The sequence below is a fragment of the Martes martes genome (genome assembly GCF_963455335.1).
Source record: "Martes martes genome assembly, chromosome: 4".
NCBI lineage: Eukaryota > Metazoa > Chordata > Mammalia > Carnivora > Mustelidae > Martes > Martes martes.
This window is the reverse complement of record NC_137891.1, coordinates 117,259,859-117,320,806: the sequence shown is the minus strand read 5'-3', so window position 1 is coordinate 117,320,806 and position 60,948 is coordinate 117,259,859. Positions and strand designations below refer to the sequence as shown.

General features: G+C 38.2%; 2 protein-coding genes across 7 annotated transcripts in view; both read right to left on the bottom strand.

Annotated features, from left to right (window-relative positions):
• Positions 1-3,621: 3,621 nt before the first annotated feature.
• LOC308341176 (guanylate-binding protein 3-like) lies at positions 3,622-35,512 on the bottom strand. Of its 5 annotated transcripts, XR_013966687.1 has the most exons (15): positions 35,213-35,512; positions 29,100-29,295; positions 26,321-26,448; positions 24,254-24,363; positions 23,844-24,040; positions 21,350-21,595; positions 20,180-20,460; positions 18,824-19,036; positions 17,647-17,749; positions 17,129-17,322; positions 16,123-16,261; positions 15,566-15,762; positions 10,966-11,061; positions 5,736-5,812; positions 3,622-3,918 (listed from the first exon to the last, which is right to left on the bottom strand). XR_013966687.1 is itself a non-coding variant. In XM_080800910.1 (13 exons), exons 2-13 carry the CDS (start codon positions 29,287-29,289, stop codon positions 10,996-10,998), a joined length of 2,064 nt encoding a protein of 687 aa, XP_080657036.1. In that variant the 5' UTR covers positions 29,290-29,295; positions 35,213-35,512; the 3' UTR covers positions 9,459-10,995. The 5 variants fall into 5 exon arrangements, 4 of the variants coding, with proteins under 4 accessions (XP_080657036.1, XP_080657037.1, XP_080657038.1 ...); XM_080800910.1 differs by lacking the exons at positions 3,622-3,918; positions 5,736-5,812 and having other exon boundaries at positions 9,459-11,061; XM_080800911.1 differs by lacking the exons at positions 3,622-3,918; positions 5,736-5,812 and having other exon boundaries at positions 9,459-11,061; positions 23,844-23,945; positions 24,288-24,363.
• A 12,061-nt stretch (positions 35,513-47,573) lies between these two features.
• Positions 47,574-60,948, bottom strand: part of LOC308341178 (guanylate-binding protein 7-like) — a 26,007-nt gene continuing 12,632 nt past the window's right edge. The window contains exons 3-11 of one of the 2 annotated variants that reach the window (XM_080800915.1): positions 59,093-59,220; positions 56,780-56,889; positions 56,375-56,577; positions 54,134-54,379; positions 52,965-53,245; positions 51,162-51,374; positions 49,982-50,084; positions 49,450-49,643; positions 47,574-48,549 (exon numbers count right to left, since the gene is read on the bottom strand). In XM_080800915.1, coding sequence (XP_080657041.1) covers positions 48,331-48,549; positions 49,450-49,643; positions 49,982-50,084; positions 51,162-51,374; positions 52,965-53,245; positions 54,134-54,379; positions 56,375-56,577; positions 56,780-56,889; positions 59,093-59,220 — 1,697 coding nt within the window. In that variant the 3' untranslated portion in view covers positions 47,574-48,330. The remainder of the gene's footprint in view (positions 48,550-49,449; positions 49,644-49,981; positions 50,085-51,161; positions 51,375-52,964; positions 53,246-54,133; positions 54,380-56,374; positions 56,578-56,779; positions 56,890-59,092; positions 59,221-60,948) is intronic. The other variant, XM_080800916.1, reaches the window with a different exon arrangement.

Sequence of the window (60,948 nt, the reverse complement as noted above, 5' to 3'; positions counted from 1 at the left end):
TGAAAAATTTGTTCCACTATATCTTCTAGACTTCTTTCTTTCTCCTCCCCTTCAGGGATTCCAATAATTCTGACGTTGGAACGTTTCATGGCATCATTTATTTCCCTGATTCTGTTTTCGTGGCTTCTAAGCTGTTTGTTCCAGGCTTCCTCCTGATCCTTTCTCTCTATTTGTTTGTCCTCCAGATCACTAATTCTATCTTCTGTCTCAGTTACCCTAGCTTTTAGAGAATTTAGATTAGATTGGAACTCATTGAGAGCGTTGTGAACCTCATCCCTGGTGGCCTTCAGCTCTGCCCTAACATTATGAACCTCCTCTCTGGTCGCTTTCAATTCTGCCCTAATCAATTCTGTTTGGTCATCCATGGCTTTCTCCAACCTAGCTATTGCCTGGATAATTGTTAGCCTGAATTCTCTTTCTGACATATTGTCTATGTTGATAGCCGTTAGCTCTGTTGCAGAAGGCCCATCCTCTGTATTTTTCTTCTGTTGGGGATTCCTCCTCCTAGTCATTTTGGTGAGAGATGACTGGACAGATGTAGCTGGATGTATTGACCGTGGTGCAGTCAAGGTGCACCCTGGAACGCTTCTGAGCACTCAGGATTCCCCACCCAAATGAGAGAAAAAAGAAAAGAAAAAGAAAAAAGAGGGAGAGAGAGAGACAGGAAAAAAAGGGAAGATAAAAGTGAAGGTTCAGCCCAAATGGGCCCCAGGGTAAGGTTTATGACGTATACAAACAAAAACAGACAAACAAAAAGACTGATAAAAGTATATGACGAGAGAAAAAAAATATATATATAAGCAAAAAAAAGGAGGAGCCTCATCAAGAAGAACCCCAAGTATAAGATTTATATACTATCCAGACAGACATAAGTACACAGAGACACTGGCAGAAGAAAAAGATGGGAGCATGGTTATAGATTCTCGGTGTGGGCGAGGAAGGTTATTTTGATTCTTCCTGGATGTATCTTGATATCTTTGTTAAAGGACTCAACTTTCCTAAGAAAAAGGGGGATTAAAAATTGGTTCACCTATAGGGGTAGCATTGCTTGGAGAAAGGGGGTTACCTTGAAGTTTAACTCTATATGAATATTAGAAAATAAAAATAAAAAAGGAATAAACTGGACTAAACTAAATTAAAAATTTTTTTAAAAATTAAGAAAATAGAAAAGCAAAAGAAAAACACATGTGTATGTATCAAAAAATTCAGGTTAGAAGTTTATCATGGAATTTGATGTACTGGACATCTCACTGTGATGGTAAATAGGTTAAAAAATTATCTATATAAAAAAAGAAAAAAAATGAACCAGAATAGTGGGAAAGAATTAAAAATAAAAGTTGTATCTATGAAGTAGTGGTGGTTGTTCTCTTGTAGTCTTTTTTTTTTTTTCCTGATTTGTTTTCTGGGGGAGGGGGCTGCCACGTGGGTTTTCAGTCAATGATGTTCCCTGAGTTAAGTCCTCCCGACCCCCTCAAGGGGGTGGGCTCTGAGAAAAACGTTTTTTTTCAGGTTTTTGTTCTCTGGAGGTTTTTATGTTTGTTCACTTCTTTTCTCTCGCCTTGACAGCTTTTGATGGTTTTTGGAGGTTTAGAGGAAAGAAAACTGCACCCCAACCTCCCTCTCAGAGAGAAGCCTCAGTCTGCTCCCCTGCAGGTGCTGCAGCCGCTGGGCCGCTGGCAGAGCAGGTTCTGAGTCACGGTCCCTGGGGACGCAGGATCTCCTGCTTGTATGCAAAACCAAGGCAGCTGTGGCTGTCTGGGCAGCTCCAGACCGCCAGAGAGGTTCATATTTTCTATTTTTTTTTATAGTGGCCATCCCAATATGTATGAGATAGTATCTCATTATATTTTTGATTTGCATTTCTCTAAGGATTAGTGATATTAAGCATTTTTTCATATGCTTATTGGCTATTTGTCTCATCTTTAATGAAGTGTCTATGCAACTCCTTTGAACATTTAAAAAACTGAGTTATTTCTTTCTTGTCGTGAATTGTAGAGCTCTTTATATATTCTAGATATTTGTCCCCTATTAGATATATGATTTTCAAATATTTTCTCCCATTCTCTACATTGCTTTTTCATTCTATTGGTTTTCTTTTTTGCTTGTTTGTTGTTGTTGTTTTTTTTAAAAATCAGATTATTTGTTTTTTTCTTTTTTTAAACTTAAATTCAACTAGCCAACTTATAGTACATCATTAGTTTCTGATGTAGTCTTCAATAATTCATGAGTTTTGTATAAAACCCAGTACTCATCACATCATAGCTTTTCCTTTAATGCACTGAAGTTTTAAAATTTGATGTAGTCCTGTTTTTCTCTTTTTGCTTTTGTTTCTGTGATTTGTTGTTGTCATATCCAAGAAATCATTGCCCAATCCAATGTCATGAAACTTTCCTCTATGCTTTCTTCTAAGGTTTATAGGGGTGCCTGGGTGGCTCAGTCAGTTAAGTGTCTGCCTTTGGCTCAGGTCCTGATCACAGGGTCCTGGGATAGAGCCTCATGTCTGGCTCCCTGCTCAGCAGGGAGTCTGCTTTTCCTTCTCCCTCTCATCTCCCCCCACCCCTGCTCCATTGCTCATATCTTATGTCTAGTTCTTTAATGTATTTTGAGTTAAATTTTATATATATTTTATATATATTTTATTTATATATAAATTATATATATATATTTTAAAGATCCATATTCATTCTTTTGTATGTGGATGTTCAGTTCTTCCAACTTTATTGAAGAGACTGTCCTTTCCCCTTTGTGTGGTCTTGGTAAGCTTGTTAAAGATCATTTGACCGGGGTGCCTGGGTGGCTCAGTGGGTTGAGGCCGCTGCCTTCAGCTCAGGTCATGATCCCCAGCGTCCTGGGATCGAGCCCCGCATCGGGCTCTCTGCTCGGCGGGGAGCCTGCTTCCTCCTCTCTCTCTGCCTGCCTCTCTGCCTACTTTTGATCTGTCTGTCAAATAAATAAATAAAATCTTAAAAAAAAAAAAAGATCATTTGACCACATATGTGAGGGTTATTTCTGAACTGTCTGTATGTCTATATGTCTTTATGCCAGTACCTGACTGCTTTAATTACATTAGCTTTGTAATATGTTTTGAAATAGGAAAGTGTGCAGTCTCCAACTTTATCAGCCTTTTTCAGGACTGTTAGGGATATTTAGAATTCCTTGAAAGTCCATATGAATTTTAGGATGCTTTTTATGTTTCTGCAAGAAATGTTTATTGGGATTTTGATAGGAATTGCATTGAATCTGTAGTTTGCGTAGATTAGAATGGACATTTTAACAATATTAAGTCTTGGAATTCATGAACATGGGATGTCTTTTCATTATTTGTGTCTTCTTTAAATTCTTTCAGCCAGGTTTTATAGCTTTCACTGTATAAGTCTTTTGCCTTCTTAGTTTAATTTTTAAAGTTATTTTAGTAATTTATATTTATATATAATAATTTATATTATACATACATATATTTTAATATGTATGTTTATCCTTCAAAAAGTTATTTAAAAACATTCAGGAATAAATCTAACAAAATGTACAAAGAGTACATGTTGCAAAATATAAAATATTACTGAACGATTTCAAAGGGCTAACAAATTGTGGGACGTATGATGAATTAGAAGACTATTTTTTGAGTGTCATTTCTTCACATATTTATCTGTAGATTTGATACAATTTCTATTTTCACACATGTAAAGAAAATTGATTCATGACAACTATAGCAACAAGACAGTCTTCTCAATAACTGTTGCTACGTCAATATTACATACTCATAAAAAAATAAAACTTGACTCTTACCTTCTGACATTATAAAATTGATTTAGGTGGATTATAAATCCCAATATGGAAGGTGAAATAATAAAATGCTTAGAAGTAAGTCAAATATTATTTTCATGTCCTCCAAGTCAGGCAATAGAACAAATCAATAACCTGTAAACAAATAATTGATAAATTTATGTTACTATTAAAAAAATTCATGTTCATTCAAACACCACTAAGAGAATTTAAAAGTAAACTAAATGCTAATAGAAAAAAAATTATAGAATATAGGATATATAGTCTCTAAATAAAGAAGAAAAGAAAAAAGGACAGACAACCCATTAAGCACATAAGCAAAAATATTGAATAGGAAGGTATGCAAAAGGCAACAAACACAAAAATGCACTCAATCCTCCTAATTACCACTAATTAAACAAATTAAGCCCACAATTAAAACTATCCACTTATTACAATGACTAAAATTTACAAGTCTCGCATTACTAAGTGATGATAAGAATGTGGAACTAGGAATTTTACATATCACTTATGGCTGTATAAATTTGGACAATCACATTGAAAAACTGATATTACCTACCATAAAATGAGCAAATACATACCCTGTGAGCAAATAATTTCACTCCTTGTTATGTGCAGAAATATTGCTACTGAATCCAACAATTTGGATGAATTTAAAAAATACAATGTTGAACCAAAGAAGCCAAAATGAGATGAATCATCTACATACTTGAATTTATATGAAGACTGAAACCCAGACAATAGCAATCATGGTGTTAGAAGTCAGATAAAAGTTTCTGTGTTAGTCATCTGTTACCACATAATAAATTTTCCCCAAATTTAGCAGCTTTCCATAACAACATTTATAATCTCAAAGCTTCTGCAGGTCACAGTAATCTGGCTATGGGTTTAGTTGCCTGTGCTTCAGTGTTTCCTATAGACTGTAATACAGTGCTGAGTGGCGGTGGTAGTTCAGAGCAAAGTGGGGAAGAATCACTTCCCCAGATCACTTCCCAAGATCTCCGATGTGGTTCTTGGCGGGGTTCATTTCTTTATGGGTTGTTAGACTGAAGCCCTCAATTCCTTGAAGTTTGTTGTCTGAAGGCCATCCTTAATTCATTACCATGTGGGCCTCTCTACCATGGTAACTTGGCTTGATCCATGTGAACAAGCCAAGAAAGAGAGAATGAGAGGGGCAGGAGGAGGGAGAGAGAAAAAAAGAGAATGGGATAGAAAGAAAGAGAGAACTAATAAGAGGGAGAAAATGCTATTGAGACAGAAATCAGTCTTTTGTTACATAGTCATAGAAGTTACATCTTATGTTTATGATATTCTATCCATTAGAAGTAGTTCACCAGGCTCAGCTTACACTCAAGGCAGAGGCAGTCGCACAAGAGTGTGAATAATAGGAATCAGGGATCACTGAAAGCTAGTGCTAGAAATTGCTTTCCACACTTCCTTTGTGGGAAAAGGGAGCGAGTGGAAATCTGGAAGGTGCTATGACTAAGCCTCTGGGCACATTTGTAAAATCCTCTTCCTTACATAATGGCACAAAGACATGTCTACTCTGAAAATCTCTGTAATATTATAATTTGGTTATTATTCTTTATGTATGTGAAATTTTGATTAGTTTTTTAAAAGCAAAAAATTCCTAGGACTAGATTAGATCTAGGAGGATAAGACATAGTTGAACAGAAATACAAACAATTATAAGAGAATGTTATGAAAAACTGTATGCTAACAAATTAGACAAACTGGAAGAAATGGATAAATTCCTAGAAACATATATACTACCAATTTTTGTTAATCTCCACTTTTGAAAGTATCCTTTATACATGTCATCAGACTTTTTGAGAATAGTTCATTTACAGTTAAGGAATTTTTAAATTTGAGATTTTGTTATTAAGCCCAACCAAAGACTACTGACAAAAAGATTTTACTTTATGTTTTGCCTATTTGTTATTATTACATACCTTCCAGTCCTTCAAACTAGCATTTCCATTGCTTTTGTATATTTAAAAACAAAGAAAAGTTCTCATTCTTGGCTAACCTGCATCGTGAAAAGGACAGATATTTTACGATTAGATAAGAAGTGATTACTGATAAAATAATGTTAAAAATAAAGTGCATGAGGGGCCCCTATGTGGTTCAGCTGGTTAAGCATCTGCCTTGAGCTCAGGTCATGATCCCAGGGTCCTGGGATAGAGCCCCATGTTGGGCTTCCTGCTCAGTGGGGAGTCTGCTTTTCCCTCTTCCTTTGCCCCTCCCCCTGCTCATGCTCTCTCTCTCTCTTGTTCACTCTCTCTCTCAAGTAAATAAATAAAAATCTTAAAAAAATAAAGTGTTTGGTTGGCTACAAAAGCAACAATGAATTATATTCAGAAGGATTTTAGATGGCTTCACAGAGGAAGTGCCATTACTGCTGGATCTTGAAGGAGGACTCAGATTGCAGCAAGGAGAAATTGAGAGGAAATCTATTTTAGACTGAAGGAAGGGAATGAGCAAATACACAGTGGTAGTGAGCAAATGCTAGGAATCATCTGGAGTTCACTATAGCTATAGGCTTATTAAGGATGAGGTTGATAGATCAGTTGGGACCCGAGTCATGGAATTCATTCCAAAGGCAGATATAGGCTTTGAATGTTATTAGGTATGCTCAGAATAGTATTGAGTTCCACATTCTGATGGCAGGAAGAGGAAAAGTAAAGTGAGGACACTGGAGATAGAGATCATTTCAGAGGTTGCTGCTACAGCTTAGAAGACATATCACTGTTCTACCATTCCAGGCAAGTATGGAAGCTTTGCTCCACAAGATTGTTGAGGGATTCAGGTTCCTTCCATCTTGTTCTGTATCCACCAAGAAAGCCTATTTATCGGCAAGGTCAAAGCTCAACTGCTGCCAAATCTGATCTAGTAGATGGGACAAGATGTACTGGTGGAGCACAGGAGCATAAATCTATGGCTCAGACTCTCAAATCACATAAACATATTTCTGCTTATATCTCATGTGCAAACACAATCACATGACCATTGCTAGCTTTAAGAGCAGCTAGAAAAATCTAACATCTAACAAGGTTTTCATGAGCTAATTTTGATAATGAAACCTTATTAATATTTAGAGCTGAGATTTCTGTTATTACTGTAAAAATATATGCAACAACTAACGAATCATTGAACACTACATCAAAACCTAATGATATATACTCTGTGTTGGCTAATTGAACATAATAATCAAAAATTAATTTTAGACATTCAATAAAAATATATGCAACAATATCTGAGGCAGATATATCTTAAAGATTTTTTTTTTTTTTTTTTAAGAGAGAGAGTGGGATGGAGAGGCAGAGGGAGAGACGTAGACTCCCCACTGAGCATGAATCCTGAGGTAGGGCTCAATTTCACAACACTGAGATCAGGACCTGAACTGAAATTAAGAGTCGGACATTTAACTAACTGAACCACCTAGACATCCAGAGACAGATATTTTTATGAGTCCTGAAATTAAACTTGGCCATTTTAAGGGTTGAACCCAAGCTGGGCTAAATATAGAGGCCCTGTACTTTCTGAAACAAGACACTGATATAGGAGGAAGGTGGGCACGTGACTATAGCCCAAATAAAAAGGGTCCTTTTTCATCAATCAGATCAAAGAATCTCCCTTTTTCTCTCTGATTTTTTGTTGTTATTTTTCATTTTATTTATGAAGCTATAAAGACACAATGCTAGAGATGATGGGTCTAAGTCTCGCTAGTTATTTTTGGATTTCTAGCAAGATGTTTTTATTACGTAGTAATGAAAAAAAATAAATTTGGAGACTTTCTTCCAGATTTCATTATTTGTAAATGACGCAAGGAAAGATAACTTTTCATATTCTGTAAGTCTAAGTAACAAGAGTATACTACTGATAAAGAATGATTAAAATACTTTCTTAAACTTAAGTTTCTAAAACTTAAGCTAATGAGAATTTAATAGAGATGATTTTTTTCATGTTTTGTTAATTTAACTCCAAAAAATGGGGTGTTAACGTTGTTTTAGAAATTGTGGTTATTTGACACGTGGCGCACTCATCTTTCGAGCACAGCGGAAATTCTCAGGCAGGAAGAGTCTCCTTTAACATCCTTCTACTCCAAGTTTAGTGAAAAACCACAAAACAGCAAATGTATCAGCCCTTACAGAAAAGCACAAACATGAAATAATTTTAGTTCAGAAATGTGGTGAGTGCAATTGTTCATTTAAAAATTGAATGTTTTAAAAAATAATAGCTGTGTAGGGACAGGTTTAGGGAATTCTAGACCTGGAGCGTTTAGCCACTGTGACATAAGAGTAAAAACAATCCAAAACCAAAATCACCTTGCATTTGCTGGGCTTTGAAAAACACAAAATAAGAGAAGAGAAATTTAGAACTATATAAAATGAAAGATGATGGAACTTGCTTCATGGTTTGACTGTGATACACACGGCAGCTTGTGTAACTGTCCCTCAGGACAATGTACTGACCAAACGTGGTTGAACATGTACCAGCAACAGACCTCTGGGGGAGAGGATGATACAGTCCTCAAAGCGGAGCAGCTGGGAACACCTGGCCAGCCCAGGGTGGAACTCCCCTGTTCTTTTTTCTGTTATCTCCCCTTCTCCAGACATCACTTGTAGTTAATTAGATGATTCCTTTAAATGTGCTTATTCAACCACAAATCCTATACTGCTTGATCAGACATATCTTGCTTATCTATAATCTCCTTCAACTCCTTTGTTGGTTGTTATCTTATATCTAGTAAATACGGACTGAGGAGTGGCTCTGGGCGGCAGTCTTCTCAACTGCCAACCCCTGCTCCCATTCTTTTGAAGAGGGCTTGTTTGTGCCTTATTCTTCTCCTGTGCACCATTGGAAAGTGGCAAATGGCCATTGGAAAGTGGCAACCTTGCTTGCAAGCTGGTTTGAAAATTGCATCACGAGTAAGTATACCTTAAGTTCCGTCTTATTGCACCAAAAACATAGGTCTTATAGGGAAAACTGAAATTACAGAGGATTTTACTTTGCAGGATGGATATTAGGAAAGAGTCTCCAGTAAGACTTGGACAGTAAAGTGCCAGTATAACATATTTATGAGTTGATAAAAGTGTCTTTCAAGCTATTCTCTCAGTGAGCTTTTGTGCTCATTCTCCAAAGAGGTTCAGGCCACGTGCCTCTCTTCCATCATCCACCCTTATATGGAGTAAGACAAGGACATCTGGATGGCTCAGTTTGTCAAGCATTTGACTCTTGATTTCAGCTCAGGTCATGATCTCAAGAGTTGTGAGACTGAGCCCTCTTTCTCTCCCTCTGTCCCTCTCCTCACCCTCCCTCTCTAAAAGAAAAAAAAAATGTTACATGGGTTAAGACAGCCTTGTGCACATCTCTGATGGTGATGACAGGTGGAGTCCTAGACTTTGCCCATTCTTTTTTCAGGAGGACCATTCAGAGATTGAGATTGCTCTGATTCCCATATAACAGGTTCAAGTAAATGTACTAATGTGAAAAACCCCTCATCTTTCTTCCAGAAACACAATCTGGAATTCCAGAAAAATCTAGTTGATTCTGAAGAACGATTTTCTTCTAATTCATCCCCTTTATAAGCATGGGGTTGGAACTTGGAGCATTTCAGCAACTTTTCAAGTGACTGAATATTAAAAAAAATTAGATGTACAGCATGTTGACTATCATCAATAATATTTTATTTAAATTCAATTAGCCAACATATAGCCCATTAGTTTTTTTAAGATTTTATTTATTTGAAAGACAGAGATCACAAGTAGGCAGAGGCAGGCAGAGAGGGGGAAGCAGGCTCCCCGCTGAGCAGAGAGCCTGATGCGGGGCTCGATCCCAGGACCCTGGGATCATGACCTGAGCTGAAGGCAGAGGCTTTAACCTACTGAGCCACCCAGGCCCCCCCATCATTAGTTTTTGATGTAGTGTTCAATGATTCATTACTTGCATGTAACACCCAGTGTTCATCACATCATGTGCCTTCCTTAATACTCATCACCCAGTAACTTCTTTCCCCACCCACCTCCCTTTCCACAACCCTCAGTTTGTTTCCAAGTCAAGAGTCTCTCATGGCTTGTCTCTCTCTCTGATTTCCTCCCATTTAGTTTCCCCCGCTTCACCTATGATCCTCTGTGCTGTTCCTTATATTCCACATATGACTAAGACCATGTAATTGTCTTTCTCTAATTTATTTCACTGAGTATAATGCTCTCCAGTTCCATCCATGTCGATGTAAAAAGCGGGTATTCATCCTTTTTGATGGCTGAATAGCATTCCATTGTATATATGAACCACATCTTCTTTATCCATTCATCTGCTGGAGGACATCTTGGCTCCTTCCACAGTATGGCTATTGTGGACACTGCTGCTATGAACATTGGGGTGCATGTGCCCCTTCTTTTCACTATATCTGTATCTTTGGGGTAAATACTCAGTAGCACAATTGCTAGGTCACAGGGTATCTCTATTTTTAACTTCTTGAGGAAACTCTGTATTGTTTTCCAGAGTGGCTGTACCAGCTTGCATTCCCACCAACATTTGTAAGAGGGTCCCCCTTTCTCCACATCCTCGCCAATATTTGTTGTTCCCCATCCTGTTAATTTTGGCCATTCCAACAGGTGTAAGGTGGTACCTCATTGTGGTTTTGATTTGTATTTCCCTGATGGCAAGTGATGTGGAACATTTTTTCATGTCTCTATTAATAAAAGCTGTTAAAATGTCTATGCTGCCCAGAACAATCTGCACATTCAATGCAATCCCTATCAAAATACCATCAACATTTTTCACAGAGCTGGAGCGAACAATCCTAAAATTTGCATGGAACCAGAAAAGACCCTGAATAGCCAAAGGAATGTTGAAAAGAAAATCACAGCTTGAGGCATCACAGTTCTGGACTTTGAGCTGTATTACAAAGCTGTAATCATCAAGACAGTATGGTACTCGCACAAAAACAGACACATAGATCAATGGAACAAAATAGAGAATCCAGAAATGGACCCTCAACTCTATGTTCAACCTATCTTTGACAAAGCAGGAAAGAATATCCAATGGGAGAGAGACAGTCTCTTCAATAAATGGTATTGGGAAAATACAAAAAATTGGACAGTCATATGCAGAAGAATGAAACTGAACCATTCTCTTACATCACACATAAAGATAAACTCAAAATGGATGAAACACCTAAATGTGAGGCAGGAATCCATCAAAATCCTAGAGGAGAACACAGGCAGCTATCTCTCTGACCTCGGCCGCAGCAACTTCTTGCAAGACATGGCTCTAAAGGCAAGGGAAACAAAAGCAAAAATGAACTACTGGGACTTCATCAGGCTAAAAAGCTTTTTTACAGCAAAGGAAACAGTCAACAAAACTAAAAGCCAACCTACAGAATGGTAGAAGATATTTGCAAATGACATAATAGATAAATGGCTGGTATCCAAGCTCTATAAAGAACTTACCAAACTCAACACCCAAAAAACAAACAACCTAGTCAAGAAATGGGCAGAAGACATGAACAGACACTTCTCCAAAGAAGACATACAAATGGCCCTCAGTATTGTAATACATATTTCAAAGTTACCAAGAGAGTAATATTAAGTTTTCATCACAAGGAAAAGAATTATAAATTTGCATGGTGATGCATGGTAACTAGACTTGTGGTGATCATTTCCCAGTGTATACAAAAGTTGAGTCATTATATTGTAAACCCAAAACTAATATAATGTCATATGTCAACTATACCTCAGTAAAATAAAAAAGGAAAGAAATTAGAAACTGGAATACTGAAAGGTCATAATTAAAACAAGATTAGGATGCATATCTTATGGTTTCCAGTTCCCTGTTGTATTCAGCAGACACTTCTATTGCACTGAGGTATGTAATTTCAAGGAGCATAAATGCTCCCATCCTGTCATTAATTGTTCCCTTTCTATGTATTATTATTTTAGTTTTAATTTTAGTAATTTCATCTTCATTTCTAAATATGTAAAAATATATACTCTATAAAATGGAAGAGGCATGGAAGAGGTTATATGATGTAAAGTTGGCCATCTCTCAAGCCTCATGTCAGCTACCCAGGTCCATCCTCAGTTGTGACCATAGTTACTAGTTCATTCTGTATTCTCCGTGAGACAGATAAAATAGATGTATCTATTCATTATATTTAAATTTACTGGTAGCAACTATGTATACTGTCTACATCTTTGTTTTTTCACTTTATGCTAAATCTGGAGATTTTCTCATATTAGTACAAATAGAGTTTTCCCTTCCATTGTAGTGACTCTAGAATATTCTTTTGTACAAATGCCCCATGATTTCTATTACCAGTACCCGACAGAGAGGTATTTTTTTCTGATTTTTTTGCCATACACAAGTGCTACAACATTTATCCTAGTATGTATGACATTTGGCACATGGACAATTAAATCTATAAGTTAAATTCCTAAATTTGAACTTGCTGGATCAAAGGTATGTGCATTTAATACCTTGATATAGTATTGTTTCAGTTTCCACCTACTAGAAAATATGGGAGATTTTCTATTTCTCCAAATCCTTGGCAACCTAGGACCAAAGGTGTTTTTCTTTGCTAATCTTAGAGATGAAACAGGAGCCTCATAACTTTATTTTGCACATCTCTTATTATTAGCAAAGTTGAATATATTTCATTTCTTCTAACATATTTGTCCATTTTGGGGACATGGCTGTTTTTTTCCTCACTACTTTAAAGAAGCTGTGAGAAAAAGAAAATGGCTTAAAGAAATTATATCATTTTTTCTGATATATACTAAAATGTACTCATTTTGCCATTTATATTTTTACTTTGCTCATGTTTTTCTTTACATTTGTTTTATTTAAATCCAATTAGCCAATATATATGCTTATGGTTTTCTATGAAGAACATTTTTTTCTTAGATAGCTGATAGTCAAATTATCAGTATTTTCTTTTATCTCAGCCTGACTTATTTCACTTAGCATAATACCATCTAGGTCATCCAGGTTGTCTCAAATGGCGCTATTTCATCCTTTTTAATGGCTGTGTAATATGCCATTGTATATGTATACCACAACTTTCTTACCATTCATCTATCAGTGGACACTTAGATTGCTTCCATATCTTTACAATTGTAAATAATGCTGCAAGAAACATAGCGGGGCATATATCTTTTTGAATTAGTGTTTTTGTTTTCTTTGGGTAAATATTCTGAAGTGGAATTATTGGATTATATGGTGTTTCTATTCTTAATTTTTTAAGGAACCTCCATATTGTTTCCATAATGGTTGTAGCAATTTACATTCCCACCAACAGTGTATGAGAGTTCTTTTTTCTCTACATCCTTGCCAACACTTGTTATTTCTTGTCTTTTTGATTCTAGTCATTCTGACAGGTGTGAGGTAATATCTCAAGGAGGTTTTGACTTTATTTCTCTCCTAAGTAAAATCTAAAAAAACAGATGAATAAACAAACAAAAAGCAGAACCAGATCTGTAAAATACAGAAAACAAACTGACAGTTACCAGAGTGAAGGGGTGGGGATTGGACAAAATGGGTGAAGAGTGGGAGATACAAGCTTCCAGTTATGGAATGAATAAGTCAAGGGAATTAAAGGCACAGCATAGGGAATATAGTCCATGGTATTTTAATAGCAATGTATGGTGACAGATGCTTGCTAGTCTTGTGGTAAGTATAGCACAATGTATAGACTTGAGAAATCATGGATGCCTGGGTGGCTCAGTTGGTTAAGCAACTGCCTTCAGATCAGGTCATGATCCTGGAGTCCTGGGATTGAGCCCCGCATTGGACTCTCTGCTCAGCAGGGAGTCTGCTTCTCCCTCTGATCCTCCCCTTCTTGTGCTCTCTCTCGCTCTCAAATAAATAAATAAAATCTTCAAAGAAAATAAACTTGAGAAATCATATTGTATAACTGAAACTAATGTAACATTGTGTGTCAACTACACTCAAAGAGAAAAAGCAAAATATATTTTATTTATTTCCATTATGTCATACTTAGAACTACTTCAATATTATTTTTTTAACTGCCCCCTATTATTTAATTTTACGGTATAGTTTTTCATTGTTTATATCTTTGAACCATCGGAAATTTACTTGTAAACGAGACCTCAACTTTTCTTTTTCAGTTGGCTACCTATAGTTCAAACACCCTTTGCTGAATATTCCATGTTCCTTCACAAAAGAATACACCTAAATTATCATCTGTTCAATTTTCTCATGACTTTGCACTGATTTCTCAAGTCTGTTTTGTGGTTGTTACAATATTCAGATGTTAGTACCACAGTGCTAATTGTTGGGGTGTTTTGACATGTGGCTAAAGCTAATTCCCTTTCATTTGTCTCTTTTTCAGGATTGCTCTGGATATTTTTGTTTGTGGCTTTCCATTAAAACTTTAGAATTAACTTTTCTACTTTCTGAAAAATTATGTTTGATGTATGTTTTGGATCAAATTAAATGTACATATTAAGTTAAATAACATTGACATTTTAATTTCTGTCTTATATAGCACTTAAAAATTTTCTTCATATAAATTTTACATACTTCTTGATAATTTTATTCTGCAGTATCATATCATTTTGATATTACTGCAAATTTGGTCTTTTTTCCACTTCATCTTTTAACCTGCTTCTCACTTGTTTGAATTAATTTAATCAATAGTAAGTTTGTCTTTTCTATGTAAGGCCTTCCTATATTTAGGTAATCACTTTTTAAACTTTTGTTAAATGAAATTAACACAACACATATATCTCAAAAATGAGTCACAGCATAACAAAAGAAGCCTCATTTTATAGTTTCCTAACAGTAATTCTGAGTCTATTTTGTTTGTAATCTGAGAATTTTAAATCCTTTAATAAGCATTTTATCTTAGACTTATAAAAGGGAGAGTTCACTTTTGAAAATTCCTGGTTATCAAGTTGGGTTTTGTATTTAACACTGGTAGCTAAGCTAAGCATATCCATCTACTTCTTTATTGTTGTAGTGCTCTTTTATGGAATTTTTCAGTATTTCCATGTTTTGACCCTTATGGTAAGACTATCTGTGGCTTATAACTTCCTATGATTTGCTCAGGATCATCTTTCTGAGGATGGGGAGATGTTGGGGCTAAGTCAAGACTGAGAACTATCACAGACATGTGTTCCAGTTCTAATGATGCCTTTTGGGAGAGAATGTAGGTTTGATTCTAACTAATTCTCAGTTCTACTTCAGGCAGCATGGCTGCCATCTACAAAAATGGGAACTGCTAACAATGTGTAGAAAACAGGCTATCAGGTTGCATGTTGAAATATGGAATACTGTTTCCTTATAGTTTACAGAGTAATTCACACAGATCTGGAAACAAATGCAGCAAGTTATAGGGCTTTCTGGATTCTGTATTTCCCATCAAGCATAATCTGATACACAAAATCCAGAGGATCGATTTTAGATATATCTGATGGTTGTACTAGTATCCTAAGGATTATAGGACTAATGTCCTACTCACTCCAGGCATTATGAAAGCATACTATAGTCACTACAAACAGCAGCCTAGCAATCTGGGGGTGCCATTTGTTCACCCCAAAGACTAACACTATAGAAAGGGTTAGAGTCTTGTGGATTTAAGGACCTCAGCAGGATCCAGATGGATCTGTGAATCATTATGTGAATGATTCACATTAAGTAAATCATATGTCTTTATGATTCCCCATGGGATCATGGTTTTTATTAGTTTTGGTCCTTCTCCTGAGGAACCACAGCATTGTCCCTTGGGCACTGCCCAGACTCTGTGCAGATTTACCGTTAGCTTGTGCTGCAACGTTTTTTCCTGTTCCCCCTGAAAGTTTTCATTTTCTCTTTCCAACTTCTCTCTCAGTTGGGCTAAGTTTTCCTTGAAGCTTCTCTCTTGAATCTCCAGTTTTTGCTGTTGCCCCTTGTATTTCCGTCTTAGCAGCTCCAGTTTCTTCCCAGCTGCCTCCTCCTTAGCCTGCTTAGCACCTTAGAGAGAAGAAAGTAACAATCAGGTCTGATGATTTTATTTTGCAGTATTTTGTTTAGCTGCAACTGTAAATCTGGCCTTTTCTTACACTTCTCTTTTATAATCTTGTTTATTATTTCCTTAATTTGATCAAAATTAAGTCTGACTTTTGTATGTCACACCTTAGTAATCATTAATAATCACAGTTTATCTTTAAACTTATGTTAAAGAAACTAATATGACACATGCTTCCAAAGTAAGTCAGAGCATCACAGAAACCCCTCAAGGAATTCTGGGCCTATGTCATTTTGAGCCCACAATCTTCATCCCCACACCAGGTAACTCACTAGGATCTGGCATTTCTTCACCTAATACTTTACCAATCAAATCAAAGAGCCATAGATCCAATGAATATTTATTTTCATTATCCGCTGCAATCTCTTTTTTTAGTAGCTGTATCTCTGTACGCAAGACCTCAGATTTCTGTAGAAATCCTTCATCAAGAAGTTCTTCCTGGATCTATAAAAGAGAAGGAGTCCACTTTTGAAAATCCTCTATTACCAAAAGTAGGGGTTTTGCGTTCAGCAGTTTCAGCTCTGAAGCACTGTGTTTACTGTTCTATCACCTGAGAGTGCTCTTCGATGGGTCTGTCCTGGAGAGTGGGAGTATCCATGGTTTATACCTTCCCGGGAGTCCCTCAACACCACCTCACTATGAGGGGAGTGGGGTCAGGCTAGGTCAGACCTGAGAACTATCCTCTTAAGAGGAGTTCCAGCACTGAGGATGCCCTTCAGAGTGATGTAGGATTAATTCTAAGTATTTCTCAGTCCCACCGAGACAGCATGAACACACACGTCTAACAGATAATGGAAACTGCTGCCCCCCTCTAGATTGCTGCTTATCAAGTGCCAGGTTGAGCTGAAGAATTAATTTTCCTCTGTGCTTTGTAGGATAACTCACACATATCTGGAAACAAATGTAATACATTTAAAAACTTTTGGAATCCTGTATTTCAAGTCTAATCTGATACTTTTAAGACAAGATGGAGTTCTTACAGGTCTGTTTGATGGTTCAATCAAGAATTCTAAGGACTAGTGGGCTAAGACCCTACTTAACTGGGGCCAATGAGATCACCCTAACAATCACCACAAAGAGTAGACCAGCGGCCTCAGGGATGTTAATTGCCCATGACAAATTCTCACGCTACACAAGGCACTGGAGTTTGTGGGTTTAAGGGCCTCAGCAGGGTCCAGACAGATCTGAGGTTTCAATGAATCATGTCTTTATGGTTCTCCTTGGGATCATAATTTTTATTAGTTTTGGCCCTTTCCCTGGGGAACCATAGCATTGTCCATTGGGCACTGCCCAGGCTCTGTGCAGACATACCTTGAGTTTGTGATTCAACATTTTTTCCTGCTCCATCTGAAGGCTTTCTCTTTCTCTCTTCAACTTATCTCTCAGTTGCTCTATATTTTCCTTGAAGCTTCTCTCTTGAGCCTCCAGTTTTTGCTGTTGCTCCTTGTATTTCTGACTTAGAAGCTCCACTTCTTTCTCAGCTGCCTCCTTCAAAGCTGACTCAGCTGTTCCACAAATGTTTTAGAGAGAGAAAACAAAAGTCAGATCTGATTCTCACCTCCTCAGTAGAGATACCAAACTGACTCTGAAAAGGTAGCTGAGAAACCTCTGAACTATGTGGGTTACCAAGAGCACATTTCAGAATGTGATTGAGATGATCCTCCTTGGCTGCCAGATTTAAAAAGCCAGCTCTGATTGTGATATTTAGCAGTGCTGTTTCACAGAAATATAGGAAGCTCTTTGTTTCAGGAAGGTTTTGCTCTCATCTCTGTCTGAAGTTAGTGCAGAAACCTACCCACTCTGCTATGAGCTCAACCCTGCACCTGTACCTGCTAGGGCCTTCTCCTGATAGGTGAGGACAACATCTCCCTGCAGGATGGAGTTCTCTACTGCCACCTGGTTCTGTAAGAAGTGCTGGAGAACTTCATTTGCCTGAAGAAACAAGGAGAGACATGTCATGTAACAAAGATCTTGTTTTTTTAGGGAAATTATCATTCTATGAAGTCATAAATCTGGCCTTATAAGTTTTATATTTGCTTAGATATCCCTTACTAACTTTCCTTCCATGGGTGCAATATAAATTCTGAGTTCTTTTGGGATACCTGAAACCTTCTATTGTGGCCTCCTTCCTAGCACTCCATCTTTCTCTCCAGGGAGGCCTTCCACTATCTACCCCAGGTACAGCCAACCAGACTTCTGTGCATGTATAAACAGGGACCCCTGTTTTCTCAAACATTTGCTCAATCTCTTTTCTGACAGGAAGGATGCTTATCTACCCTTTTTTAACTAGGATAACATTTATGGATACTTGCATCTTACATCTCTTACTCCTCTTACAGGGTGCTTTGCCAAGCTACCTTTCCAGTTTTGAAGATAGTCAATTACTCTGAGCTGCCCTACCAGCTCTCCCACTTGCTGGTAGTACGACTTTGGACAACTTGTTTACTTTCTTGTACAACACATTTCTTGACTGCATAACTATAGTATCTAAATTGTAATAATATTCTGAGCATTAAATTGACAGTCCAACGAAAGTACCTATCTATGGGTTACTTACTATATGCATGGTGTATGTTAGCCTTATTAAAATCATTGTTATTGTCATCATAATCATTACCATTATTTTCACTATCTGTTCATGAATGTATGATAATCATACAATTGCCCAATTATTCGTCTTCAAATAAAGAAGACATCTTGGAACAAAGATTGTTATCTTTACTCTTTGTATCCTCTATACTCAGCAAAGAAATTATCACATTGTTTGATACAGAAAAATTGTTCTCTTTAATCCAGAATTCCCAATTCTACACCATTTCTTGGGAAGAAATATTTCTAATCTCTTCAACAATATATAACTAATTGTGGATAAAAACTAAAAGGGTAGAGATATGGCCATGCTCTGCTTTCTCCCTTAAAATGGTGCTGTGATCTTACATTTTCAGAGAAAGCAACACCCTTTGACTCTAGGATTTTGACAACCACCCCTCTCTCTTTATTCCTCACCTTAACCCCTTTCCTGGGCACTTGGTTATAGTCCCATTCAATCTTTTCCTTTTTTTCTAAGTAAAGATGATATCCTCCAGGAACACAGAAAGTTCCTCTTGAAATGCTTTTCATCAAGGGCTCTGAAAGTTGCTTAAGCTGTGCCTGGCAATATTGGACTGATGCATCTTCATTCTGCAGCAAGAAATCTTCCTTTATTTCCTCTATGGTCTCCTGCCAGGGAAATTATGGAGAAATCAATTAGAAAGAAGCTGTTAGGAGGGAAAGTCCAATGTTATCCTCTTAGGAAAAGCATCATGATCACCTATGAGTAGACTGGAACATGGAATGGACCAGGAGCCAAGAGACTTTTAGTCCTAGTTCGTTCGTTCTTTCTCTCTTTCTTTTTAAAATTTATTTATTTGAGAGATAGAGAGAGAAAGAACACACATGCAAGTTGGAGAAGGGGCAGAAGGAGAAGGAGAGAGAAAGAATCTCTAGCAGGCTCCCTGCTGAACACAGAGCCCTATGGGGAGCTCAGTTCCTCAACCCTGAAATCAGAGTCAGACACTCAACCAACTGAGCCACCCCAGCATCCCCAGAGACTTTTAGTCCTAGTTCTGATTGATTCTCTTTATTACTTGTCAAAAGCCCATTAACTCTCTTGGATTCAGGCTTATCATCTATAAAATGATGGGGTTGTAAGATATAAACTCTGATTTTACTTCTGCTGTAGTATGATTAACAGTGACCCAACCATCAACAATGAAAAAGAGAAAGTTGAATTGTGCCTGGAAGTAGAGTTTCCTCAGAGAGTGAGAGTATAAGCAGGGGGAGTGGCAGAGGGAGAGGGAGAAGTAAGCTCCCTGTTCAGCTGGGAGCCTGACATGGGGCTTGATCCCAGGACCCTGGGATTATGACCTGAGCCGAAGGCAGATGATTAACCAACTGAGCCACCCAGGAACCCCTCATGGCAATTTTTAATGCAGCAGAAAATTAATAAAATGTCTATGTTATAGTAAAAGGGTAATCAATAGCCTGTATAGCTCTGTCTCACAACAATCCAGGCTCCTTTATTTATTAAGATTTTATTTATTTATTTGACAGAAATCACAAGTAGGAAGAGAGGCAGGCAGAGAGAGAGGGGGAAGCAGGCTCCCCACTGAGTAGAGAGCCCGATGTGGGGCTCGATCTCTGGACCCTGAGATCATGACCCGAGCTGAAGGCAGAGGCTTAACCCACTGAGCCACCCAGGTGCCCCAATCCAGGCTCCTTTAACCAGGATAAAGAGATGAACTATTTGATAAAAAATATATAGGCTCTAAGCATGATTTCCGAAGTAGAGAAATCAGGAGTGCTAAATGCTAAGACAATTACCATGAGTTTTTTCTGGAACTCCCGCTTGTCGTCTTTGAAGGAGTACTCCATGAACACTGCAATGGCTTCCCTCTCACAGCCTGCATGTACATCCAACAGCTCCTGAAGCGTGTCTGTGGGGAGCCTCACTCGCTGGGCCATCTGCTCTCTGTAGTAGTCGGCTGCCTTCTGCACAGCCACTGGATTCTCAATCTGAGCCAGAGTTGTCACCACGTTCTCCAAGCAAGGAACTGCTTCATGATGGATGGCATCCACATAGGCTTTCAACAGAGTCCCCAGCCCTATATAAGCCAGGGAATTTGAGCATAAATATCAAGGTCTCAATCAGTGGCTTATAGTTTTTATGGAACATCATTCTAAGATCACAAAAGAAACCCCACCTTATTTACAAGGAAATTTTATTTTCTCCTTTTGGGAATCTATTCCTTTCTAACAGGATTATTGTTTTCCTGTTTTTTCTTTTATTGTTTTCCATTTTGTCACAGCACAACTAAAATTACCAACTATACAATATGCACCTGTGTCACTGGAAAAATGGTTTCCCATTCATGAGAATGAAAAGGAATAGATTACATAGGTGAAGTAACAGACACAAACAAGACCAGCTGCATAATGTGTGTGCCCCGGTACAAAACAAAAATGTGAACTCCTAGTTGAACATGACTGAGAATTCAAAACAGGGATAGAGAATCTTAAAGCAGGTATGGGCCCATCTCCACACAGGATACTATAGGACTGCGTAAGTTACATGTCCACGAAGCCTGCCCTACACATAAGATGACACATAATTCTGTTTCTCAGTGGTCTTGCAGGAACTCATAGCTTGCTATTTATGACCTGACTCGTAAATTTACAAAATAACCTGCTATCTCCTTCAAGACAAGAAGTTATCCCATAGGATTTCTCAATATACAGATGTCCTCCCTTTAATGCCATCTTGTCTTCTTAGGATTAGTGGCTTAGGTTCCTGAGGTATATCAGGTCTCAAGCAGACCCTCACATAGGGAGACTTTAATGAGTAAACACACATGGATTTCTTTTCAGGCCATGAACATCTGCTTCTCCGTACTTACACACAGATGTAAACAAAATTACTGACAAATCCAGGCTCTCATCAAAGCTCCACCACACACTGACACAGAGACATGCTTTGGGACAAAGGTGACTCACGGCTCCCAGTGACAGTGATTCCCTCTCTTAGGGTCTTGGTCTTTGTATGATTGAAAATATAGGTACAGAATTTCTTTGATTGCTCCTGGAAAGTACTGTCCAGCTTGTCTTCTGGCACCTCCTCAAGATGGAGTAAGAGCTTTCTGTCACTTGTAGGCCGGTCAAAGACGAAGCACTTCCGTTTTGGAAAGAACTGCCTGATACACTCTCTGGGCATGTTGGAATTCTGGATTTTGGGATTTGTGCCTGCAAAAATGGAAAAAAACTGATCATTGAAAGGTGGTCTCTAGGTAAGGGAGTCAGAACTTTCATTTCCAGGCATCTTTGCATTATGGCAGTTCCTGTGCCTGTGAATCTCCTTTATTCTAATCATGAGCTTTGTAAATCGAAATTGCGCCAATTTACCAAAGTCAAGAAAAATTCCTTTCTGAACAGAGCTAAGAGTCAGGGAAGTACTTCAGGAGAGGAATGGTAGGCATTCAGCACAAGTCAATAAACTTATGCTAGTTTCCCTAGCATTTTTATGGGGTCCCACGGATTAAGTATCTAATGTTTATTGAGTGACTAAGAAAAAAAGTCAGAGGGCCATAAATACAGAGAACAAACTGGTGGTTGCAGAAAGGATGGTGGTGGGGGATGAGCAAAGTGGGTGAAGGGGAGTGGGAGGTACAGCCTTCCAGTTAAGGAATGAAGTCAGAGGATGAAAGGTATAGAATGGAATATAGTCAATGATATTGTTACAGTGTTGTTTGGTGACAGATGGTAGCTACACTTGTGGTAAGCACAGCATAATGTACAGAGTTGTCAAATCACTATTTTCTACACCTGTATCTAATGCAACACTATGTGTCAACTATAATTTAAAAAGGTCAGAAGTACTTCTCCATGTCAAAAATGAAATATGGGCCTTAACGTGATGCCAGAGCAAAAGGGTAACACTTTGCTGGGGAAAATGTTAGGAAGAAAATAGATAATATCCAGGTCAATAAAGGAAAATTTTTATAAGCATAAGCCAAAAATATGTCACACCATAAATATGTTTAGAGATTCCTTTAACTGAAATCTCTAAAGTATACTTTAATCTAAATGTATTTTGAGACCTCATCATTTCCCTATATCAGATCGATTCAGACTTCATAGGACCTTACAGAGCAATTCTGTAGCACATATCAGCTGTTCAATGAATAAATAAAAATGGATGTTCCCTATCCCTATAGATGTCTTCTATTATCCACTTTGCTAAATACATGTAACAAATTTATAATATAAAAACAGAATATTGTGTAAGGCTACAAAGTGAAAAGGATGTTATAAGGAAGGTAACATGAAGGTCTGACAGCTTTACAGGAAAGATATGTCAACATTTTTTCTAGACTTTTTAGTTTGCAAATATCCTTTCTGTGGAGAATATAACTCTATAGGTATTAGTAATATATACTTATTAAATATTGTAACTTTATTTATTACTTTAAAATCTCTACCAATTGGAGCTTAAGCTCACTAAAGAAATTCAGGCCCAAATATTAGATAAGATAATCTATTAATCAGATAAATTAGATCAGATAATCTATTAATCAGCTAACACTATTAAAATATACTATTCTACCATTTTGATTACTATATTATTATTACTATTGAAATACATTTTAAAAATAAGTAATTGATTTAATGTGATTTTGTTTAGCAATTTCCAATCTGATGAACTATTTTTTTTTCCAATAAAGAAAAGGAAGAACACTTAACAAGCCACAAAAGAATGTGAGCCTCAAGAAGTTATAGCACGGGGGCACCTGGGTGGCTCAGTGGGTTAAGCCACTGCCTTTGGCTCAGATCATGACCTCAGGGTCCTGGGATCGGGTCCCGCATCGGGCTCTCTGCTCAGCAGGGAGCCTGCTTCCCTCTCTCTCTCTCTGCCTGCCTCTCTGCCTACTTGTGATCTCTCTCTGTCAAATAAATAAATAAAATCTTTTTAAAAAATGACATTTATAACCATGTAAAAAAAAAATAGAAGTTATAGGGACGCCTGGGTGGCTCAGTTGGTTAAGCGGCTGCCTTTGGCTCAGGTCATGATCCCAGCATACTGGGATCGAGTCCCGCATCGGGCTCCTTGCTCGGCAGGGAGCCTGCTTCTCCCTCTGCCTCTGCCTACCACTCTGTCTGCCTGTGCTCGCTCACTCTCTCTCTCTAACAAATAAATAAATAAATAAAATTAAAAAAAAAATAGAAGTTATAGCACTGATCGAAATCTGGAAATTTTTTTTCGTGGTATTAATTAGCATTAAATTATCTGATCTAATATTGGGTCCTGAATTTTTTTAATGAGCTTAAGCTCCAATTGCTAAAGACTTTAAAGTAATAACCCACAAAGCCCAATCACCATTAGCACTGGCTTGAATCCAAATTCAAATAAACATTTATGTCAAATGCTGAATGACAGGGCTCAGTTGATCCCATCATTAAAAAACCTGCCACCATTTAAGCCATACTCTGAGACCTGGAAGCAGCTTCAAGGCATCCTCCAGGTACTCATCTTCAGTTATGAAGAGTCCATTTATCTTCATTTCCAGTGTGAAATCTCGTAGAGCCCAAATAAAATCTGGAAAGAAACTCACAAAGTTGGCAGAGTCGTCTACCCCATTGAACTTTGAGGATGACTTCGCCCTGATTAGCTGTGATAGTTCAGTCACATAGCTAGGAACTTAGCTAAGGAACAAGTACTTTACATCACAATTTCCAGATCTCAGATAGAAATAAATTTTGTAAGCACTAATTTTTATTCTGGGTCCCTCTCACTCCCTTCTGCAACCATGACAATTAAGTCACAGAAAAGATGACAGTCTCAGTTGAGAATGGCAATTTCTGTAAACTCAATGAAATTTGGTGGTTTGGTCCCTGAAAGGATACTGCAGCTGCTCCAGGGCCTGGTGGTTAATGGTACCCATGCTGTTGTAGATCAAGGTGCTGCTCAGAAGCACAGTCAGGGCAAAGATCCATGAGTCATTCTTGGGGTCGACCTAGAAAGCACATTAGACAAGGGCTTAGAAGGCTGCTATTTATTCACCCATTCATTTAATCATTCATTCAGTTTTTCATTTATTATTTTGTTACTATACATTGCTGAAATCGTAAGACAAAGAGCACAAGTTTTGAAGACAATAATAAATTCAACCTCATTTTTAGTGTTAACATAGTACCCTCTCAGGGCCTCGGTATCTTAGCTATTAAAAGAAGTAAATGACATTGTCAATATGGGTAAAATGTCTAATGCAGTCCCTAGAATGCAGCAGACACACAATAATGTGAGCAATTATTCCTCTATCAAATTTTTCTTCATATTATCTATATTTGCAACACAAATGCTATTCAAAAAAAATTCAACAACTACTCTTTAGGCACCTGCAAAATGCCAGATACTGCATTTGGCTGTATGGATGCAAAAGTTACTGTACTTAAGATGACTTAAGAAGGGGCAGATAAAGGCAACCAAGCTTATAATCTCTCACATGGAAAAAAGAATCGTGCAACTTCAGAGCAAGAAGTGACTATGGGGTCCCTATGGGGTCTTGGATATGGAGGGCAAAATTGGAACCAAGATTCAGGGAAAGACCTGAAATTCTTTGAAGACCAGGAAAATAGAGTCAGATATCTCAAAGCATTCCACAATTTTAGTGTCAGCCACTGGTTCTGCTGCCATCAGCAGTTTACAACACAGTGTATCCTGTTGCCTTGTACAAATGCAGTATCTAGATTCTATGCTTATCAGATTTGATCTGGAAGACTAGAAAACTTTTTCATATTTTTGGGGAAAAAACTATCTCCTCAAGTCCTTATTGTCCCTCAAAGTATCCAACTTAGATTGCTTTTTTTTTTTTTAAAGCAGGATTTGGGCCAAATAACAATCGTTTTCAACATCAAGAGAATCATTTTGCTTTTATACTGAATTTACTGTTAATAGCTTTAAAGCTCTGAATACTTTCTCCCCACATTTATGGAAGCCAGATATTTACCAATGCTACTTTGAATATAGGCTCAGAGTAATGTAAAATAAGGAGAAACAATTTGTTTCACTTAATAGTATAAAGAGAAAATATGTAAGATTATATCAGGTAAGATAATTTCAGTGGGTCAAGGTCATTCTCTTATATAAGTCAGAGAAGAAGTAATCTCTAAAACCAGAGACTTGAACTAAAACCCTTCATGAATGCTCCTGGCATTGCTAAAATTCATCTGAAGAGGATTTAAATAAATTACTTTACTGAAACCCTATTTCATATCTCCTACTTCTTTTCCTTCCTTTTTTTTATTTTAAAGATTTTATTTATTTGACAGACAGAGATCACAACTAGGCAGAGAGGCAGGCGGGGGTGGGGGGGAAGCAGACTTCCTGCTGAGCAGAGTGCCAGATGCGGGGCTTGATCCCAAGACCCTAGGATCATGACCTGAGCCGAAGGCAGAGGCTTAACCCACTGAGCCACCCAGGTGCCCCACATCCCCTACTTCTAAATCCATCACATCCATATACTTGAACTGCTAGGTCCCACTGACTTCATGGGTTACAGTTCAGATATTATTTCTTCCAGGAAGCTTTCTCGAAGCCATATGATTGGATTAGTTGCCTACATCTACGCATGGTTCCCCGTACTGATCACACTGTGTACATGTTGTCTCCTGCAGTTAAGCTCTAGGCATTTGCCCTATTTGCTGCAGTATCTGTAGTACTTAGCACAGAACACGGGAATTCAGCTGTTTGGTTAAGTATTTACTAAACTGTATGTTTATCCAACTGTTAAAAGTAAGAAGATGTTGTTATTATATACCCCAATACTTGAGCTGACCAGAAAAGTAAGTTCAGGGAGAAATATATTCTCATTTTCATACTTGGGTTTAGAGTTTTTAAGAATAGGTAATAGAACTTGAATTGAGGTAGCAAATGAAAAGTAGAGTCAAGATTCCCCCATGACTTTGCCTTACCTTTTCTATATTACCTAGACCTTCAGTGTCCAGAAGGACCAGGGTGTGGTTCAGCTTGGAGGGGTGGGGTACACACCACATCCAAATACCTTTGGTTTTAGACCTCACTGTGGAACCCAGGAGGAAGCCTGCAAGAGAAGAGAAGAAAGCAACATGGATGTATGGGGATGCTTAGAGTTTAGTGGACTGAAGTTCAGCACCTACTGCTGCTGAGCCAGAGAGGAGGTTAAGATATTTGGAAAACCAGGGCTGCATGATCTACATAGAAATAAATGGCTAATGACTAATGGGGCCAGAGGCAGGTTCTCCTAAAAATCAGTAAGAACTAAACAAGACAATCCAATTACAATTTTTTAAAAAGACTTCAACAGGCATTTAGCAAAATAGGAATTACAAAGGGCAAATAATATGTGAAAGGCCAATATCCCTGATGAACATGGATGTAAAAATTTTCAACTTGACACTAGCAAATTGAATTCAAGAGTACATTAAAAGAATTATTCACCATGACCAAATGGGATTTATTTCTGGGCTTCAGGGTTGGTTCAATATTCACAAATCAATTGATGTGATACACCACATTAATAAAAGGATAAGAACCGTATGATCCTGTTAATAGATGCAAAAAAAAAAGCATTTGACAAAATACAATGTTCTTTCTTGATAAAAACCCTCAATAAAGTATATATAGATGAGACATACTTCAACATCGTGAAGGCCATATATGAAAGACCCACAGCTAATATCCCTTGATAGGGAAAAACTGAGAGCCTTTCCCCTATAGTCAGGAATAAGACAAGGATGTGCACTCTTACCATTATTATTTAACATAGTATTGGAAGTCTTAGCCACTCAGCAACTAAACAACACAAAGAAATAAAATAGCATCTGAATGGTCTAGGAAGAAGTCAAACTTTCATTCCTTGCCATTTTCAAGGACATGGATGAAGCTAAGAATGTATTATGCTAATTAAAATAAAGCAGTCAAAGAAAGACAAATGCCATATAATTTCACTCATATGTATAATTTAAAGAAACAAGACAGGTGAACATATGGGAGGGAGAAAAAAAAAAAGAGAGAGGAAAACAAACCATAAGAGACTCTTAAAGATGGGCTAGATAGGTGATGGGTATTGAAATGGATATTGAAGAGGGCACTTCTTGTGATGAGCAGTGGGTGTTGTATGTAAGTGATGAATCACTGACTTCTACTCCAGAAACCAATATTGCACTGTATGTTAACTAGAATTTAAATAAAAAATTGAAAAGAAAAAAATATTTTTTAAAATGGGACCTTGTTTTATTTCCAGGAAAGCCACAATACAGGTTTGAGGCTACACGGCCAGTAGCAGAATCGACACTGGACCTTAATGGAGGCGCACACAGAGCCAGTGTCTGGCTACTGTCTACAGCACTGACTTGCCTGAGGGAGGACAATGGACCCTGAGGTTAGGATTGCTATCTCTGCAGCCCCTGATGGCTGCATGACACTACTGTGACACTGCTCAGACCACCTGTGCTCAATGCATGGACACTGTCCCAGTGTGTCTATAACATGTCTTGAGTCAGAGTTGCAGGTGGTCATATGACTGTTGAAGCTTCATGTCATGTCCAACTGCAAGACTGGTAAAGTAGGTTCTCCCCTCTATGGATGGAGGTAGTCTCTGCCCCCATCAAGATTCTTTAAGTGTAGAATTCTTTTATGTGGGAAGAGAGGCACAAGTTCTAGGAACAGACGCTGGGGACCAGGAATGGAAGAGAAAGACGAATGTTCACATTTGGAGCTGTGATCTGAGACTAGAACTTGATTAAATTCCATTTATATCAATTTTAAAAGCAGTCAAAAATAAAGTCTGCTTTAGAAATGCAAACATAGACTATAAAACCATTTTTAAAAAGCAAAGGAATAAGTATCATGAAAATCAAAACACTGGTGAGCACTAGTGAGAGTGTGAGATGGTATGGTTTGGGCCTTTGGGTGTTGACAATGATTTCTTTCTTTTTTTTTTTTTTTAATTTTTATTGTAAGTAGGGCTTAAAATAAAAGCCTACTCAGGTTCAAGCCAACACAGGGCTTGAACTTATGATCCTGAGATGAAGACCTGAGTGGAGATCAAGAGTTGGATGTTTAACCAACTGAGCCACGCAGATGCCCCACCAATGATTTCTTTCTTGACTCAAGCCATGATTACACAGGTGTTCACTTTATTCATTTTATTGTACACTGTGTTTTAGGCACTGTTCTGTATGTGTTAAAGTTCACATATTTGAAAAGGCTAAAAAAAGAGAGAGAAGGGGTTATAACTTATGAAAATTTTGCCTTGACATGGAGCAGAAAAATAAAATGGTAGCTCTATTGACATATAGGATAAAAAAGATTTTCCCCCTTTTCTCTTCCTCTTCTAACAAAAGTGGTAAATATTAAAGTAATTTGAAGCTTCTTGAAATGACATTACAGGTTTGGCAGGAGTGATACAGGAGAAAGAAAGGAAGTAGTAGTAGAAGCTGAGTTTCTGAGAAGAGTGGATGGGATCCAGAGGAATTAGTTGGGGGAGGGGGGTTGGATCTCTAATAGGGTGTGGAAAATGGCTGTTCATTATTGGAGAAAAGAGGTTTTATGAACAAATGGGGTTGAGGTTGTTCATTAGATGGTCAATATTACAAGTTTTCTTTATTGGGCAGAGTCAGCCTCTTCTTTTAGATGACATCAGAGGAGCATGACCAATCTGCAGTATCGCTGGTTCCAAGCAAATGGCTCCAGTCCCAGAACAACACTCACCATGGTTCTGTCCTACTAGGCGGTTCAACAGGTAGGATTTTCCTGTCCGATATTGCCCTACAATGCCTACCACCATCACAGGCTGAGAAATCTTGTCAAGAATCTGTAACGCTTTTTGATTCACATTCAACTGCTCTCCGTGGTCTTCTACTAGACAAATGGGTTCTGTCATGGTGGGTCCAGATGCCATGGTGACCTAAAATGCAGAAGAGCCTCTCAGTAGAATGTAAGATCCCAAAGTCATCTTTAATGGTTATTTAAGGAATGTGCGTATCTACTTCCTGCATTTTGTACGTTTTTAAGGGAGAAGTATACAGCCTGCCACCGGTAGATCACAGATCACAGATTTCTTCTAACATGCCCATAATCCCTAGCGATATCTATGATGGCACATATGTATCGTTTGTCTCCAGTGATTCAGTTCTCTAAAAATAATGTTCTTGCTCAGGAATCCCTCTGCATAAAAAGCCTTGGTAAAAATTTTTTTAAGGTGGGGTACCTGGGTGACTCAGTCAGTTAAAGCAGCTGCCTTTGGCTCAGGTCATGATCCCAGTGTTCTGAGATCAAGCCCCGCATTGGCAGAGAGCCTGCTTCTCCTTTTCTCTCTGCCTGCCGCTCTGCCTACTTGTGCTCTCTATCTCTCTGTCAAATAAATAGGTAAAATCTTTTTAAAAAATTTTTAAGGGAAAAAGACATATATGTATATATCTTTTTTTCCTTAAAAAAAATCCCTGGAAGTTAAAGAATTTTATCTTTTCTTACTAGATGAGGTAATGATAGTACAGATATTTAAGTTAAAGGATTGGTAGAGGCTTTATGGTCAGTCAGTAGCAAAAGCAAGAGTTGAATAGCAATCCACTGCACTAACTACTCCAAAATCTAACCTGTCAGAATTAATTTCCTCAAATACACATTTAACAAAGAGGTAAGTTTCTTGATGGGGAAACTGCAGGGTTCTCTATTGACTCATTAGGTATGAAGTCATTATAATACATAGTGTGATCTGAACAGATGCTGTTATTCCTGCACAGTCATCAAGCCACCAATCTATTTCCAGACCAACCCCTCTATTTACAGGGTGTGTATCTCACTGGAGACTTCAGTTCATCTTACATTTTGTAAAAGGTATAACTCTTTTTTTAAAAAAGATTGTATTTATTTATTTGGCAGAGAGATAGAGATTACAAGTAGGCAGAGGTAGAAGGGGAAGCAGGCTCCCTGCTGAGCAGAGAGCCCAATGCGGGGCTGAATCCCAGGACTCTGAGATCATGACCTGAGATGAAGGCAGAGGCTTTAACCCACTGAACCACCTAGGTGCCCCATAAAAGGCATGACTGTGATATCCAGTCTAACTTATTACCTAATTCATTACCTAATCATTATCTAACTCATTATATAATTGATGAGCCTGATGCTATGTTCAATGCTGGGGATATAAAAATGAGTAAGATAGAGTTCCAACCTTCAAAGTGCCTTAGCATCTATATCAGCTAGGCTTTGGTTCCTCTACGAATAACAGAAAAGCCTAGAAAGCCGCTGCTTAAAAAGCTGAAAGTGTACTACCTTTTGTCACAAGTCAACAAAGATAAAGATTATAATTCATAAAGTCATCAGGGGCAAAGTTTCCTTTTATTTCTTGCTTAGCCATCTTTTAACAATGCCACTTCATGGTACAAGTTGACTTATCATCACATGTCCCTTCTATCCAGCAGAAGACGAAAGGAGGAAGGAGGCTAGGTCACCTTCCTTTAAGGATATCTCATGGATAATTGATCATGATGATCACACATCCCTTCAGCTCAGAGTTCAGTTACTACAATAATACTTCAAGAGCTTATGGTATATTGGAGAAGACAGGCAATAGTCACGATTGCAGCATAAATAGAGAAATGCCATGATAGACATATGCATGGCATAGTGTCCAGTAAAAGAAAGGTACTCTAATATAGCTACTGAAAGAAGAAATCAAAAGATACAATTTGGTTAACTATGACAACAGGAGAGAGTTAAACATGAGAAGAGACAGCATGTGTGATGACTTGGAAGATTAAAATGAGAGAGAGGCATCTAAAGTGACTCCTTGGTTTTTACCTTGGACACCTGGGTAAATGTCAAAAAGAAAAATCCAAGTCTGTTTTCATGGGTGTTGAAATTTTTAGAAATATTTAGTTCTGATATACTCATAGACATTAAATAGAATTGTGTAGACCTGAATGAAAGCATTATAGGCTGGTAAGCATTCAACCCATACTTTGTCAGGTTCACTTGAATCTTTTAACACTAAGTTCAGTGAAGGTAAGGCCTCCACAATTCTCAGCACCTACTGGGCACTACATAAACATTTGCTCATTTGACTTGATGTGCAACTAAGGAGAAAGATCTATTGGTAAAGTAAGATATGAGAGGTTGTAGTATATGCATCAAAACAGCAAGGATGTTTTTATACCTCTCACACGGTGAATACATAAAATGAGTTCCAAGAGCTTATGTGTCTCAGAAGGGTAGGTGGTGTGGGTATCAAGAAGGAGGAAGTGACCAGAAAGACTAAATATATGGAGTTTACATAAGAGAAGGACTAAACATAGTCTTAGGTTGTAAATAATCATTAATTTAACTCATATATGTGTTGTATACCTGCCATATGCTGGGCATTATTCTAGGTGCTCTGTATCCAGCAATGAACAAAATAGATATAAATTCCTGCCTCATGGAGCTCTATTCTGTTAGGAGAAGACTTCTAATAAGCAAAATATATTACATATATACATATACATATTATATATTACACATATAAATTATACATATATATAAACATATACATACATATTATATGATACATGTAATATATGAAATGTTAGATGATGATGAATGCTTCTGGAGAAAAATTATCAGGGTGTGAAATAAGCAGGCAATGGGGATATGCGGTGTTAGGGTTGAATTCATACATAGGGTAGTCAGTGATGGTCTCCCTGAGAAAGAGACATAATGGAGGTCATCAGTGAGCTTGATGAAAACAGTAAACTATTGGGGAAAAGAGCCTGGGTGGATACCTGAGTAACATGGGAAGAGAGTGGCAAAGAATGGAGCTCTCTCTTAAAACAAAATAAAAATACCTTTATAGTGACGAGAAAGATATGGTTCCAGAATTTATTAAACTGAAAGAAAAGGACATTTCTATGCTTTATAATGTTTTATTTTTGTTTATAGGCTTACAGAAAAGTGAGCCAATAGTGTGGATGTTTAAGAATCTGCCCAGATCTGACAGAGTCCCGTATCTGGGAAAGTATGAATATTTTCCTCTCAGTGAGTAAAGCATTTCATGAGACAAAGAGAGAGAGATCAATCATGCAGCTTTGACTCTCCCTTTATTTTTTCTATGACAGTGTTGAGCAGTGGTGTTCCCACTGTTTCCAGCTTTCCATCCAAGGAGGTGTTTCTTTGACAGTGACTGAGGCAGTCCTGGAGCCCACGTGGAAGACACTGTCAGGCTCAAAGGTGCCCCAAAGTTTAGCCCAGAAGTCAAAGCTGAGCTCCCTCCACACGACTGAGCATCTGCTTCCTGTGCCATTGTTGTAAATTTGTACAATACTTAAGCTCAATCTTGTATCATCCAGGACAGACTAATGTTGACATGTAACAACAACTCTCTTACCTCATTTGAGATACTAAATGAAATACTAAAGAGCAACCAAGCATAACTTCAGGATAAAGAAAGCTTTTGCATACATTTCTCAACATTCTATTTTGTCTCTACATTTTGTGAAATTAGACATTGTCCATTTATTTCCTGTGAGAAACAAAAAATTATTAACTGCATGGCAAATACCCAGGCCTTTCAGCTTATAATACAAAGCTGCCTGAAGGCATTGGTAATAGAGGGGGTGATCTCCAGTAGAAATAAAACTAGAGCAGGAACAAGAGTGACAACTGAAGAAAGGCACCATGATATGCTGTGTTTAGAGCCTGACCGCCTGGGTTCCTATACTGGATCCATTCTTTACTAGCTGTTTGACCACAAAAGGAATACATAATCTCTTTGTGCCTCTGTGAGTAATCTCATAAGGTGGTAATACTAATAGTAACTACATTATAGGTCACTGGGAGTATTAAATAATTCATGACAGTTATGACAACTTAAAACATGGCTGGTGCATTGTAAGTATCTGAGGAGACAGAAAAGATAGAATTCCAAATGCACGTGAAGGACCATTTTGGACATTAATAGTGACACTTCTTTCATCCAGGAGTCAATGTGAGTGTGAAGGAAACAAGGACGGATGCAAACAAGGAAAGGGTACATCTCATGAGAAGGAAGAACAGGCAAGAGAGGCATAGCATGAAGGGCTGACATGGAGGTCACTGATGCAGGGGGAGCCAACAGGAGGAGCAGAGAGCCATCCTTGGGTGTCCCAGCACAGCATCTGGAGTCAGGCTATCAGGCTCAACTTAGAAGGTTCAAATCACCTACTGTCTGTGAAACCTTCAAAAAGGGACTGGGTAAGCCTTGATTAATTTTGTTTCTTTTTAAGATTTACCAGCTGGAGGAGGTGGGAGAGCGGGAGGGGGTTGGAGGGAGGGAAGGGAGAGAGGGAGAACCAGACTCCCTGCTCAGCAGGGAGCCTGAGGCAGGACTCACCCAGAATCCCAAGATCATTACCTGAGCTTAAGGCAAATGCCCAATCAACTGAGCCACCCAGATGCCCCAAGCCTTGATTTTCTTATCAATATTAAGGGTAAAATAATAATTCCTTCTTCATCCATAACTGTATAACTGTATCCATAACAATGAATAGGCTGTCAATGAATTACTTCTAATTTTCAACAGCTAATATACTGTTTCTGTAATTAGCAACTGAGGCAATGAGTTAATGTGTCAGTACATTCTATCAGGTGTACATTACCAAAAATCTAGGCTAAATAAAAATCCTTTTCTTAAAAAAAAATCAGTTCATTAGGTGCTAGAGAGTTAAAAAATATGGAGTAAAGCAAGAGTTTTATAGTAAAGCAAGTACTATAGGACAAATTCGGATTTCTTTTCTTGGACTTAATATTTTTTCTTTTAAAGATTTTATTTATTTATTTATTTGACAGAGATTACAGGTGGGCAGAGAAGCAGGCAGAGAGAGAGAGAGGAGGAAGCAGGCTCCCCACTGAGCAGAGAACCCGATGCGGGGCTCGATCCCAGGATGCTGGGATCATGACCTGAGCCGAAGGCAGAGGCTTTAACCCACTGAGCCACCCAGGTGCCCCTGGACTTAATATTTTTAAAACCTTTGGGGAGGAATATATGGATTACAAAGTTTATTACTATTATTTTTTTAGCTGCAAAGCAGGACTGAGGTACCCAAGCTAAGATGATTCTAAATCCAAATTAAATAAATAGAATGAGATGGTCCTACTAGACGGAGTTAGTCAATGGTTTACAAAAGTTATGGTCTATAAGAATCATCTCCCATGATGGTTAAAAATGCCCCAAATCCATATTTTCAACAAATACTACAAGATACTCTGAGGTAGTGTATGGAACACACATTTATAAACAGTGCAGGATAAACACGCTTAAACCTTAGGATTATTTTTTAACAATCGATTAGCGTGAGACTGAATAACTCCATACACCACTGCTGTCTCTACGGAATATTACATGTGAATAGTACACACACACAAGAAGTCTTCTGGGATGTTAGTGGTCAGTGACACAAGGGCCATCCAGGGCTGTTTTCCGGGCGCCCGGCAGGGGGCAGGCAGGACACACCTCAGGAGGGAGGACACCACCCAGCGCCCCTGGGGGACGGACAGAGGGAGGGGAAGGTGCCTCCATCCTGTCCGAGGAAGGCTTCAGTTCCCTTCCGCAGCCAGGCGGCAGGCACCGGTGCTTCTCCCGTGCTCGGCTCCCCGTGACGCCTGAGGGGCTGCGGCGCCTCCTGGGACGCGGCGCGACCGGGGTCGCCCCGCGGGCGCCCCGGTCCTCGGGACAAGCTGAGCGGCTGGAGCTAAGCTCCCCGCGCCGGCCTCCCGCCGCCTTCCCGCTGCCCTGCGCTTGGGCCTGTGCTGTTCTCTTTAGTTTGTTAGCCGAAACGGCCGCGCAAAACCAAGTTTAGGAGCGAACTTACGTGGCTCGGGTGCTGCAGTCAGGGCACAAGTTCTCGGGCGCTCTCCCTCTCCCCTCAGGCGCTCCGCCTGCGTCTGGCTTCTCAGGAAGCTGCCTGTTCCCTTTGGAAGCGGGAGAGCTGCCGGATATTACAGCCATGCCTCCGTGGGTGGGGGATGCGGAGCACCGTAATCGAAAGTACACGCACAGTTTTTGCGGCGCTAACTGCGGGGGATTTCGCCTGTTTCACTGAGGCGGGAGAGCGGGGCGTGTGAGACGAGGCGCGCGGCAGGTGCGCGCAGTTTCTGCGCCTCGGCTGTCCGGGCGCCCAAGCCTGGCCGGCGCCGCATGCGCAGTCGGCTCCGTAGCCTGGGTCCGGGAAACTGAGCCCGCCGCGGGAGTGCCGCGGCAGCGAGGGCTTGAGGCTGCCTGTCTCCCAGAGCGTCTTCTCGTCAGGGCGCCGCTTTGTTCTGTTTTGTTCTTTAACTTCTACTTGCTCTTTCCTCTTTTCTTTTTTCTTTTTCCCCCATTTAAAGAACTACTCTCGCTACTAATGTAAGTATTCTTTCCTAACGATAAAAATACGTGTATCATCCCCAAATAACCACTAGTACTTTATTCCAGTTCTTGCAGTTATTTTTTTTCTCCGTTTATTCTATGATGGAGGCAGATGGGGGGGGCATATTGCTTATATAATCTGGGGTTTACTCTGAATAACAGAAAAATACGAAGTCAACAGTGAATTTTTATTAGAAATAAGCAAAGAAATTATAACCAACATCACGTTTTAAAAAGTTGGCAAATGCTACAAACATTTTCAGAAACTTCTGAGTGGATTAAGTAGACATTAGGTGTCAGTTCCATCTTCACCACTGTATTTGTGTGAAATAGGCTCTTTCGCAATAACAGTGGTAAAAACTAAGTACCTGCCGATGGTTATAGACTCACTTTCTATAAGCTATCAAAAATTTTATTAAATTATAAAAAATTAAAAATAAATTTTATTAAATTATAAAAATATTTATAGCACCAATATGACAAAACTGTTTAAAAATATCAGAAAATAAAATTTCACATTGAAAATTTTAAATCCCCCTTTTCCTTTCATATGTAATGTAATACTATCATATTCTTTTGAAATCAATTATAGTTTTATGGGCAATTTGTCTTTCAATATGAACTTATATATTGTCTTCTTAATAGTATATAAAAATATACTCCTACTTATACCACTAGTGAAATTGGATGTCCTTTTAAAATTGCCTTTACTTGATATTATTAAAATTGAACAACGGTACTTTTTTTTTTTCCTACTGAAACATATAATCCAAACAAAGGACCCATTGCTATTGAGTATTTTAAGAGCATATCAGAATTCTCTTTTGGTGGATCTTTGGAGCAAATATTGTAACATAATATGAGGTTGAAAGATCAGCTGGGATCTGGGTCAGACCCAGTGAAGTCTTAAGTGTTATCAGACAGGCTTTAAAATTTAGAGTTATCAACCATCCCTCTGAGCAGGAGAGAGACTATAAAGTGGGGATACTGGAGACAAGAGATCACTTTGGAGGCTATTGAACAATTTAAAGATGTTAGAGTCCTTCCACTGTAAGTTTGTATGGAAACATTGCTCCACCAGATCATTCAAGGTGCAGGTCCTTCTCTACCACTAAGGCATGTACTCATTTGCAAGGTCAAACATTGATGGCTGCTACATCTGTGATGGTACAATAGGAGGGAAAAAAGGGACTGGTGGATTATAAGCTCAAAGTTCTCTGGCCCAGACTTTCGAATGACAAAACTATACTTCTGTACTTATTTCATATACAAACATAATCATATGGCCTCTGTTAGCTGTAGGAACAGTGAGAAAAATACAATCTCTAGCTGAGTCGTCATGAACTCATCTTATACTGTAGAATCTTACAATATTTAGAGCTGAAAGTCTGTTATAGTGCCAGATTTTTTTTTTTTTAAGTTTTAAAAGTAAAGTTGACCATTTTGAGAGTTGAACCCAGGCTGAAATAAGAACATCATTCTTTTTATACCATCTTTGTGTGGTGTAAGTTCTTTAATGGCACACATCCAACTTGCTCCTGCTCTCAATCTTATTCACGATATAATATTTCTTATAGCAAAATGTTTTTATTAGGGATGCCTGGGTGGCTCAGTTGGTTAAGTGTCTGCTTTCAGCTCAGGTCATGATCCCAGAGTCCTGGGATCAGTGCCTCATCAGTCTCCTTGCTCAGTGAGGAGCCTGCTTCTCCCCCTCCCTCCACCTGCCATTCACTCGCTCCCTGCTTGTGCTCTATCTCACTCTGACAAATAAATAAATAAAATCTTGAAAAAAATGTTTTTATTAGTATTTGGCAATGAAAGAAAAAAAATAAATTTGGAGTCTTTCTTTAAGTTTTCCTTGTTTATAATTACTTCAAAGCAAAAAATCTTTTATAATTATATTTTGTAACTCTAAGTAACAGGAGCACAATATTGGCAAAGGAACAATCATTACAAATGTTTTCCTAAACTGATGGAGATTAAGGAAGTTTTATTTAACAAAGATCAAGTGTTTTTCATGTACTATTCATTTAACTCCAAAAATAATAGTCTATCGTGTTGTTCTAGAAATGTTTTTATTTGGCACCTAGTGTATTCAGCTTCTGAACTTATTTGAAGTTCTTAGGAAAAGTCTCGTTTTAACATTCTGCTACACATTGTGAAAAACAAAAAGTTATGGATGCACTAGCCCTTCCAGAGAGCAAACGGTAAAGCAGTTTCAGTTTTGATATCTGTTGACTGCATTTTTTCAGCTGAAAAAGACATATGTGTTGATTTTTCTTATTCATAATTAATCTAAGAGAACAGTTTGTTCAGAATTACAGTGCCAACAATATATTTGATTACATATGCTTATGTATATATCTTGGTATGTATTATATATGTGTGTGTATATATATATATATGCTATGTATACTTATGTACATAAGAGAATGACAGCAGCAACACAAGGAATGGGGAAGAGGAATTAGGCTTATTTTCTTATTTTAAAGTACACTACTTGTGAAGTGGTAAAATATAATATTATTTGAAAGGAGATTTGGATAAGTTGTAAACATATATCATAAACTCTAGAGCAGGGATGCCTGGGTGGCTCAGTCAGTTAAAGTGGCTGTCTTTGGCTTGAGTCATGATTTTAGGGTCCTGGGATCAAACCCCAGGTTGGGCTCTCTGCTCAGCAGGGAGCCTGCTTCTCCCTCCACATGCCTCTCTCTTTCCCTCTCTCTGATAAATAAATAAAATCTTTAAAAAAAAAAAAAACTCTAGAGCAACTGCTAAAAAGTGAAGAAAAAACACCCATATGCAAAGAAATGAGAGAAAAATAGAATCATAAAAAGCTAGGTTAAAACCACAAAAAGGCAGAAAAAGAGAGGAAGGCAAAAATAGGAACAAAAAACAAGAGCAACAAACAGAAAATAGTAACAAATACGGTAGATATTGACCTCAGTGTATTAATAACCATTTTGAATGCCAATGGCTTAGATGAGAGCAAAGCAGAGAAGTAATAGAAATATTATAATATGTGCAAACCTATGTATTGTGTAATATATAGTACCATATGAAAAATATATTAAGAAAGTATGCCTAGAGATGAAGAGTGATGCAGAAAATAATGAAAATCCCAGTTTTCAGGAGGATTTAAAGCTGTTAATCTTTGTTAACTTTTTAAAAATTTTTCCAAAATATAGACTCAAAAAAGTAAAAATGGGAATAACTATAAGAATAGAGAAGACTACAATTATAAAGAAAAATTTACAATAGTTCTGTGACAATTTGCTAGATTGAACCTATAAAATCTGTGGTAATATTGAAGATTTGAGCATCATGATTAGCAAAACTAAACAAATAGTTATTTACTATATCGATAATTGTGCTAAAATATGGTAGAAAAAGGATTTCAATCAAGCAAAGCGTGGTTTACCTTGATACATGTTAAGAAACCATAATGAGGGGCGCCTGGGTGGCGCAGTGGGTTAAAGCCTCTGCCTTCGGCTCAGGTCATGATCCCAGGGTCCTGGGATCGAGCCCCGCATCGGGCTCTCTGCTCAGCAGGGAGCCTGCTTCCTCCTCTCTCTCTGCCTGCCTCTCTGCCTACCTGTGATCTCTGTCTGTCAAATAAATCAATAAAATCTTTAAAAAAAAAAAAAGAAATAAAGAAACCATAATGAAATGATAAATAGAAACCCCAAATATAAATTAAAAATTCCACTTCTAAAAAAATACTATGGGTCTAAGAAGACTTCATAATAATGACTAAAATACTTTAACCTGAAAAATACTGATAATCCTTAAATCAAACTTATAGTGTATGGACAAATCACTTCTCATTGTGTAATTCATCATCTTAAACTCATGTATGAAGGAAGAATTAGTTAAATATCGATCTCAAGAAGTTAGAAAGTGGATAAAACATGTAAGAAAGAAAAATAAAAAATAATGTAGAATTTAATGAAATAGAAAACAAATATGAAATAGAGTCAAAGCATCCAAAATGTTGGTCTTTGGCAAAGATTAATAGGTTGGTAAAATTGTAGTAACTAATAAAGTGAACAAAGGTATGAGTTCTTCATTTTCTCTCACCCCTACAGAAAGGACCAGATATTCTACAAAGTCATAATGTTTTACCCATCTAGGAACTGATAATACATGGCAAACAGGTAAACTGAGTTCTCAAGACACCAATCTCTTTAGAAGAGACATGCCACATAAAGTTTTAAATCTTTGACATAGCACAAAGGTAAGAAGAAATCAACTAAAATTTACTGATTTTTAGAAGACTGAATTGGCGGTACCCCCCAAATTTAGAATTTTTGCAGCCTCCTGACACAATGAGAATGTACACATTCTCACAAGATGTCATATGAGAATGATTCCATGAGTTGCCTGATTTCAAGCTTTACTACAAAGCTGTGATCACCAAGACAGCATGGTACTGGCACAAAAACAGACAAATAGACTAGTGGAACAGAGAGCTCAGATATGGACCGGCAACTCTATGGTCAAATAATCTTTGACAAAGCAGGAAAAACATACAGTGGAAAAAAGACAGTCTTTTCAATAAACGGTGCTGTGAAAATTGGACAGCTACGTATAGAGGAATGAAGCTTGACCATTCTCTTACACCATACACAAAGATAAGCTTGAAATGGATAAAAGACCTCAACTTGAGGCAGGAATCTATCAAAATCTTAGAGGAGAACTTAGGCAGTAACCTCTTCGACATCAGCCACAGCAACCTCTTTCAAGACATGTCTCCAAAGGCAAAGGAAACAAAAGCAAAAATGAACTTTTGGGACTTCATCAACAAAGGGACTGCACAACAAAGGAACTAGTCAACAAAACAAAGAGGCAACCCATGGAATGGGAGAAGATATTCGCAAATGACACTACAGACAAAGGGCCTATATCCAAGATCTATAAAGAACTCCTCAAACTCAACACCCAAAAAACAGATAATCACGTCAAAAAATCGGCAGAAGACATGAACAGACACTTCTCCAATGAAGACATAAATGTTCATCATCGTTAGCCATCAGGAGATTCAAATCAAAACCACATTGAGATACCACTTTACACCAGTTAGAATGGCCAAAATTAACAAGACAGTAAACAACAAATGTTGTAGAGGATGTGGAGAAAGGGGAACCCTCTTACACTGTTGGTGGGAATGCAAGTTGGTGCAGCCACTTTGGAAAACAGTGTGGAGATTCCTCAAATAATTAAAAATAGAGCTACCCTATGACCTTGCAACTGCACTACTGGGTATTTACCCCAAAGATACAAATGCAGTGAAAAGAAGGGCCACCTGTACCGCAATGTTCATAGCAGCAATGGCCACAGTCGGCAAACTGTGGAAAGAACCAAGATGCCCTTCAATGGACAAATGGATAAAGAAGAGATGCATATATACAATGGAATTTTATGCCTCCATCAGAAAGGATGAATACCCAACTTTTGTATCAACATGGGCGGGACTGGAGGAGATTATGCTGAGTGAAATAAGCAGAGAGAGTCAATTATCATGGTTTCACTTACTTGTGGAGCATAAGGAATAACACGGAGGAGATTGGAAGGTGAGGAGAAGGGTGTTGGGGGAAATCAGAGGGGGAGACGAACCATAAGAGACTGTGGACTCTGAGAAACAAACTGAGGGTTTTGGAGGGGAGGGGGTTGGGGGGTTGAGTGAGCCTGGTGGTAGGTATTAAGGAGGGCATGTTTGCATGGAGCACTGGGTGTGATCCATAAACAGTGAATCTTGGAACACTGAAAAAATAAAATAAAGCTTAAAAAAATGCTTAAAGAAAAAGAATAGTAAAAGCAACTATAACTATAATAAGTACTTAAGGGATAAATAAAAAGATGTAAAATACAACATTAAAAACATGAAGCTTGGATTTAAAAATTAGGTGCTTTTATAATGCATTCAAACTTGAGTAACTATCAGATTAAAATAGACAATGATAGATAGATGATAGATTATAGACAGATAGGAACTTCATGGTAACCACAAACCAAAAACCTACAATAGATGCACAAAAAAAGTAAAGAAAAGGAAACCCAAAATAACAATAAAGAAAGGCATCGAGCCACAAGAAAGAAACCAAGAGAAGAAGAAAGGAACAGAGAACTACAAAAATAATCAGAAAAAAATTTTCTAAATTACAATAGGTTATACCTGTAAATAATTACTTCAAATGTAAGTGGACTTAATACTCAATCAAAAGACATGGGGTAGCTAAGTGTATAAAAAACAAGACCCACCTATATGTTGCCAACAAAAGACTCTCTTCAGATTTAAAGACACACACAGACTAAAAAGAATGGAAAAAGATAGTCCATGCAAATGGAGATGAAAATATAGTTGGAATAGCAATACTCATATCAGACAAAATAGTGTTCTTGAAGATTTATTTATTTATTTATTTATTTGAGAGAGAGAACATGAATAGGGGGAGGGATGGAGGGAGAGAATCTCAAGGAAACTCCTTACTGAGTGTGGAGCCTGACGTGGGGCTTGATCCCCCCACCCAGGAGATCATGACCTGAGTGAAACCAGGAGTCAAACACTCAACCAACTGAGCCACTCAGGAGCCCCCAAGACAAAATAAATTTTAAAACAAAGACTGTAACAATGGACAAGGCAAATACAACAAAAGCTAAAATAAACAAATGGGGTTACTTCAGACTAGAAAGCTTTTGCAGAGTGAATGAAACTATCAACAAACAAAAAGGCAGCCTACTGAATGGGAACAGATATTTGCAAATCTGATAAGGGGTTAGTATTCAAATTGCTAAAAAAAAAGTACACAACAAAATATGAAAAAGCCAAGTAACCTGATTAAAAAATGGGCAGAAGGCTTGAATGGACATTTTCCAAGGAAGGCATACAGATGGCCAATAGGCACATGGAAAGATGCTCAACATCACTCATCATCAAGGAAATGCAAATCAAAACTACAATGAGGTTTCATTTCATACCTGCCAGAGTGGCTTTGAGCAAAAAGACAAAAAATAACAAGCACTGGTGAGGATGTGGAGAAAAGGGAACCCTCTTGCACTGTTGGTGGTAATGTAAAGTGGTATAACCACTATGGAAAACAGTGTAGGGGTTTCTCAAAAAAATTTAAAATAATATTACTATATGATTTACAAATTCCTGTTCTGAGTGTATACACAAAATAATTGAATGTAGTATCTCAAAAGATATCTGTACACCTATGCTCACAGCAGCACTATTCACAATAATAAAAAGGTAGAAGCAAACTGAGTGTCCATCTACAGTAAATATGGTATGTATACACTCACAATATGGTATTATTCAACCTTAAGAAGGAAGGAAATTCTGACACCTGCTACAACATGAATGAATCTTAAGGAAATTATTTTAAGTGAAATAAACCTGTAACAAAAAGGCAAATAGTGTATGATTCCTCTTGTAAGAGGTACTTACAGGAGGTAGTCAAATCCACAGAGACGGAAAGTAGCTTGATGATTGTCAGGAGCTGGGGCGTAGGAGAAATGGAATTGTTGTAAGGTGAAGAGTCCTGGAGATTCCTTGCACAATGATGTGAATGACTTAACACTACCGATTTATACACTTTAAAATGGTTAAAGTGGGAAATCTTCTGTTATGCATAGTTTACCAAAATTAAAAATTAAAAAAATAAAAGTCAGGAAAATGGGCACCATTTAGTAGGAGAGGAGAGCTCTGATAGAAAAAGGGGCATAAGAAAGCTTCAAGAGCATTGTTAGTATTTTGTTCCTATTGAACAGTTTAAAATGTAAAAATAAAATTTCTGGTAAAAGTCTTTATCATAATAAAAAGGCCACTTGGGTCCTTTAATTATAAATATTTTGTGTCAAAACAAGCATGTTCAGAACTTTTGCCTCTTTTATGTCACAGGCAACTAATAGAAGTTAGACTCTTGCAGAATCACAGTGCTTGAAAAAATTGTTCATGATACTTGTTAAAATGGTCCTAAAGATTTTATTCAATTGGGACATCATGATAGGTATAGGAACAGTACCGTGGGATTTTGTGGTAGTAAGAGAGATGGAGCTCAACTCCAAATGTAAGGAAAAGTGGGAATTTATTGCCAAGAGGCAGGAAAGCGGAGGTCAGCAGAGAGAAAATTACTAAGAGGAATCATCAGGGCTAGGGGAGGATTTTGGCTAACTGACTACATGTTTTTTGGTGAAGGTAGGCCAGTGTGATCAGATATCACCTGGGGGATGGTGGAAGATAAAGAACCCAAAGAGATATTGAGGATGAACAGGTATCAAGAGTGAGAGGTTCTGGCTAACTTGACTTAGTAGGATTCTTGCTAAAATGGAACAATGCAAAGACAAATATGAAGCCCCAGAGTTAAGGCCTCCTTGTGAAGAGAATTCAGAGAAGACTGACTAAAGTTTGGTCAAAAGAGAATTATTGTCCTTGGACAATTTTACATTTGATCCAGAATTAAAGTTTGTACCCAAACCATCAGGAGTATAGGCTCAGAACCTAAAATGACACCAGTGTGTCCATAGACTTGGGGGCTATATTCAACTCCATTCTGAGAAAAATTGAGCCAGAGCTCATCAGTGGTGTTTGTTTCTCCTGTGGCCTTCCTTACTTGTTTGTAATTAATAATTTGTTAATGACTAAGCCTATAGTTTATCTCCATCTTTTTTATGAAAGTAAATTCTGGTGTCGGTTTTAGGACAAATTTTGAAACTCTGTTTCTTGTTATTATAGGTGAGTTTGAAAAGGAAAATAAGGGCAGAGCTACTTGAAAATAGAACTAATGCTAAGAAATCACTTGCTTTTTCTTCTGATAAGTGAAGTCTATTGTTTATAGGGAGCAGTCAAACATAATTCTAGGAAGAGCTGAATTTTCCTGTGAGTTTTGTTTATAAAGGAACTGAATTTCCTGCCTACCCTCCCAAGCCTTTCCTGGGAAAAGGACATTTTCTGAGTAGATTCTATGTAGTGGGTTAGTGCTTTTAGATTAGATATTTATTGGTTAGACAATTATTTAATAAGCAATGACTATTAAAAAAAAACTTTGTCATACATTAGGGCTTAACTGGACACATTTGAGTTATTTATAGTAAGATAGTTTGGATAGAAAAGACTTCTTGGGAGATAGATTGTACCAGTCCCTGGTTTGGACAAACACCAGGAGCTTTTCATATAGTTGCTGGATGAAAAGGATGCCTTTTCCTGGTGACCAAACGAAGGAGACAAACCATGAGAGCAGAAGGTTGGAATTGGGGTAAATTATTTTATTAATGTGATAATTTACTTTAAAGTACTTCAGAAATTGGGGCTCCTGGGTGCCTCAGTTGGTTAAACATCTGATTTAGGCTCAGGTCATGATCCTGGATCCTGGGATCGAGTCCCATATTGGGCTCCTTGTTCAGCAGGGAGTCTGCTTCTCCTCCTGCCCTTCCCACGGTTCGTTCTCTCTCTCTCTCTCTCTCCCTCCTGCACTCTCTCAAATAAATGAATAAAATCTTAAAAAAAGAAATAAAATAGTTCAGAATAAGCAGTGTGCTCTATGTGTTCAGAAGTTAACTCCAATTTATGCCTTCCTGTGGTTAGTGAGCCAGTGAATTGCCCTCATCTCTAAGGATCATCTTCAGAGCTGGTGATTTAACACAGGAAGCACTCTTTTCTGTGGCATAAGGGTTGGCTAAATAATGAAGTCTGTGGAGTTTAAAGTATGGAATGGATTAGGAGAAGGGAACAGGACCTGTTACCCTTGTATGAATAAGACATAATGTATGGAAGGCCCAGTAGGTCAAGTCAGTTATGCCTTTTTCCAGGGATTGAAATTGCTGTATCTTTTATATTTAGACCCCAGAGATCAGATAATCCAGTTATGACATGGTAAAGTGGGGCCCTGTTGGATGGCAGCTCATATATTTATTCAATCAACATTTTTTTGAACACTGGGTGATTATAAGGTGGGCTCTGTGGTGGGAGCTAAAGATAAGATGATGAAGAAGACCAAGTACCCAAGAGCAAGAGACAGAGGAGGAGACAGCTGTAAATAGGTCATTTTAATTTTACAATTACATAAAAAGTGCTATGGTAGGAGTGACAAAACACAATGGCAGCACAGAGAAGGGTCATTTCATCTGGTCTCAGGAAGTGAGGAAATAGGAGATCTGAAGGAAGAACAGAGGCTACCATATAAAGAATATCAAGTAAGAAACCAAGATTATTTTTTCTTTTAAGATTTTTATTTGTTTGTTTGCTTGTTTATTTATTTATTTTTGAGAATGAGAGAGAGAGAGAGATAACTAGGAGGGGAAGGGGCAGAGGAGAAGCAGACTCCCTGCTGAGCAAGGAGCCTGATGCAGGGCTCGATCCCAGGACCCTGACATCATGATCTGAGCCCAAGGCAGATGCCATCTTGGTGCCCCAGAAAGCAGGGTTACGTTAACAAGCATATGTATGGTGCAAAAACCTAGAGTCAAGATAAAACATGTGAAACTTGTAGAATCAGAAGGAATTCATTCTAGCCATAGCAGAATCAAAAGCACTAGACAGCTAGAAAGAATTCCATACGATTGATCTCGAAGAAAAATTTCCTTCTTTTTTACTCATATTATCATTTTGAACTAGAACTTGGAGCCTATTCCAGAAGACTTTCTAAGTGAATTTTTATTTGAAAAGAAATTAGGGGCTAGAATTTTTGGGCTTTACTGAAAAACCCTAATGAAAACAAGATTTGGGTGCATCTCTGTGCTTCATAGTTCCCTGTTCTACTGACAGACTCTTCCTGCTTCTCCCTATTCTTATAACCTAGTCTTCTGTCAAACGTGTTGTTTCTTGCAAATGAGGGAAGTGAAACGGGTTGCTGATGGCTTTCCTTCACATAGCTCTTATTAGAAGACTTGATAAACTTTATTTTCGACTTAGAGTTCAGCACATTTTCAGTGGGGTTGTTTATCTTTCCTCGTTGATTTATAAGGGTTCCTTATTGCTTAATGAAATATTCTCATTATTATATAAATTATGAATTTATATCCATACTTCTATTTGTCTTCATTTTTATGTTTTCTATGAATAACCTCATTATTTTTATGGAGGGGGATATGTTAATCTTTTATCATCATTTTCACACTGACAAAAGACTTTGCTATAATGAAACCATTTTTTAATCTTTTATAATCTAACTTTCCTTTTAAAATCTTTGGTACATCTGAAATTTGTTTTGGTATATGGAGAGAGGTAGACTCCAACTTTTTTTTTGTTTGTTTTCCAGATGGCTACATCTAGTCCAAATTCCATTTATTGAATACCACTTTTCCCTTCACTAACATGAAGTGCCAAATTTATTATATAATAAATTTCTTTTCTGAATATTTGTTGAAATCTAAACTTTCAATAGTATTTTATTGATGTTTGAATATTCAGGTGCCGGGACCACTATGTTAATTATTGAGGTGTTTTAACATACAATTAGAGATATCTGCCCCTCCTTATTTTTCTCTTTATAGAATTGTGTTGGCTATTTTTGCTTGTAGTTTTTTAATGTACACTGTAAAACAAATTTGTCTACTTTCAAAAAATGTACATGTACACTTGTACATGTACAAATCATATACATGTACATGTACATATACATATACACACATATCATATATGTCTTATAAGGATTGGTATATTTACTTTGATTCATTGTTATAAATTATTGTGTTTTTCAGTAACATTTAAAATATATCTTTAAATGAATTTTAGGGATGCCTGGGTGGGTCAGTCAGTTAAACATCTGCCTTCGGCTCAGGTCATGATCTCTGGGTCCTGGGATTGAGCCCTGCATGTAGCTCCCTGCTCAGCAGTGGGGTGGGGGGGTGTCTGCTTTTCCCTCTCCCTCTGCCCCTCACCCCTGCTAGTGCTCTCTCTCTCTCATGAATAAATAAATAAAATCTTAAAAAAATAGTTCATTCAATCAAAAATTGTCTTTTGTATGCCATGAGCTGATGTTTTTTATAATCATTTTCTTACGATTTATTTATGTATTTGACAGAGAAAGAGGGAGAGCACGCATGCAGGGGGGAGGGACAGAGGGAGAGAGAGAATGTCCAGCAGACTCCCTGCTAAGTGCAGAGCCCAACACAGGGCTCCATCTCACGACTGTGAGATCATGATCTGGGCTGACATAAAGAGTTGGATGCTTAAACAATTGAGCCACCAGGCACCCCATGTAATCACTTTTTTTTTTTTTAAGATTTTATTTATGTGACAGAGAGATTACAAGTAGGCAGAAAGGCAGGCAAAGAGAAGAGGGGGAAGCAGGCTCCCTGCTGAGCAGAGAGCCCGATGCGGGGCTGGATCCCAGGACCCTGAGATCATGACCCGAGCTGAAGGCAGAGGCTTAACCCACTGAGCCACCCAGGCGCCCCTCACTTTTTATTTTTAAGCATAAATAAAATTGTGTGAAAGTAAATGAAGTTGTGTGAAAATGTGAAAATAAAGTTGTGTGAAAGTGGCATAACACATGTATTTCAAAAATGAGCACAGTATTACATTATTAATGCAAAAGAAGCCTCATTTTATAATATCCTTAACAAGAAATCTAAGCCCATTTAATTTTTTTCACTGAGAACTGTCTTCCCTTCATGGAATAGCTTAAAAATTTCAGGTAGTGCAACAATTAATACTTTCCCAGCCACTTCAATTGCATTTGAAATCAATAGTGAATCATTTTTTTTTGCTGTCTCAATCTCTTTTTTTAGTCGATTTATCTCCTTATTCAACTCCTCAGATTTCTTTCCAAATCTTTCATTAAGCAATTCTTCTTGGACCTATAAAAGGAAAAGAGTCCACCTTTTAAGATCTCCAATTATCAAGACACAGTCAACAGTAAACATAGGTGTCTATTTTTCTACCACTTTAGATTGTTCTTTGGGTGATGTCCAATGTGTCCATACTTTTTGACCTGGATAATGAGAGTATCCATGGTTTGTAACTTCCTAAGATGTCCTCACAGCCCTCTCTCTGGGGTGGGTAGGTGTTGGGGCTAGATCAGATTTGAGAACTTTCTCCACTATGCACTTTAGCCCAAATGATGCTCTTTGGGTAGGAGTACAGTTTTAATTCTAGCTCATTCTCAGTTCCACTTGAGGATGCATGGCCACAACCGTCCAATAAAAAGTGGTAACTGCTGATTCTGTATAGAGCATTGCTTATCAAGCTCCAGGTTGGACCAAGGAAAGATGTTCCTCTATATTTTATAGTAATCCCAGGATATTCAGAAGATGGAGCAAGTTTTGGAACCTTTGGTGTCTTGCATTTGTCTGGAAACAAATGCAGCAAGTTTTAGAAATTTTAGTGTCTTGCACTTCATACCAGACCTAATAAGATACTTTCAAGACAAAATACATCTATTTCAGATCTCTCTAATGGTTCTCTATAGGACTAGAAGACAAAGACTCTACCCAACTGGGGTTCATGGGACCATTGCATGAATACCACAAATAGCAACCCACTTCCCCAAGGGATGTTATTTGTATACTCTGAAGTCTAGCACTGCAGAAAGAGCAGGAATAATATGGTTTTTAGGGTTACAACAGGATACAGATGGATTCAGGCACTTAGTAAATCATATGCCATTTGTATTTCCCTCTTGGATCATGATTTTGCTTAAAATTTTATCCTTCTCTTCCTGAGGAATGAGAATCAGCCTGAATCCAGGCCATACTTACCTGCAGATAATGCTTCAACATCCTTTCCAGCATTACCCGAAAGTTTTCTCTTTCCTTCTTTATCTTCTCTTCCAGCTGGCCCAGGTTTTCACTGAAGCTCCTCTCTTGAGCCTCCATTTTTTGCCGTTGCTCATCTTCTTTCTGTTTTAGCTGCTCCTGTTCTTTCTCAGCTGCCTCCTTTTTGGCTCTCTCCACTGACCCATGAAAGTTTTTAAAGGGAACAAAAGAACAGGTGAGACCTGATCTCCTAAGCTCAGAGACTAAACTGACTTTGCAATGGTGCCTGGGAAATTTGTAATTTCACCAAATGGCCACACTGCTGGCAGGTTTCTCAGTGTGAAGATATAGGCTCTGCCTGGCTGCTGATGTACAACTACCACTTGTCTTGTTATTTTCAGATTTGATTGAACAGAACATGTGTTCTGTGGCAGAAGAGGAAACTCTTTGTTGCAAGAAGGTCTTCTGGTCAGATCTGTCAGCAGTCCCTGCGGGAACCTACCCATTCCACCACAAGCCACACCCTCCCCTGTACCTGCTATGGCCATGGCTCCTCTATTAAGGGCTGTGTCTAACTGCATGATGGATTCCTCTATTGTTGCCTGTGACTGTAGGAAGTTCTGGAGGATCTCATTTGCCTGAGGAACCAACAAGGAGCAAATACACATCAGGCAACAAAGATCTAGTCTCTCGTTATGGAAATAATTGTTCAATAAAACTCCAAATATAACCCTGTAAATTGTGTATCCCTGAGTAATTCCCTTCCTTCTATGTCCACAGTATAAATTTCAAGTCTATTGATGATAATGGGAAAACTCCATCATAGTCTTCCTAGTTCTTGAGATCGCTTTCTCATTGATACTGTCCCCAACCCCACCATGGGTTATAGCCAATCACATTCATGATTCTACAAATACATTATACCTATTGTTTACTTGTTTTGGGATATTCTTTTCTTCTTCCTGGAAGCTATTCTAGCCTTTCTCAACAAAACATCTATAAATACTTCATCTTAAACTTCTAGAAACTACCTTCTGTATAATTTCCTAAACCGCAATCTGAGCTTTGAATGGCCACCAAGATACTGATTTGCCCTACTGGCTCCACCACTTACTGTTCGTATGACCTTAGGCGATTTATTAACTTCTTTTTGCATCACATTTATCAAATACATAATGTAGATAGTAGTATACTTAATTTATAATATTACCCTGAGGATTAAATTAATAATCCAACAAAAGCACCTAAGACCATGTGCAGTAAAGAAAGTTAGTCTCAATGTGTTAACCATTCTTATCATCATCACCATCATCATTAGTATCTTTGAATACCAGTATAACCTTTATCATACCCTATCCTCTTCACTATTTGCCTGTATCTCTGGTAAAATCCTCAGCATCTTGAGAGCAAGTTGTGTCTCTAATACTTGCATTCCCCAGGGACTTAGCCAAATATTAACACATATTTTCTAAATGAATCAAGTATTTTGTGTCACCTGAATTCATGATTGTAAATCCTTTCTTTGGGAGGAATTTAATTTCTGGTATCTACAGGAGTACCTAATTAATTGTAGATGTAAAATCTGAAAATTCGGACTTACTGCCTCACTCTGATTTTTTCCCAAAACTGGTGCTGGAGTCTTAGATATTCAGGAGAAACAACAAAGACCACTTAACTCCACTTTACTGTTCAACCTTTCCCCCTTTACTCCTTACCTTAACTCCTTTCCTGGGCACCAGTTTATAGTCAAGTTCAACCTTTCTCTTTGCTTTTAAGTAGAGATCATGTCCTCCATGAATAGAGAAAGTTTTTTCTGAAATGCTTTTCTTCAGAGGCTCTGAAAGCTGCTTCATTATAGCCTGGCAATATTTGAAAGATGCATCTTCATTCTGCTGCAAGAAATCTTCCTTCTTTTTCTCAATGGTGTCCTGCCAGGGAAATGTAGAGAAATCCAATAGAAAGAAGCCATTAGAAGGGAAAGTCCAATGTCATCCTCTTAGAAAAAGCATCCCAATCACCTAAGAGTAGACTGGAACATGGAGCAGACCAGGAGTCAAGAGACTTTTAGTCCTAGTTCTGACCAATTCTCTGTGTGACCTGTGGAAAGTCCCTTTACTTCCTTGGGTTGGAAGACATGAACTCCATGGTTCTTTCTGCTGTAGTATGATTAAAAGTGACCCAACCATTAACAGTCAGCAATACAAAGTTGCATTATGGCTAGAAGTAGAGTTTCCTCAGAGAATTTGTGTTGCTATGGATGAAAATGCACATTCAATACCCCTGCCCTCCCAACAACTCAATCATCTGGTAAAGACTAAAGTGTACTCTGAACAGAGTTTGGAACTCTTCATAAATTCTTCTAATAAGAATTTGAGTGTGTAAAGAAAAAGAAATAAACATTTCCTCTGCTCTTGAGAATTATAGTACAGCAGACTTTCTGGCATGTCTTCAATAGGAACAAAGAGGTTTTTTCACTCCTAGGCTGGTCATAAACTGAGACAAATTTCCACTGAAGGTGCCCATGCTAATTAGTTGTCCCCAAGAATTAAATTGTCCCCTACGATTTTCTTCTTCTGATGTATACTCCTTCCACTGTCCTGGATTCAGTGAATTTGATGAATTTTATTGCAGTAGTTAGGCTTCATTATATGGTACAAGTTGACTTTAAGAAATGGAGATAACTAGGGGCACCTGGGTGGCTCAGTCATTAAGCATCTGCCTTTGGCTCAGTTCATGATACCAGGGTCTTGGGGTCTTGGGATTGAGCCCTGAAATGGGCTCCCTGCTTGGCAGAAAGCCTGCTTCTCACTTTCCCACTCCTCCTGCATGTGTTCCCTCTCTCACTGTGTCTTTTTCTGTCAAATAAATTAAATCTTTAAAAAAATAAGAAATGGAGATAACTAGAGGATAGAGGTGGAGAAGTCTTAGGTAAGAACATGAGCTCTGAGAGTTATCTGCAGGAAATCAAAAAAGCTAAAACATGAAAAGAATTTGATGTGTCATTGTTGGCTTGAAGCAGAAAGGAGAACATGGAGGTATATAAAAAATGCTTCTGGGAGCTTGGAAGCACCCCCTGTCAGAAAGCCAACAAAAAAGGGAACATAAGTCCTACAATCAAAAGGAAGTTGATCCAGTCAATAACAGGAATGAATTTAGAGCCACTCCAGAGCCTGCTGCTGAGAGCTCATTTTGGCCAAAATCTTGTTTCCAGTCTGTGAGTGGACTGTGAGCAGTGTCTGAGCAGAGTATGGTGCCATCCTATGCCTCCTTCTGACCTACAGAATTGTGAGCCTATATAAATTAAGGGTAATTTTTCAAATGTGGCAATAGAAATTTAATAAAATGCCCATCTTTTAGTAAAAAGGTGAATAGTAACCTGGTAGAGCCCTGTCACTCACAAGAACCCAGGCTCTGTCGACCATGAGAGCTAGATGGGGCACAGAGTAGGAAAAAAGTGTACTCTAAGCATGAATCTGGGAGGGCAGGAATCAGGAAGGATAAATGCTAAGACACATTACCACCAGCTTTTTCTGGAATTCCCGCTTGTCATCCTTGAAGGAGTGCTCCATGAACACTGCAATGGCCTCCCTCTCACAGTCTGCATGTACATCCAGGAGCTCCTGGAGTGTGTCTGTGGGGAGCCTCACTCGCTGGGCCATCTGCTCGCTGTAGTGGTCAGCTGCCTTCTGCACGGCCACTGAGTTCTCACACTGAGCCAGTGTTGTCACCACGTTCTCCAAGCAAGGAACTGCTCCTTTCTTGATGGCATCCACATAGGCTTTCAACAGAGTCCCCAGCCCTATATAAGCCAGGGAATTTGAGCATAAATATCAAGGTCTCAATCAGTGGCTTATAGTTTTTATGGAACATCATTCTAAGATCACAAAAGAAACCCCACCTTATTTACAAGGAAATTTTATTTTCTCCTTTTGGGAATCTATTCCTTTCTAACAGGATTATTGTTTTCCTGTTTTTTCTTTTATTGTTTTCCATTTTGTCACAGCACAACTAAAATTACCAACTATACAATATGCACCTGTGTCACTGGAAAAATGGTTTCCCATTCATGAGAATGAAAAGGAATAGATTACATAGGTGAAGTAACAGACACAAACAAGACCAGCTGCATAATGTGTGTGCCCCGGTACAAAACAAAAATGTGAACTCCTAGTTGAACATGATCGAGAATTCAAAACAGGGATAGAGAATCTTAAAGCAGGTATGGGCCCATCTCCACACAGGATACTATAGGACTGCGTAAGTTACATGTCCACGAAGCCTGCCCTACACATAAGATGACACATAATTCTGTTTCTCAGTGGTCTTGCAGGAACTCATAGCTTGCTATTTATGACCTGACTCATAAATTTACAAAATAACCTGCTATCTCCTTCAAGAGAAGAAGTTATCCCATAGGATTTCTCAATATACAGATGTCCTCCCTTTAATGCCATCTTGTCTTCTTAGGATTAGTGGCTTAGGTTCCTGAGGTATATCAGGTCTCAGCAGACTCTCACATAGGGAGACTTTAATGAGTAAACACACATGGATTTCTTTTCAGGCCATGAACATCTGCTTCTCCGTACTTACACACAGATGTAAACAAAATTACTGACAAATCCAGGCTCTCATCAAAGCTCCACCACACACTGACACAGAGACATGCTTTGGGACAAAGGTGACTCACGGCTCCCAGTGACAGTGATTCCCTCTCTTAGGGTCTTGGTCTTTGTATGATTGAAAATATAGGTACAGAATTTCTTTGATTGCTCCTGGAAAGTACTGTCCAGCTTGTCTTCTGGCACCTCCTCAAGATGGAATAAGAGCTTTCTGTCATTTGTAGGCCGGTCAAAGATGAAGCACTTCCGTTTTGGAAAGAACTGCCTGATACACTCTCTGGGCATGTTGGAATTCTGGATTTTGGGATTTGTGCCTGAAAAAATGGAAAAAAAACTGATCATTGAAAGGTGGTCTCTAGGTAAGGGAGTCAGAACTTTCATTTCCAGGCATCTTTGCATTATGGCAGTTCCTGTGCCTGTGAATCTCCCTTAACCCAATCATTTCAAATCAATCTGGGCCATCACCACAGGCAAGGAAATTCCATTTCTACATGGAGCAGAGCCAAGAAAATAGGGGAGGAGAGGCATCAGTCCCAACTGAAGCAAGTTATGGTTGGTTTCCTTAGTACTGTTATGGAGTTTAGTGGTTGACATATTCATTAAATGTTTATCAAATGACTGAGAAACAAAAAAAAATGGTAAGAATTCCTTTTGTGATTTGACTGTCCCAATATTAGATATGAAATATGGGCCCAAAATAAAATAATGCCAAAAGAAGAGTAAGATATTGCTTGTTAAAATATCAGGTGGAGGACGAATAATATCAAGGTAAGAAAAAAAATGTCTAAAATTCAGAGTAAAAAAAAATCACACTAAATAAATATGTTTGGAGTTCTTTTAGCAGGAACATCTCTAAGGTAAGGTTAACTTAAAAGTAATTGGAAACCTTAACACTGTCTGTATCAAACCATATCTGACTTAGTGCTTCACAGAATGATTTGGGGGGTATGTCAGATGTTTAATAAATTTCTTTGAAACAATGAATACATGAATGATGAAACAGAAGTATGTACTACTTCCAAGTGCCATCAGTTATTCACCTTACTAAAATAAAATAAAAATAAACTTCTTGTAAAATTTACATGTAGTAAATTAATAATATTAAAGTGGTAACATAACATACAAGACTGTGAGAAAGAAGAAGGTGAAATCTTAAGGAAGATCAATGTGAATCTGAGTGTTACCAGAAGGACATTTTTCCTCCTGGATATTTACTATGTAAATATCCTTTCTCTGAAATTTGTAAGTATCTGGGCACTAGTAAAATATTCATAGAATATTTCATAGAAACATGAAATATATTTTTAAAATTAGGTCATTTAAATGTGGTATATAAATGCAAAAAAAATACTATTCAGTCTTAGAAAGGAAGATATTCTACACATGCCACAGCATGAATGAATCTTTAGGACATTATGGTTAGTGAAATAAGCCAGTCACAAAAAGACAAGTAGCGTATGACTCCATTTGTATGAGGTACCTATATGGAGACAGAGAACGGAATGGCAGTTGCCAAGGGCTGTGGGTGGGGGGTATTAAGGAGTTAGGTTTTTTTTCTGTAAGATTTTATTTATTTATTTGAGAGAGACAGTATGAGCCAAGGGTAGAGGTAGAGGGAGGAGCAGGCTCCCCATTGAGCAGGGAGCCCAATGTGGGACTTGATCCCAGGACCCTGGGATCATGACTTGAGCTGAAGGCAGATGCTTAATGACCAAACCACCCAAGCATCCCAGGGAGTTAGTTTTTAGTAGGTAAAGAATTTCAGATGGGGAAGATGAAAACTTCTGGCATGGGTGGGTGGTGATGATTCCACAGCAATGTGAATGTACTTACTGCCACAGAGCTATAAACCTAAAAAAACGGTTAAAATGGTAAATTTTATGTTTTGTCTATTTTTCCATAACAAAATTTAGGTCCTTTTATTTCTTGTGATTCTAGGTTTACCAGCTTCTCATCTGATGAGCTATTTCTGTCAGTATGGAACAGGAGGAGCACACAATAAGGAGCCCAAGTATGTGGGGCTTAGGAGGTTACAGCACTATAACCTAGAAAAATGTTTCACAATACCTATTTGGTCTAAAATCGTTTGATTCAACATTGGCCCTTAAATTTCCTCAATGAGATTGCTCCAGCGGCTGGAGTTTCACAAGTAATAATCTATGAAAAACAATCACCAAACGCCATTCAACAATCACCCCTCACTATTAAGACTGCATCTCAATCCGATGTTAAACAAAAATTGAATTCAAGTGCTGACTGACAGGGCTTAGTTGATCCCAACCCCCTGTTGAAACTTCCACCACCCAGACCATGCTCTGGAACCAGCTTCAAGGCATCCTCCAGGTACTCGTCTTCGGTGATTGGAGCTTCACCTATCTTCAACTCCAGGGTGAAATCCCGAACAGTCCATACAAAGTCTGGAAAGAAACTCACAAACTCAGTGGAGTCCTTCACTTCCTCAGAGGTTGAGAAGGATTTTGCCCTGATTAGCTGTGTTAGTTCAGTGACATAGCTGAGAATTTAGCTAAGGAAGGAGAAATTATCTATACCACAGTTTTCAGCTTGTATTTAAAAACAAATTTTATAAACATTAACTTATGTCTCATGTTCCCTTCTCCTCAACCATGACAGTTAAGTCACAGGAAAGATGACCGTCTCAGTTGCCATTCCTGTAAACTCAATGAAACTTGGTGGTTTGGTCCCTGGAAGGATACTGCAGCTGCTCCAGGGCCTGGTGGTTGATGGTGCCCATGCTGTTGTAGATCAAGGTGCTGCTCAGAAGCACAGTCAGGGCAAAGATCCATGAGTCATTCTTAGGGTCGACCTAGAAAGCACATTAAAGCAAAAGACTAGAGAGTCCACTCCTCATTTACTTGTTAGCATTTCCATTCCATATCACGGTGACTGGAACATAGTAGGTATGCACCAATAAACAGGAAATTATTCCCACAGCAAATCTGATGTGTCATGGTCAACATTAGAAACATAATGTTGTTCAGTTAAATTCAACAGTTATTGGTTGAGTTTCTTCTAAATGCCAGGCGGTGCATTTGATTAGGTGGATGCAAAGTTCCATATGCTAGTCCCTGCCCTCAAGAAGTTGACTTTCTGGGTTGGCTGACCAATAAGTAAACATACACCTGCAACCAAGTTAATGATCTCTGCCAGGAGTAGAGCCAAAAGCTAAAATATAAAAGAAACACGGGGTAAATCCAAACCCGGGGGGCGGGGGGGAAGTGTCCTGGGAATTCTGAGCAAGACATTACTTCTGACTGTGAAATTATGGCAGTAGGTTAAAAAAAAATAGCTGGGTTGGAGCACCTGGGTGGCTTGGTTGATTAAGCATCTGCCTTCATCTCAGGTCATGATCTCAGGGTGCTGGGATCAAGCCTTGTGTTGGGCTTCATACTTAGCAGAGAGTGTGTTTCTCCATCTCCCTCCATCCCTCCCCCTGCTCATGTTCTCTCTTTCTCTCAAATAAATAAATGAGATATTTTAAAAAATTTAAAAATAGCTGGGTTTTAAAGAAATGATGAAGTTGTGGACTTGGACTTGTGGAAATGAAAAGATCATGCAGGTAGAAAGACTAACACAAGTCAAGTCAGCATTAAAAAGCACAGTCATACAAAGATAAAATTATTCCCTTTGGCTGAAGCAATGTGTAAATGTGTGGGAGTAGACAACAAGGCTGGGAAGGAGACTCAGGACAGTATGTGAGCGGCACTGAAGGCCAGGAAAACAGAATTACACACTACCTAAATCATACCACATGTTCTAAATTTATCAAAATGTTCTGCTGCCATCAGTTATTAGTAATATAATATGTTTTGGTCCTTTAAACAAAAGAAATTACATAAAAAGAAAAAAGTTTGGGCCAAAATATGACATTTTTCATCATTAAAAGTCCCTCTTCATTTTTGGGGGGCAGAGGGAGGTGATAATTGGAGTAGATCTAATTCATCGGGAATTAACTTAGGGGCCGTGTAAAATAAGTAACAAGTAAGTAGGATTTCTTGTTGTTATTGTTGTTTAGTGTGAAAAGTTGCTGGTACATTCAAAGAAGGAAAAAACTTGTTAAAATTCAAACACGGTGAGATGAATTCATGAGGCCCAATACGTATTGTTTTACTTTCTCTTCTGTTTTTGTTTTATACTTTATTTTTTATTGAGCACTTTACAATTTCTGAAGTTTTAAAACATTAAAATTTTTTTAAATTCAGAATTTCTAAATTTCTCCTTTACTTATTCTGAGGAGGTGGGGAAGCAATATTGGAATCAAACAGTCTACTGCAGCAACAATGTAGACTCAGACTTCTATAAAATAAGGAGAAAGTACTGATTGTACTTAACACTGTAAAGACAACACACCTACAAGTATCCTGTTTGCACTGTTTTCTGCTTGTCAAGATCATGCTTTTTAGAAGTCGGTGAAGAATTAATCTTTAAAGTCCTGCAAGTTAGACTAAAATCATTATGAATGTTCTTGGAACAGCTGAAGATTTTCTGGGGTTTATTTAAATAGATTACTTTGTTTAAACCTTATTTTCAAGACTAATATATTCAAGGTCATGAATCTATAGCTTTTAACTGGTAGTCCCATTGACCTGATGAGTTACAATTTAGATATTTTACATGTTATTTCACCAGGAAAGCTTAAATCTAATCCTTACTTAAAACGAGGTTGGATCCATGACACTCTGTACTGATTGAACTAAGTACTTGATATCTCCCCAGCTGGCCTCTGGGTCTTTACTTTCTTCACTGCAGTGTCTCTAGTACTTAGCAGAGAGCCCTGGTTTTACTTCTTAAATTGTGTCATTAACCCGGGTGTTAAAAATAAGATGAATATCTTGCCTCCAAATACCAAAATATGTGTGCTCTCAAGGAAAAAAAGTTCAAGGTAAGAGAATCTAACCTCATTATTCATAATTTACACTTACTATTTGTGGAGATATGTCACAGAAGTTGAATTGAGGTGGTGAATTCATAGGCAAGAGCCAAGAAGGGTTCTCAACTCCCTGCCTTACCTTTTTCAAATCCCCCAGCCCCTCAGTGTCCAGAAGGATCAGGGTGTGGTTCTTCTTGGTGGAGTGGGGCACACACCACATCCAGATGCCCTTGGTTTCAGATCTCACTGTGGAGTTCAGTCGGAAACCTGCAAGGGAGGAGTCCACAACATACAGGGACAGTGGAGAATCCAGGTTGCCCAGGAGCTACAGTGGTGAAACTTGTAAGAAAGTAAGGGCCCAGCAGGGAGAAGAGTGTTTTCCATTTTGGTGACAATCTAATGTTAATTCAGATTAAGAACTTTCTAAAGAAATGCTTTGGGTTCCCTATTCAACTTGCACCTGTAGAGGTTCAAATAGGTCAGGTGAAAGATTAATATAAACTCTACCAACCTGTGTAGTTTTAGTTGACCCTTAAGAGGAAAGAAAAAGAATCCATCCACAAGTAGAATTAGAAAGGAGGCTGAAACAAGAACTCTGCATTTGTGGTTCACTCTTCATATAGCGTCTCCTTTTCCTTATCTGGGTTATTATTAAGAGAGAGCCTCTAAATGGAGAAGACACTGACATGGGAAGGATAGCACTGAGCTGTCACTTGAATCCAATTCTGTCCCAACAGTTGCCTAGTAGGAGAGCAGTGAGGACTGAATCTTGAAATGTAGGCATGTTATCCATAATGTGAGGTTCTGAATGCCTAGATAAGTAGACTGCATTTGTTAGATAAGAAAATCACTTAAGTTTTTGAGATGGATGGTAAGAAAACCAAAAGTATATTTAGAAAAATTGGTATGGTATTGGAATAGGGGAGTAATTCAGAATTGAGATTCTGAAGTAGTTAGAAGGCTTCCAGAAATTTAGAGCAGGGATGGACTCTCGTGACCATGCAGTCCACTGGGAAATTGCCTTGTTATTATTGATGTCATCTTGAGTGGAAAAGAAAAAGGAATTGTTGAAACTCCCTAGCTAATATTGAATCCCTCAAATAAAACTTATGAATTTATTTGGGTCAGACAAGGAAGTGTCCTTCTCTGATTGGTCAAGAATTTTCCTTAAAAGAAAAATAAAGACACGATATTTTGCTTAGAAACTAGTAGGAGTAAAATGGGAGAGAGAAGGAAGGAAAAACTATAGACTGAGAAAGAAGGGAGGAAGGGAGGAAGGAGGGAGGGTAATGGATGGGTATGTGGGATCCTGAGAATTTAGTGTACTGCGGTTCAACCTCTAGTGGTGTTGGGCCAGAGAGGAATTAATACATTTGAAAATAATAGCTGCATGTTCTAAAGAGACAGAGAGTCCTATAGGATAGTGGGGAAATTTTCCTAAAGCGCCAGTAAGAACCATAAGGAACAACTAAGTTAAACAACAAAAACAAAACTCCACATCAGGAAACAATAAGAACATTCACATTGTTCTGAACAACAGACTACGTTGACCCTAACTATAATATTTATTTTTATAAAGACTGTAACATTGAAGGGAAAACTCAATGTTTGTTAGTAAATAGCACAGTGTTGGACATTGTATAAGACCTAGAAGCCACCTTTAGACTTCTTGTGACTTCTGGGACACTTATCACTGATGATTCAAAATTGTACAGTTAATCAAGTCTTTAGGCATTGATTTTCAAGTAAAAAAAGTATGTTATCAATATCAGTATCTGAGCCAGCTAAGATAGTAAATGCTGTAGACTTCTCCTAAGTTGCTGTAACCACAAAGGAAAGGGCTGAGATTTTAGGTTTATTTATTTGAGAGAGAGAGAGAGAGAACGTATGTGAGCGCATGTGCCTCCACAGTAGGAGAGGGAGGGGCAGAGGGAGAGGGAGAGAATCTTAAGCAGCCTCCCTGCTGAGCACGGAAGGCTGAGATTTTAAATTGAT

Excerpts from the sequence above, each read along its gene's own strand:
- LOC308341176 (XM_080800910.1), bottom strand. The coding sequence starts at position 29,289 with ATGGCATCTGGACCCACCATGACAGAACCCATTTGTCTAGTAGAAGAC. Across the intron at positions 24,041-24,253 it reads CAGGCCCTGGAGCAGCTGCA|CTATGTGACTGAACTATCAC; the intron begins GTATCCTTTCAG and ends CTAAGTTCCTAG. Across the intron at positions 17,323-17,646 it reads TCAGGAGAAGGCCCTAGCAG|CTGAGTCAGCTTTGAAGGAG; the intron begins GTACAGGTGCAG and ends TTTGTGGAACAG.